The sequence below is a fragment of the Mobula birostris genome, chromosome 2 (assembly GCF_030028105.1).
Source record: "Mobula birostris isolate sMobBir1 chromosome 2, sMobBir1.hap1, whole genome shotgun sequence".
In the NCBI taxonomy this organism is placed as follows: domain Eukaryota; kingdom Metazoa; phylum Chordata; class Chondrichthyes; order Myliobatiformes; family Myliobatidae; genus Mobula; species Mobula birostris.
Window position 1 is genome coordinate 65,012,415 of NC_092371.1, and position 72,089 is coordinate 65,084,503.

The window sequence follows — 72,089 nt, forward strand, 5'->3', positions numbered from 1 at the left end:
AGGTACACCTGCTTGTTAATGCAAATATCTATCAGCCAATCATATGGTAGCAGCTCAATACATAAACACATGCAAATATGGTCAAGAGGTTCAGTTGTTGTTCAGACCAAATATCAGAATGGGGAAGAAATGTGATCTAAGTGACTTTGCCCGTGGAATGATTGTTAATGCCAGACAGGGTGGTTTGAGTATCTCAGAAACTGCTGATCACACGGGATTTTCAAATACAACAGTCTCTGGAGTTTATAGGGAATGGGAATGGTGTGAGAAACAAAAACCATCCAGTGAGTGGCAATTCTGGGGATGAAAATGCCTTGTTAATGAGAGAGGTCAGAGGAGAAAGGGCAGACTAGTTCAAGTTGACAGGAAGGCAACAGTAACTCAAATAATCACACGTTACAACAGGGATGTGTAGAAGAGCGCCTCTGAACGTACAACATGTTGAAACTTGAAGTGGTTGGGCTACAGCAGCAGAAGACCAGACATGCACCCAATGACCACTTTATTATGTGCAGGAGGTTCCTAATAAAGTGGCTAGTGAGTGTAGAAAATAAAGTGCAGGATTATTCATGTTTCTATTGTGTTGCCAGACTCTAATTAGTCCGATTCCCTGTGTATCAGTGCTTGGGACAAATGATGATTTATGTCAAAAGTTTGACTGAATAGAAAAATATGACATTTCAATGATTGCTAATGACACGAAACTAAACAGTAATGTGAGAAACTGGGAGATGATGAGGTCCAAAGAGATTTTGATTGTCCTTGAATGTAAGGGAATGCAAGCAAGTATGCAAAACATCTGGAATAGTAAATGCATTGCAAGAAGATTTGAGTGCAAGAAATCTCACTCCAATTATATCAATCCTAAGTAAGACCACACCTATAGAATGGTGTGCAAGTTTGGCTTTCTTTCTTCAAGAAGGATATACTTTCTAAAGTGGGTAAAGATTCACCAGTGGGTCTCCTGGGATAAAATCTCTGTTACATAAAGAGAGATGAAGTGACCTATCTCTTTTGAAAAGTTGTACCCATGCCTCTGATGACTAGAGATGCAAAAGCTATTCAGATGGATTTAAATAAGTGAAATAAAATTATAAGTTTACTTTGAATCAATTTATATCCCAAGAATGTAATTGCAATATTTCAAAAGGCTGTTTGCGGCTGTGAATATCATAAGGCCTTCAGCATGGTTGCCCAAGGCCAAGACACTGTTTACAGGCTACTCTGCTTCATAGTGTAGCCAGGAGATCAAGGCCTCTGAAATATCAGGACCCACAGTAATTGCAAACCGAATTGAAAACTTTTGGAGAGGGAAAAAGGATTGGAGAGAAAATACAGCCAGCGGTTCAGATCAAAGTTTATCCAGGTTAATGTATCTGCTGAAGCACCTTCGTAATCTGCATGTTACAACAATACATCACTTCCAGTCCTCCCTGTTGTTAGTCCAGTCAATACCTTTATTAAGCGCAAAGTTAATGAATGACATTACGTAATTTCATCTCTTAGCAGGAATAACATTACCATTAAGGCCACAGTTAACACAATAATATTTATTTACAATGCTCTGAATCGAGTCTGCAAGTCTCTCTAAAGTGCCAAAGGAAAAATGGTTTGTTTTCCAGCAAAGAGTCTCGGCATGCCATGGGATGTTTTTCCAACAGCCATGATGTTTATAGCTGACTAGTCAATTTGCAGAATCATTTATTGCAACTCATTTGCCATTTCAAAACATTTAGATGGCTTTTACTGAGTTTGACGGTGTCAAGAGTATTTTCTATTTCTTCCTAATAGTTTTTCTTAAGCCTGCAAGTATTTCTTTTTACACTCCAAATTAAACAGTAATATGTATCATGGAGAATTTACCATCTTTGTACTTAGAAACATATTGGCAGCATTTTCAGGTCTCGGCCTGAAACGTTTCCCTTACTCATTCTTCCTTCAGTTAGTCCTGACGAAGGGTCTCGGCCTGAAACGTCGACTGCACCTCTTCCTACAGATGCTGCCTGGCCTGCTGCGTTCACCAGCAACTTTTATGAGTGTTGCTTGAATTTCCAGCATCTGCAAAATTCCTGTTGTTGGCAGCATTTTCTATTATCCAAAAAATTTTCACTGAAGTTCTTGATATCTTAGCTAATGTGATATTCCTCCGGCGTGTTGTAAGTGGTATGATCGTAGCAATTTTCCCCTACTAATAGAATATTTATCTAGGCAAGCAATTATTCTGATTATATGAAATTGACTGATGAGCATTGAACATTAATTGTTCATCCCCAGTTGCCTTGAGAAGGCAGTGTTGACGGAGTGTTTTATTAAGTGAGTTCAAATTACATTTAAAGAGCATTCAAAATTGGTTTGGGACAAGGGTTACCTATAGGTCAGATAATGTAAAGCAACAATTCTGTTTTGTAAAATGAACTAGTTCCCTCTTTACACCAGTCTCACAACTCTTTGGTCTCTTTACGCAATGACAAGATTTTTTCTTGTCATTTGTAACAGAAAATTCTAATTTTTAAAACATCGTGGTAAAACATGGATCCAGTCTAAGCTTGCAGATTCATGGTTATACAATGACTACATTACAAATTTTTAAAGAATGCCTGAAGCAGCACATTTGCTGAGAGAAGTAAAGGTTTACTATTTTGTATGTTTGTTCTTTCTTGGGAATATATTTTGGTGAAAATGTGGGCTATAAAACTAGCCATATAAATGGCAGCCAAACAGCTTAGACAAATTGCTATAGAAAAGCACATAAATGACTGTGCTATACTTTTCTATGACTCTGGGGATACGGAGAGCTACGGTATGGAGGTGCAGTCAATGCAAGTCAGCAGATTAAATGGCTCGGCATGGACTAGATGGGCCAAAGGGTCAATTTCCTTCCCACTTCTAATAATTGATGCAAAGGATTAACAAAACAAGAAGTCTAAAACAGAGTACAAAATAATTACTACAGTACCATGTCCCACGCCCTTCTGCTCGTCAAGGACCTCGACTTATGATGACTGGCCTGAGACTCTTAGATGTCCTTGGCACTGATCACGATTCTGAACGGACAATTCCATTATAAGTAAAAAGATCTGTTTTTAACCTTCTCATTGCAATACTTATGACCTGTTTTTGGATCTTTGACACAATTCTTGACTTTGAATTTTTAAATTGTGTGTCATATTTTTACTGACCACATATATTTTCCATTTTTTTTCTTGAATATTTTCTTTTCTGGATATAAATCAATATTAAAATGTCAGGTTTAAGTGTTACAGAACTGATATGGAAATGTTGCTGAAAGTTCAGTTCTAACTTAAAATTTTCAGTTCAAATTTAAGGAAGAAAATATTTAGATACATGGTCATCTCCTCTGTCTCAATAAAAGATGAGCAGTTTAATTTAATGTATGAACTAAATTAATTGCCCTTATGATAAACAATGCCTAATTGATAACTTTTATAGATGTTGACATTTCTGTCAAATGTTCTTTCCATTTCAGATGCTTTTTTTCAGTTAATTCAATAGACGTTTCAACAGTTCTCAGTGATTTGTTGCCTGGAGTACAGCTTCTACTTTTTGACATTACCTTATTTTATACTATGCATTCATTTCCTTCATACTACAAAACCAAGGCTCATTTATGATCACAAATCTGCCTTCATATTCATCATGTGCTTTTTCTCCATTTTATTACTCACTTTCTAGACTGATGTTGTTTTTGTACAGTGAAATATTATGCCATTTGTGTGTTGCTAGAAATTGGTGACTACTTTCAGACTATTCAGCATCTCGCCACTAAAACATCCTTAGTTAAACAGCTGCTGAACGGAGGGTTGCATCACCTCCCATCTGAACAAAAGTCAAAGTAGAATTTTAACAATTTTTAGTAAATGAACCAGCAAGAAAAAATACAGGAATCTTTGGCTGGAGAAATATATGAAGGACATACAATGATACGATTTTATTATTCAGTGTTGCCTATTATGACTGTCTCACTGCTAATGCTTTAATTTAAATGTGATTCAGGTGGTATGTATTTTGTTGAAGTTGTATAAGACATTGGTGAGGCCTAATTTGAAGTACTGTGGGCAGCTTTGATCACCTGCCTACAGGAAATATGTGATAAGTTTGAAGCTGTACAAAGAAAATTTACAAGGATGTTGCTGGACTTCGAGGACTTGAGTTATGCAGAAAGATTGAATTGGTTAGGATTTTATTCCTGGAACATAGAAGATTGAGAGGAGATTTGATAGAGATATACAAAATTATGAGGGGTATAGATAAGGTAACTACAAGCAGTTTATTTCCACTGAGGTTGGGTGGGACTACAATGATAGGTCATGGGTTAAGGGTGAAAAGTGAAACGTTTAAGGGGAACATGAGGGGAAACCTTTTCAGAGGGTCGTGAGAGTGTGGAATGAGCTGCTAATGCAACTGGTGCATGCAAGCTCAATTTCAACTTTTAAAAGAAGATTGGATAGGTACCTGGATGGTAGGTGTATGGAGGGCTATTGTCCCAGTACAGGTTGATGGGAATAGGCAGTTTAAATAGCTCAACATGCTCTAGATGGGCTGAAGGGCCTATTTTTGCGCTGTACTTTTCTATGACTCTATGACTGTTCTTTTCTACTTAAAGTAGCTCTTTGAAAATCAATTCATTGAATAAATAGGTGCAAAAATTAAATTTAATCGTAACTTTTTGGTGGTCAGTTCCACTTGGATACTGTTAAATTGTCTTATAAACTGGAAACTTATTCTTTCAATATTCCCTTTAAATAAAACTTTTTTGGTCATGAGAAGAAGTGAATGCTCATTTTAGCTCCTTCCCTCTGTTAGCCGGCAGGTCACCCTTGGGGATGGTCTAGCACCTGCTTAGGCCCCCGTTCAGGGTGAAACGGTCACAAAGAGCCATGGGAGCAGGTGGTGGATGGTCGTATGAGCTGCTGGTGCACATCATAAGTATTGGTTATGTGACCAGGCAGGCAATCTCTGAAGAGTACAGATATTTGCAGGGGTCACCTATCTGGTAAAGACACTGTCCAGAAGAAGACAATAGGAAACCACTTTCTGTAGAAAAAAAATTGCCAAGAACAATCATCGTCATGGATAAAGAAAAGAATAACAACAACAGTGTGAAGGGGGTCTTCCACACAGGCAATAAAGACAGATGGAAGACCATGATTGCCCACGCCATGCGACGGGGCACACAATGATGATGCTAATTATCATGGGGGTGGGGTTGTTGAGAATATGTGACAGCAAGGTATTAGTAAGCTCCTTCTAACTTTCTGTCACTTAAAATGAATGGAGTTAAACTTGAAAAAAAGTGTATTAGATTACAAGAGACATCGGTAGAGTGGACAGCCAATGCCTTTTACCTAGTGCATCAATGGGCAATATCAGAGATCTTTTGTGGAGGAAAGTTTAGTGGAAATATCAGAGGTAGGTTTTTTACATAGGGAGTGGTATGTGCCTTGAACTACCTTGCTAAGGGTAGGGGTAGAGGCTGATAAATTAAGGTAATTTAGGAGACTTTTGGGCTGGCTGGTGGTGCAGTGGCATCAGCATTGGACTCCAAGGCAGATGATCCCGAGTTTGAATCCAGCCAGGTCCCAACCTTGGCAGCAGTGGAATCTGCACAGACCAAAGACTTGGCAATCTTCTTCCATATCTTGCCACGAAAACACTGTGGACAACTGCGCTATCCATAGCGTCGCCATGAGTCGACAACGACTCAACGGCACTCAGCAACAAGAGACTTTTAGACAGGTACGTAGATGCAAGACAAATGGAGAGTTATTGGCTGTGTAGGAATAAAGAATTAGATTGATCACGAAGTGGGGCAGAACGGTAGCATAGTGGTTAGCATAAACCTTTACAATACAGGCGACCCAGGTTCAATTCCCAAGGCTGCATGTAAGGGGTTTGTACCTCCTCCTCCCTGTGACCATGTGGGTCTCCTCCAGGTGCTCCAGTTTCCTCCTACAGTCCAAAGACACACCGGTTGGTAGGTTAATTGGTCGTTGTAAATAGTTCCGTGATTAGGCTAGGGTTAAATTGGGGGTTGCTAGGCAGTGCTGCTCAAAGAACTGGCTGGGCTTATTTTGCGCTGTGTCTCAATAAATAAATAAAAGAAATAAATAGAATGGCACAACACCATGGGCTGAAGGGCCCACACTCTGCTGTACGGGTCTATGTTCTACAACTTGCTGATTTGTCGCTCAGGTGGTTCAGCTTGATGCCAGGTAATATTCATTCTGCACAGGCAACAGGAGAAGTACCTTATGGAGTCAACTTCATCATTTTATTTGGAAAAAATGGCAATCATATTGAAATGGAAACCTGCAATTTTCCTCATTGCACCATTTAAAAACTTGGCTAAACACAAGTTTATCTACAACTCCAAAAGTATTATTTTTCATTTTTGAAATAAGAAACTAAACAGATCTGTTTATATAATGTTATTTGTTCTCATTTTTAAAATTTATATAGCAAAAGAAACAGACAAATATATTCACTGAAATTTGTTAAGGAAGACGGTTGCTGCAGCTGTTGGTCTGCAGTACAGGAAACATTAATCTACCTCCTGTTTTGCTAGGGATTAAGTTTTAACCTTTCATTTAAGGAGTCCAAGTATTGATATATCATCTGTGCTGGAAAGAGGGCTGACGGTTATTAATATTCCAGGCAGTGAGGCACGTCTGGACTTTCCCCCCATTCTGTGTTCTTCTCCTTCCTATTTTCTTAAAACTTCATCAGAGCAACAATTTATATTTATACAGATAAGGGGTCAAAACAATATTTGGTACAGATTTAATGGATAATGCAATGGTGTGAATGAGTCTCGAAAAGGAAGAGAGAGTCAGGGAGATCTGGAGAAGGAATTCAAGAGCTTCCAATCTTGGCATAGTAAAAGCACATGAGCCGGTGGTGGAATATCTGGAATCAGGGTTATGTAAATTTCTCTGAAATTGAATTAAATTGACTTTATTTCTTACATCCTTCACATACGAGGAGTTAAAATCTTTACGTTATGTCTTAGTCTAAGTGTGCAATGTGCAACTTATAGTAATTTATAATAAATAGTATGTACAGCAGGACAGTCAATATAGCATAGAAATACAATTGTATCAGCATGAATTAATCAGTCTGATGGCCTGGTGGAAGAAGCTGTCCCGGAGCCTGTTGTTCCTGGGTTTAATGCTGCGGTACCATTTCTCAGATGGTAGCAGCTGGAACAGTTTGTGGTTGGGATGACTCGGGTCCCCAGTGATCCTTCGGGCCCTTTTTACACACTTGTCACCGTAAATATCGGGAATAGTGGGAAGCTCACATCTACAGATATGCTGGGCTGTCTGCACCACTCTCTGCAGAGTTCTGCGATTGAGGGATGTACAGTTCCCTATCAGGCGGTGATGCAGCCAGTCAGGATGCTCTCAATTGTGCCCCTGTAGAATGTAGCAGCAAGGATATTTCAAAGGGTTGCAAAGGTGCAAAAGGTTTCAGAAATAGGAGCGTCAAGGTCCTGAAGGGATGTGGAAACGTATAAAAAATTTAAAATTCTCATCTGTTTTTAAATGCTTTTAAGGCCTCATAGTTTATGTCTTTATAATTTCCTCAGACTTTAGTATTTTTCTAGTACTCCAATTCTAGATAATTGTGCATCCCCAATTTTAACTGCACCAGCTCTTCTGATAGTAATATCACCAAGCCTAACTGTGAGCACATCTTACTCTATGAAAGAAAAGGAAGGAGGAAAGGCACAAAAGAGAAGTGAAGGGCAAATAAAGAGAAGAGAAGGTGATAAGAGGTGAGTGAAAATAGGATATGGAAAAAGAGAGAAAGGAAAGGGGAAAGAAATTACCAGAAAGAGAATTCAATTTCATGCTGTCAGGATGAATGCTACCCAGATAGAATATAATGTGCTGTTCCTCAAACCTGAGATTTCCAGCATCTGCAGAATCTCTTTTGTTTCTACTGTACAAGAATGCAACATTTCTGCAGATTGGTGATAACATCTCCTCCTTATAGACAATCAATACAGGCACACCTTAAGGATGGGTGCTAAGCCTATTGTTTTGTTCTCTCTACACCTATGACTGTGTGGCTTCTTCTTTATTAATCTTTATCGATTTAAAAGGAACATAAATACAAACAAGAGGAGAATTATCTCAGATATGTATATCAATAACCATATGAACAGATTAAAATAGACATTATCAAAATCATACATAGTGTTAAGCTAGTGTATAATATATATTAAAAAAGAAAACAGCAATTCTCCTCTTATCAGTTTATGAAGAGGAAAGAAAAAACTTTGAATTTTAAATGAAAAAAAAACCCATTACACGATATAAAAAAAAAGGGACTGGGCAGTCCATTCTGAGGATACGACCAGAAAAGAAAAAGAAAGACCTTCTGATCAAATCTAAAACTTTGAAAAATAAATTGGAAGAGTAATAAATCAAATCAAATGAAAATATTGAATAAAAGGTCGCCAGATTTGCTCAAATTTAAAAGATGTATCAAATGTCCGACTTCTTATTTTCTCTAAACTTAAACAGGATGTGATGGAGGAAAGCCAATAAAAGATCGTAGGTGGATGATTGTGTGGCTGAGCACAGCTCAAGCCCCATCTAGAAATTTGCCAGTGTCACCACTGTTGTAGGTAATATCTCAGATGATGATGAGGAAGCATGCAGAACAGAGATGGATCAGAATATTGAGTGGTGTCACAACCAGCTCACAATTAACTACACTGAAGGTCAGCAAGACCAGAGAATGGACTGTGAACTCTAGGAAGGGAAAGTGAGGAGAACCCACACCAGTCCTCAATGAGGGGTCAGAAGTAGAGAGAGGAACAATTTCAAGTTCCTAGGTGTTACATCGCTGACGACCTAACCAGGACTCAACATATCAATGCAGAAATAAATAAGTCATGACAGCAGCTATATTTCATTAGGAGTTTGAGGAGATTTGATATGACATCTAAAGCACATGCAAATTTCTACAGATATACCATGGAAAGCATTTGTACTGGCTGCATCACCGTCTGGTATAAGGGTGGGGCGTCTGCACAGGATCTAAGTAAGCTGCAGAGAGTTAGGCGGCTCCATCATGGCCACTAGCCCATCTTCAAAACACCTTCAAGGAGCGATGCCTCAAAAAGGTGGTGTCCAGCATTAAGGACCCCCACCACCCAGGACAAGCCCCATCAGGAAGGAGGTACAGAAGCCGAAAGGCACACACTCAGTGATTCAAGAACAACTCCTTCCCCTCTGCCATCTGATTTCTGAATGGACATTGAACCCATGAACACTACCTCACTTTTTTTTTATTTTTATAAGTGTTACTTTATCATCACCAAACAATTGATACTACAGCGTACAATCATCACAACGATATTTGATTAATTACTGTAATTCATAGTTTTTTTAATATATATATTATCATGTATTTCATTATACTGCTGCCACAAAGTTAACAAATTTCACAACATACACCGGAGATATTAAACCTGATTCTGAATCTAATTCTGACCAAAGTTGTAATGCCTGAAATCAGAGATGCACAAATAGCCAGAATTGGAACTAAGTAAAAGCTGTGTAAATTAGCGAAAAGACCAGGATGAATTAGTGGCAATTTTCCTTCATCCCCTCTGTCAAATTTAATGTTTCAGATAACCTCCTTCTAGACAATACAATTTGCTAAATCTAATGAAAGAGACAACTGAACCTTTAATGTTTAGGTACAGAAGACATGGCTAGGATATTTTCTGGGAATGATTTGATGACATTCAAATAATTTTTCACATTTTTATTCATTAGCTCATGATTCCTTCACTTCAAAATTTCGTTATAGCTCTTTAGTGACCAATTCGAATCAAACCAAATTGCCACTGCTGGCGACCCCTACGGGTTTGTTATACTTGTACGACACACTCTCAGCTCCAATAATGGTTGCTCCAAGAGTCGAAGTTCCAAGTATTCGATCCTTTATTAGCAACTAGCAAACATACAATTTTGAAGCGATGAAACACATGCGTACCCAAGTGTAAGATAAGCATAATTGATTGATCAACAAAAGATATGACATCTGTCGGTCCCATCTACAAACTGCCATGAACAAAGCCTGAAGGCGTAACTTATTCCCTTCACTTTTACTGCGCCACCCCCACTCACGTAACTAGTGATTATAATACAGATAACAAACCCGCAACACAGAATACGATGCAGATAGAGTACTGATACATGGTTCCTGCATGTAAACACGAGGAATTCTACAGATGCTGGAAGTTCAAGCAACATGCATCAAAGTTGCTGGTGAACGCAGCAGGCCAGGCAGCATCTGTAGGAAGAGGTGCAGTCGACGCATGGTTCCTACAGTTGGTTTTTGTTCTCTTTTTCTTACTTGGAAGTTATCTGTGTTTTATGGATACCTGATAATACTATGAAACATGATACATACCTGTAACACATAAGCTCCTAAAGGGGATAACAGAGTACATATTGTGATATTTTCATTCATGGAAGAAATATAAAGAAAGGGACATGTTTACAAACCAAGGGGACAGACATTTCAAACTGAGCTCCATAAGAACTTCTCAAAGTAAATCTCTGGAATTCTCTACCCAGAAATTGTAGAGACTAGGTTTCTAATGATATTTAAATGTTATATTTATTTTTATGCATTTACAGATAGACAGTAGAACAGACCCTTTCCACCCAATGAGCCGCGCTGCCCAGCAGCCCCCTATTTAGCCCTAACCTAATCACAGGACAATTTATAATGACCAACTAACCGACTAACAGGGACGACTTTGAACTGTGGGAGGAAACCAGACCACCTGGTGGAAATCTATGCGGTCACGGGGATAACATACAAATTCCTTAAAGACTGCTCTGGAATAGATCTCTGAACTCCCACACCCCGAACTGTAATGGCAGCATATTAACCATGGCACTCCAAGAGATTAAAGAGTAATGTATAAACTGCTGAAGGACTGGAGAATTTAGAGCTGCAGAGAACTGGTACAGAAGAAAGGATGAAGCTTGGGATAGATCAGCCATGATTATATTGAATGGGGGGAGGTGTGACGGGAGAACTGAGTGTTCTACTCCTGCTGCTATGTTCTTACGTGCATGTAACCCAACAACTGGAACTTATAAAAATGGCAGGTACTAAATAACAAGATATGGTCAGAAGTCTCATTGGCAACTGATGCTTGACAGCCGTCAAACCAAGAAGTCAAATACCACAAAGGCAAATCAAATGCAACTTTGGCATAAGTTCTGTCAGAAAAAAAAGAATATTCTACTGACTGTGATTTGGCAAATGTCATAATTGAGTTGTAATTGATAACAGGCTTGTCACTGAGTGGATCCATAGGTATATATAGAACTGTGCAAAAGTCTTAGACACACATACATAGAGCAAGGTGCCTAAGACATTTGCACAGCACTATAGTAATTTTATGTACTGCTGATGCAAAAAAAAACTAATTTCATGACATATGTGAGTGATGATAAACCTGATTCTGATATGGGTCTCTGTTGTGGACTGAGAGTGGGAAGTGGGCAGGGAGAGGGCAGTCATGGTTGGGAAAAAGGGAAGGGAGAAGGAAGCACCAGAGAGACATTGTTGTAATGATCAATAAACCAATTGTTTGGAATCAAATGGCCTTGCCTGGTGTCTCAGGGCTAGGTGCATCTGCACCCATGGCATTCCCCACACCTGGCACTCTTCTGCCATCTGTCCCACACTCCTCCCGTGATGCTCCGCCCTCGCCATTCCAAACATCCTTTGCTCCTGCTAGATTTATGAACTTGGTCTTCACTGCACGTTGACAAATACAGTACTATGCAAAAGTCTTAGGCACGCTAGCTACTGTATATTTATGTGCTGTATATTTATCTGCATATCAGAGCCGTGCCATTAACTGGCCATTTCCATTCTGTCAGCTACCTGCAGCAGATAGCCACATGTGTGGAACAGTCTGAGCTGCTTCCAGTAATCGCAGCAACCAAATAGAGTCAACAACACCACAAGCTTAACACCAACCATGTGTGAAATTCAACATGCTGGCAATACTCGTGAAATTGTAAAGCTGCAGGCAAGAAAATGAATGATTTAACCTCTTTAACTGGAATCTATCAAATGTAATATTCTAATTATATAATGAGCACCATGAAAATGTGAGGTGCTTGGAGCACATTGGAACAAGGAAGCAGAGAGAAAGATTTGGTGGTTTGTGCATGCTCCATCATCCCTTGTGCACAAGCTCTGTGAAAAGAATAGAAGTTAAAGGACCCAATTTTCTTTTAGGCCTTATTTTTCATTGTGCTTGCCTGGCCTTTTGGTAACTTGCAGGAATGATCCAGAACACATATAGTTATTAATCCTGTTCATCTTGTCCTGATTATATTGCCTGAAAAACATGAGGACCATTGGAAGTGGGAAAAAATGTTATAGTTCTAGAAACATAGAGTAATAAAAAGCAAACCACAGAAAGAGGCCCTTCGGCCCATCTAGTCCATGCTGAACTATTATTCTGCCTATCCCATTGACCTGCACTCAGATCGTAGCTCTTTGTATCCCTCCCATCCTTGTACCAAACCAGACTTCTCTTAGATATTGAAATTGAATGCACATCTACCACTTCTACTGGCAGTTTGTTCCACACTCCCACCACTCGCTGAGCGAAGAAATTCCATCTTAACCATTTCACCTTTCACCCTGAACTCAAGACCTCTAGTTCTAGTTCTTGAAAGATTAATTTAGAATTTGTCAAAATATGCTTTAATGTAACTTCAATCAATTAAATTCTTGAGCAGCCTTTTATTTTCTCATTTTCTCTAATTTATTCTCTTATTACAATGAAATAAATAATATGTTGAGAGGCATAGATAGAGTGGATGGCCAGGGTTTTACTCCCAGGGTGCCAATGGCTAATACAAGGGGGAATAACATACTTTCAAGGTGATTGTGGAAATTACAAGGGACATGTCAGAGGTAGGTTGTTTTACACAGAGATGGTAAGTGCATGGAACACCACTAGGGTTGGTGGTAGAAGCAAATGCATCAGTATATTTAAGAAACTCTTAGATAGGCACATGGATTGAAGGAAAATGGAAGGCTACATGGGACAGAAGAGTTAGATTGACCTTTGAGTAAGTTAAAAGGCCAGCACAATAGTGTGGGCTGAGGGGCCTGTACTGCACTGTACAGTCCTATGTTTTATGCTCTATTGTTGCCCTTTAGGATAGTTCTACAACGGAGATATGTTTCTGCTTGCTGAGTGATGAATAATGGTATCTTATATATCGAGCAATAAACAAACAGCTGATGGTATACAACAGGTTGCGAACCATCTGTGAGGGAGAGTGAGCTGGAAGCTTAGGAGGATGATAGTGCCTAACGGCGACTCCTTTGTTTGCATCTTCAGAAACATCTATTTCTATCCTTGATATCTCTTTTTTTCCCCTTTCAAGGTTCTTTTGAAGACTCTGACCTGGAGTTATATGCTGACTTCAGTTCTTTGCAGGAATGGGACCCGTTCTCAGGGCCTCACGACCGGCCACTTTTTGATATGCCAAGGACGCAACCTGGAAGACTAGGACACCTTCGGGGTGCCAGATTTTCATGCATCTGGAGATGGGCTGATTCAAGGCCAGTTCTGTCACCTGTTGTGTCATGGGAGTACATGGAAGGTGGAAAGCAGCGAACTGGCTGCTGGATGTGTGCCCAGGGACCTGAGTTCTTTGGGTACAGAGCTCGGAAAAAGCAACACAACAAACTTTTAACCATAAATCAGCGAGTTGTTTTGTTATGTCTCACCTCTCTCTGTGAAATGGAGACATCTCTTTTTCCCTTAGTAGGGAGAGAGAGAGACCCTGTAGTATGTCAAATACCGAGTGAGCGAGTAGTCTCTGGGATACTACAAGTCTGTGTCTTTATTGATGCTTTGCTGCACGCTTGAGTGCTCGGTGGGGGGAGCAATGCTTTTTTGCTGGTGGGGGGAGCAATGCTCTTTTGCTGGTGGGGGAGGGAGGGTCATTGCTTTGCTGCTGCTTGTGCGTGGGAGGGGGGAGTTGGGGGGGCTTTGGGGTTCTAACATTTAACTGTCATTCATTCTTTGGGACACTCCTCTGTTTTTGTGGATGGTTGCGAAGAAAAAGAGTTTCAGGATGTATATTGTATACATTTCTTTGACATTAAATGTACTTATTGAATGGATCTTTTGATATGTTGGGTCAAGACCCTGTATCAGGAGTAAGAATAGAGAGCGGAGACAGCTGGCAGAGCGAGAATAGGGGGAGTGGTGAGGAAGCGGCTGATGGTGACTGTTGGAATTGAATTGAATTGACATTATTACTTACATCCTTCATATATATGAGTAAAAATCTTTATGTTACATCTCTATCTAAATGTACAATGTGCAAATTTATAGTGATTTATAATAAATATTATGTACAACAGAATAGTCAATATAACATAGAAATACATTTGCATCAACATAAATTAAGCAGTCTGATGGCCTGGTGGAAGAGCCTGTTGGTCCTGGTTTTTATGCTGCGGTACCATCTCCTGGATGATAGCAACTGGATCAGTTTGTGGTTGGGGTGACCTGGGTCCCCAATAATCCTTTGGGCCTTTTTACACACCTGTCTTTGTAAATGTCCTGAATCATGGGAAGTTCACATGTACAGATGCGCTGGGCTGTCCGCACCACTCTCTGCAGAGACCTGCAATTAAGGGAAGTACAGTTCCCATACCAGGCAGTGACGCAGCCAGTCAGGATGCTCTCAATTGTGCCCCTATAGAAAGCTCTTAGAATTAGGGGGCCCATACCAAACTTCTTCAACCATCTGAGGTGAAAGAGGCGCTGTTGGCAAGAGACTGAGGGCAAGTGAGGAATGATGGGCAGATGAAGGCAAGCAGGTGTGGGTGCGGAGGGGGGAAGTGGAGTTGTGAGACCGGGGCAGATGAGTGAGAGGTACAAGCAGATAGAAAGAAAGCAGGCAGATGGAACCAGGTGCAGGGAGGGTGAAGGTAGAGACAGCTGCAGGAGGCCAATAAGTGAGGACACTAGTCCTGTGTCCCTTTCTCCCCCTCTCCTCTTTATTATCTCTATTCTATCCTGATAGAGATTTTCAACCTGAAGTATTGACAGTTTCTTCCCCCACCCCACCACCACTGGTGCTGCTCATCCTGCTGAGTTCCTCCAGCAAATTGTTGTTGGATCTAGTTTAAAGCCTCTGTAGTCTATGTGTCTTCTACCTCAGCCTTTGCGGTTGCCAGCTTTTCTGCATCCAGTCTATGCATACGGGCATGGACTGGCGGGCCAGTTGTGGGAATCTGGTGCTCAACCCCACGTTTGGTGACTATAGTGGAGAATGTAGGCTTGGTGAGGTCTGGAAATTCGCCCGGCAGTCAAGTAAACTCACATGCGGTGGTGCATGCACTTGTCAGAGGCATTGTGGGGAACTTATTGGGGGAGCAGGATAATGACCCGAAGTCCTAGACATCCACAAGCCGACAGTTCTTACCAATCAACTAACAATCCATAGGTACACAATAAATCTGCACCGAGCAGAGGTCTGGCCACTTTAGCCAAAACAAAGCCCTATGTGTAATGTCACCCACTGAAGCAAAGCGTCACCCTTCGTATCCCACAAGTCTGGATCCTGTTGCTGGTGGTGGCTCCAGTGAGGATTCGTTGCTCTTTGTCTTCTCATCAATAGGTGATGCTGGCAGCACACTCACTTGAGCAACCGTGTCACGCAGGAAGTGTCATCCTGAAAGAGTGTCCGTAATGAACAGTAGACAACCCTGGCAGCTAAAACCCACGGTGTTCACAGACCTCTGATGTCCCGACGCACTGGGACTATTGAAGCTGCAAGATGGTCAGCACTTCCTAGCATTCATACCAAAGCAAGCATGGGCAAAGCACAGGCCTGGTGTTGTCTTTTTCTCAGCTGTTGGAGTCCTTATGTTGGGGGTCTTGCTGACTGGGCTTACTGAGGTGGAGAAAGGAGGAATGATGCACCGCTGCCCGGCTGAGTGTAGACTATCAGCCCTTTTAGCAAGCTCTCTATAGTCCATCAAGGGTGCATTAGCAAGGGCTAAGTAAATTTGATCAGGCATTTGCTGCATGAAGAGTTCTATAAAAATAAAACAAGGTTGGTGATTTCCCAGGAGAGACAGCAAGTGGTCTATTAACTCTGAAGGTGTAGCATCACAAGACCAGGTAAGGAGAGTAACTGTTTGGCACGCTCAGACTCCAATAGTTCAAAAGTGTGTAAGAGTTGGGTTTTTAGCGATCAGAACTTATCATGTTCAGGTGGGTGTTCAAGCAGTCTCAGCACTCCTGCAGCCATGGAAATGCTGATTGATGCTACCACAGAGTAGAATACCGCATTGTACTTGTTAGCGGTGATTTCTTGTAGAGTGAACTGGCCTCAGTTTGTACAACCAAGCGACGGCATTTTGCTCCCAAAACTCCAGCAGTTTCAAAGAGACTGCACTGGCTGACATGTTCAATAACTCTGGAATCATACTAGAGCAACGGGGTTACCAATGTAGGTTTTCGCAAATAAAACAAAAAGAGGTGTTTTATGCATAATGAAAGATATAACACATTTTATTGATATCCAAAACTTAAAGCACGGTCAAAAACTTTACATAGTAACTTTATTCTGTCAGACCAGCCCCAACCCCATATCAATAGTTGAGAATTATGTATATTTCTCCCAACTACATTGCCCTACACTTTGCTAATGAAATTTTCTTTGAACTTTGAACTTTTGAACTTTGAAACCTGTATTGTCCTGCATAAGATTTCTGTTTCACCATGATTCTAAGCCTTTATGAAGTATGATCAATCTCTTACTTGTAATTTCTATTTAACTTTTCAAACATTTTATTGTTGTCTTGCCAGAGATACTGTACTCTTGCCATTGCACATGACGATCTTACCTCTTTTCTGTTAAACACTGCAGCTGTTGTAATGAGCACTGAAATCATCATATTTCTTCTTCTCATAACAATGACAGGCTGGTCTCATCTTTATAATGGACTCCCTGTCAGCATGATTCAGTTAGGTGTCTCTCAAATATTCCACAACACTACATTCAGTACTTAGCACATTGAAATATCTCCTTCTGCGTTAAGGAGAGAGCAGTGACAGTGGAAAAGGGGTAAAATAAACATACTTGAAGTGTGAAACAGCTGTATCAGTCTTTTGTTACTATACCGTATGTCAGTGTGAGTTAGGATCGAAGTTATACTCATGGAATTAGGATAGTACAATTTCAACTGGCTACTTTTGTTAATCACTTTCACAATTAATTGTAAGCAGTGTAGGTTCAGTGACATCCATTGTTCTCTTTATATGGTTTTTACTAGTATGTTAATTTTCTGTCTCTACTGAACCTGGCATTTCAGTGCTATGACTATGCACTATTTTCATCAGGTTTATAGTCTTGAATCACTGCCCCAAGAAATTTATTTATTTATTTTCTTGTTATGTGTTTAGAGATACATCGTGGAACAGGCCTTTCCAGCCCAGCAACCCGCCTATTAACACCAGCCCGATCACACAACAATTTGCAATGATCAATTAACCTACGGCGTTGGAATATGGGAGGGAAACGGAGCACCCGCAGGAAACCCATGTGGTTCACGAAGAGAACAGCCAGCTCTCTTCAGAGAATTGGACTCTGAATTCCGGAATGCCCCAAGCGGTGATAGCGTCATGCTAACTGCTATGCTGCAGTGGAGCTCATTTCTGCCAGTTTGTGATTTCAAATCAATTTTTTGCATGAACAGAGATCATTACAGCCCAGTACAGGCCCTTCAGCCCATGATATTGTACAAAATTTTTACTTTACTCTAAGATCAGTCCTTCCCTCCTACGTAATCCCATTTTTTTTCTATCGTCCATGTGCCTATCTAAGAGTTTCATAAATGTCCCTAATATATCTACCTCTACCACAATCCCGGACAGAGTGTTCCACATGGCTAGCACAAGGGGGCATAGTTTTAAGGTGCTTGGAAATTGGTGCTGAGGGGATGTCAGGGGTAGGTTTTTCACACAGAGAGTGGTGGGTGCGTGGAATGCACTGCCGCCGGCGGTGGTGGAAGCGGGTGCAATAAGGTCTTTTAAAAGCCTCTTAGATAGGTAAATGGAGCTTAGAAAAATAGAGGGTTATGCAGTAGGGAAATTCTAGGCACATTCTAGAGTAGGTTACATGGTTGGCACAACATTGTGGGCTGAAGGGCCTGTAATGGCCCGTAGATTTCTATGTTCTATGTTCTATGTTCTTCTCACCACTCTGTGTAAAAAAAAATATATCTGACATCTATTTAGTATAAAATATACTAAAATATGTTTAAAATGAAAGTAAACACACATAGTAGTTAACTGATAAGGACAGTAGAAAGTTCCAAAAGGTATTCAGGACCTGTATTAATTTATCTTGATGATATGTTCAAATTTCACAATGCTCTGAGAGTTCATTAAAGAGAGATAGATAGAATGCAAACAAGAACGAAGTCAGGTCCGTGAAAATGAGAGAGTAGAGATCTGCCTTGGGTTGCATGAGCTATCCGACAGACTGAAATTTAAATTGGTATTGTTTATAATTGTCACATGTACTGAGATAGAGTGAAAAGCTTTTGTTTGGCATGCCGTCCAGATGGATCATGTCATACGTAAATACATCAAGGTGGGTAAAAGAAAGCAGAACACAGAACATGGTATTGCAGTTGCAGCGGAAGATCAGTGCAGGTTGACAAATAAAGTACAAGCACCTCATGATGTAGATTTGGAAATAGGGCACTGCTTTTACTGGAGTAGTAGAAGCTGAGGGAAGGCCAGATAGAAGTTTAAAAAAAATATAGAGTAGATATTTCTGGAGTGGTAGAAGTTGAGCAGAGACCAGATAGAAGTTGAAAAAAAATATATGGAATGGGTAGCCAGTATCTTTTTCCCAGGCTTGAAATGCCTAAGGCCAGAGGGCATACCTTTAAGGTGAAATGGAGAACATTTAAAGGAGATATCCAGGCTAAGTTTTTATTTACAACAGAGATGGATGCCCAGAATGTTCTGCCAGCGGTGTAGGTGGAGGCAAATATGTTAGAAGCATTTAAGAGGCTCTTAGATAGGCACATGAAAGTGTAGAGAATGGAAAGTTATGGGCCATTTGCAAACATAAGGGATTTGAATTAATTTGCATAATTAATTTGACTTGGGGAGGAGGAGAAGATGGCAGCGCGACACAGTGCGCAGTGGCCACTCCGGTGAATGATATCTGTTATCTGTCAAGTAGGGTGCTGCGCACAATCCTAATTTGATGGAGACAGACGTGAGAGCACGGAGGAACATCTGGAGAAACTTCTGAAATGCCTTCTTTGCTGCCGCTGCTATTATGTGATCCAGAATCTCCGGCGGAGAAGGCCCCAGGTCCTTAGCTTTGCTTGTTGCTCAGCAGCCGGGGCAGGGTCAAAGCACTCAGCAGCGATGGTGCTCGGTTTTCAGTGTTGGAGGGCTGGTCGGAGGCTCTAAGTTTTCTGACGAACTCAGAGTCGGCTGTGGTCAGGTGCTTCCAATGCATCGGCAGTTGTCGGCACCTGGAGGTTTATGACAGGGAGAGTTTCTCCCTTTTGCCACCTGCTATCGGGACTATTGGGAGTCAATCGGAACTTTGAGACTTTTCTTTTAACCGTGCCCATGGTCTGCTCTTTATCAAATTATGGTATTGCTTTGCACTGCTGCAACTATATGTTATAGTTATGTGGTCTTGTCAGTGTTAGTCTTTAGTTTGTTCTATTTTTATTGTGATATCACTCTGGAGGAACATTGTATCATTTCTTAATGCGTGCATTTCTAAATGACAATAAACGAGGACTGAGTGTCCTCATAATCTAATCTAATAAGGTTGTAGGCTGAAGGGTCTGCTCCTATATTGCATTGTTCCATGTTCTGTGTTTAAGCATGCAGATATTTATGCCATAAATTAACCTATATTATTTTGAAATTTGAAAACTCAATAACAAACATTCATAATTATGTACAATAATAGGTTTGCTTTCATTGAAACATTGTGTGTTTGTCCCTATTTGGCGGTCTATGTGAGAATTTGTGTAAAGTCGGATTTCCAATGGTCAGATTTTCTGTCAACCAGTCAGCCACTATAATGTAAAAGAAAGTAAACAACCATGGGAGGGAATAGCTTATTCTGGGATGTTTGTTGTCGGACTACTCTGCTGATGCCAGGGTAACATGGTGGCTAGCACGACACTATTACAGCTCGGGGCATTGGAGTTTGGAGTTCAGTCCAGGCGTTCTCTTTTAAAGAGTTTGTATGTCCTCTCCATGAGTGTGTGACATGGTTGGCACAACATTCCTCTGGGTGTTCTGGTTTCCTCCCACAGTCCAAAGTCATACATACCAGTTAGTAAGCTAATTGGCCGTAGTAAATTATTCCTTGATTAGGCTAGGGATGAATCGATGGATTGCTGGCAGCACAGCTCGAAGGGCTGGGAAGGTTTATTCCATGCTGTATCTCTAAATAAAATAAAATATCAGAGGTGTTCCCTGCATTTTCCCTTTTCCTGAGAATAAATCTAGTTCATTTTAGGTGGTAACTTCAACATAGTCTGGAGTATAAAATTCACATTCGTGGAGAGGTCTATTGATGTCAAATGATAAAGTAATAGCTTCTGTCATAGCTAGAAGCTTCAATTGACTGGGAAAGATAAAAAATATGAAAAAATATCAGAAATAGGAGTAAAAATAAGGAATTAACCCTTCAAGCCTGCTCTGCCATAATGATTATGACTGATCTTCTTTTTAAATACTATATTCCAATGCTCTCCCTTACTTCTTGATGCCTTTGTTTTTAGAGATCTGTTTTTAGCCATATTCATCAGATTGCTCTCTGCAATCTTATATGGTGGAGAATTACACCAGTTCACCATTCTTGGGATCATGACTAGTGCGTTCTAGGCACACATTCGGGGAAAACATAGTCCCCTCATCTAATCATTCAACCCTGTCAGAATATTGTTTGTTTCCATAAGATCTCCTCATAATTCTCCAAATGTGGTCTCACTGAAGCTCTGTAAAATTGCCCTTGCAATGAAAACTAACACCAGTTGGCTTTACTGCTTGCTTTACCTGAATGTTTGCTTTCAGTGACTACTACATAAGGACAACTGAGTCCTTTCGTACATCAATCACTCACAATTTTATAATACTCCATCTTTCTGTTTTCCTGTCCAACTAGCTACACTGCCTACTCAATCAGTGTCTAAATCACCTTGTAGTTTCTCTGCCTCCTCCTCTCCTCACAACTCAGTCCAATCCACTTATGTATCATTGGCAGGTTTGGAAATAGTATGTTTGTTCCCTCATCTAATCACTGGCACATATTTGAATGCCCTCACTAATCGCTGCCTACCATCCTGATAAAGAGACTTTTATTCCCCTTCCCCCACCTTTTAAATCTACTCCTCATCTATTTTTTTCTTCAGTCTCACCAAAGAGTTTCGGCCCGAAATGTCAACTGTACATTTTTCCATAAATGTTGCTTGGCCTGCTGAGTTCCTGCAACATTTTGTGTGTGTTGCTTGGATTTCCAGTATCTTACTCAATCCACCCCAGCATATTAACCCAATCCTATGTGATTTAATTTTCTAGATGAATTTCTTGTGTGGCTCGTCATCGATCCCTTTCTGAAAATCTAGATGCACTATATCCACTAATTGTCAGTTATTGATCTATTAATTATATCCTCAAAACTATTCTGGAAGGTTTTTTAAATTCAGTTTTACTTTACTGTTTCCATCTAGGGGGTCAGTGTGGACATGGTGGAGGATTACAAATACCTGGGGATACGAATTGACAATAAACTGGACTGGTCAAAGAACACTGAGGCTGTCTACAAGGAGGGTCAGAGCCGTCTCTATTTTCTGAGGAGACTGAGGTCCTTTAACATCTGCCGGACGATGCTGAGGATGTTCTACGAGTCTGTGGTTGCCAGTGCTATCATGTTTGCTGTTGCGTGCTGGGGCAGCAGGCTGAGGGTAGCAGACACCAACAGAATCAACACCCTCATTCGTAAGGCCAGTGATGTTGTGGGGATGGAACTGGACTCTCTGATGGTGGTGACTGAAAAGAGGATGCTGTCTCAGTTGCATGCCATCTTGGTCAATGTCTCCCATCCACTACATAATGTACTGGTTGGGCACAGGAGTACATTCAGCCAGAGACTCATTCCACTGAGATGCAACACTGAGCGTCATAGGAAGTCATTCCTGCCGGTGGCCATCAAACTTTACAACTCCTCTTTTGGAGGGTCAGACACCCTGAGCCAATAGGCTGGTCCTGGACTTATTTCATAATTTACTGGCATAATTTACATATTACTATTTAACTATTTATGGTTCTATTACTATTTATTATTTATGGTGCAACTGTAACGAAAACCAATTTCCCCCGGGATCAGTAAAGTATGAATATGACTATGGCTGAATTCATGTTGACTTAGTCAAATCCTGTTAATGTTTTCTGAGTGTCCTATTATCACATCTTTTATAATAGATGTCTTCATCAATGGAATGGCCATCATTAAGAACCCTATCGCCCAGGTCATTGCTACCATTTGGAAGGAGGTACAGAAGCCTGAAGACACATACTCAACTCTGCCATCCAATTCTGAATGGACAACTCACTACATTTTTATTTCTATTTTTACACTACTTATTAATTTAACTATTTAATATTTATACTTACTGTAATTCACAGATTTTTAATCTATTATTATGTATTGTACTACTGTCACAAAGTCAAGAAATTTCATGACATATGCCAGTGATATTAGACCTGATTCTGATCCTAACTATGAATTTTCCCAGTTCCTTATTTTCTTTCTATGGAAGTTTGGAAAGTGACAGCAAAAGGTGTCTACTATTTTCATGACTACTCTTTTAATGCTCTGGGATGAAGATTATCACTGGTATTTTGACCCACTAATTTTTCTAACCACTTTTTTTTAACCGACACTCATTTCCTTTAATTGCTTCATTTCATTGGACTGTCGGACCTTAATAGTCACGTTCTAACCATGATTTGGAGGAGGTTATAATGCTGAGATACACCCTAGGATCCGCTGGGTCACATCATCAGTGATGTAATCAGGTGTTTCAGGTCTTTCAACATCAGACACTCTCGCCCAGGCATCCTAGCCAGGGCTGATCAGGCTTTGGCTTGTGTCCCAGCAGCACTGGTCCACAGGTCACACCTCTTGATCCATAGCCATCCAGAGGCTTGCTCAGCAGCCTCTGTGATGGTCCAGGTGGCTCTTTTCTTTGCAGCCCCCCATAATTCTAAGGAGAGAGTAGGTTCTGCACAGCAAACAGCCAGAAAAATATCAACAGCCCACCTCTGCAGGCTCACAACACACATTCTACCCCTGTCCCTGGCACTGCTCTACCAACTTCTGGTGTGGGGCTTTCTTACACTGGAACACCTCCTCGATCTAGTCTTCCCAAAGATCTGTCATTTGCTAACATGACCAGCTGCTTCAGGGTTTCTGACAGTGTGACCTGGCCTCAAGGATAATGATGTAACAAAGTCAGGGAACTTTAATTGCTTGCCAAGTTCAATTTTTCAGTAGCCAGTCAGACGCCGTGGCGAGCAAGCCTGCTGGTGATCTGGGCTGAGTCTGTGGTTGATCTCCAGCTTTGACAAAAGCTATGGGTTTTGTGGGTTGGAAAAGGTGCCAACTATTGTTTATAGCTGAGGAGATAATTTCCAGCTGATGGTTGAAGTCTGGGAGAGGGTTTGCCTTTCTAAATGAACCCCGACAAACTCCATCTTGAGAATTGTTCTGAGGACCATTCAGGCTTGCTGGATGTAAGGAAGCTGAATCGAACACTTGAGGATTTTCATAAATATTCATAAACTGCTTTAACATGCTTTTGTTTCCAAACCATGTTTGTTTAATGGAGACAATAAAATGTAAAACATTTAATGTTTTTAAACAGATGCTTCCTTGTGTATATGTTTCTGTCTGATGCCACTTCTTCCAGCCTCTGCTGTATATGCACCAGATTAATCTGGTGCAGCTTAACAGGATGCATTTCCTCAAACCAAATACAAGGAAACCTACAAAGATGAATGGTGGAGCTCAGTTTTTCCAAGATCAAAAATCATCCAGTCCTGCTGAAGTGTCTCATTTGGAAATGTCAATTGTCTATTTCCCTCTATAGATGCTGCCTGACCTGTTGAGTTCCTCCAGCTCCAGTATCTGTCTAGTTCTCTAGTATCACCAACGTAGAAGCCCAGGAACTCCAAATCTACAGCCTGTTAGACAGATAAAACCAGGTACCTCTGATTAGAATGATGGTTGTAAATAGAAAATTAGATATATAATTCATCACCTATTGACCTATCGGGTGGCCAGGTAGTGATACGTCTCTACCTAAAGAGGTGTAATGCACTCCTTCCCTCTGCTAGCCTACTGGTCACCCTTGGCGGGGCGGGGGGGGAAGGTGTAGCACCTGCTTAACCATTCCCTCCCACCCCCCGATCAAGGTCACATGAAGCCATCGGAGTAGGTGGTATGAGGAGCTGGTGCATATTGCAAGTCCTTGTTATGTGACCACCAACGCCAGGCAGATATTCTGTGAAGAGTATTGATAATAGCTGGGTTTACCAGTCTTGTAAAGGCACGGCCCTGGAGAAGGCAATGGCAAGCTACTTCCGTAGAAAAATTAGCCAAGAACAATTATGGTCATGGAAAGACTATGATTGCCCATGTCATACAATACAGAACATAACAAATGAACGAATGATTATTTTACACTTTAGGACCAAATTAAAAATGACTCCTTTTATTACTGTTTGTTTTTCTGTGCTGAAGTTCACATATATTCATTATTTTAATAATTACAGATATATGTATTAATGAAAATAAATGTAGACGGTTGTAGACAGTTGTATTATCATTGTACAACCTGATATCAATGGTTGCTGACTTGCTTACTACCTGTTACATTGCTAGTGTTTGGGCTGTAGCGAAGGTCCCCCATCTCTGTCTGTGCTTGGCCACTCAGATATAGAAGGATTCTTCACTGATGTTTCCATAACAATTTTGCCTTACTAGTTGGGGTTTGTAAACACAGTGAGCTGAACCCACAAACCTGGGGGACTGGTGGAACACTCGTAGTCTGGCCTTTACCCTTTGACCTGTTTGGCATGGGTGATTCCACCAGGAGCCAAAGCAAAAAGCCCTGACTCCAGCCAACATAGTTCTCCAGGTCATTGAGGCACATAAGCTTCCAAATCACAACAAAGAGGTGATAGCAATCTTCTGTATAATTTTTACTTTGCATCATATTTTATCTAAGTAAGCCAACATTCTTCCATTATTTATTGTAGGAGCATGTTTTCAAATGCATTTATTTACAATCTTAAAGGAGTAATTTACTTTGAATATTTACAGAGATTTTTTATTGTCAACTATAAACTTCTATGAAACAAATACCATTGAAAAACTTGTTTCTTTAAAGGATAACTGAGAAAATAAAATTTTAAGGGTTAACAATTTTCAAAGTTTACAATAAGATTTTTCAACAAAACACTTCTGTATCAGTAGATGTGATTTTCCTAAAAAATTGTGTTTTCACTTCTGTCTGTATTTATGTCAGATGTGTGGCATATTGCTTAAATTCACAAGGGAGTTAGTGGATGTGTTATTTCTATGGAAACATTATATCATAATCAACAATATACAAGCTCATGCAACTTCCCCAGTTTCAGTCCCAACCCCCCCAACAAAAAAAATTCCTGAACAATATTCAGTAGGTACAAAATCCAGTCTGAGTGTATCCAAAGCCCAATTTCATTCATATTTGATTGATGTGGTCAATAAGTCAGGATCTGTTGGACTTGCTGCTCTCAAGTATCTTGGCAGACCATTCAGCTCAGTCACTAAGAGCACATTAGCACAGACACCCAGAACAACATAAGAGTGCATTTGGCAGTTTTCACGTAATGAGGTCACCATAATGAAGAAAAATGAGTGCAACTAAAAGAAATTAAGTGCAAAGACCAACTTGCAGCATGGCCCTTTAATGTAATGAAAACGCAGTTTCTTCTAATTCACCTAGATATTTTAGTAATAATAGTGAAACTCTAGTTATTCACAGAATTATGAACTTTGAGATTTATATGTATTGTTATTTAAACTGAATGTGTTGACAGCCATCTTCCACAGACTGTGCATTTTAATGTTTCCTCCAACAAAATGAAAAAATAATCTGAAATCACATGAACTTAAGTTGTTTAAGAACCAGTACACACTGGGAACAATTCTGCCCAGAGACAGAATTTCACTATTTGTAATCATTTAAACTCTTTTTTTTGATGAGCTAAATTGTATATTGTGCTTAAAGCAAACACAGAATTGTGAAATCAGTTGAAAAAGTTCGAGGGTAGTTCACACCTACAAATACTCTGTTACAATGGGACTTGCACTGTCTCTGGTGGGGCCAGACTCAGTTTAGTGCAGCTGCCAACTGTTTGCTCTGCAGCAATCATGAAAGACCAAGGGCCAGGGAATTGTTGATGTGTTATATTCCGTGTTGGTGGACCCAGCAAACTGTGGGAAAATTTTGTGCACCGTCAGTGCTCTCCTAGTTGGTTATTACTGTAATGTGATGGGGCAAAGTATGGCTGCTTGGTGGGGGTGATGTGGTGAACTTCATTTTGCAGGCACCTCAGGAATATTATCTGTTGATGAAGTCACTTTTATCCCATGTGGCAAAGGCTGTTCTACTAGGAGATGGGGCCACAGGAGCCAGGTAGGAGCATCCTTTTGCTCCTTCTGCTCCTGTCCAGACGCTGCTCATGACCCTTTGGACTGAACTGAATTGACTTTATTACTTACCTCTTTCATATACAAACGTGTATATGAGGAGTAAAATTCTTTATGTTATATCTCCGTCTAAATGTGCAATGGGTGCAATTATAGTAATTTATAATAAATAGTATGTACAACAGGACAGTCAATATAACATAGAAATACAATTGTATCAGCATGAATTAATCAATATGACGGCCTGGTGGAAGAATCTGTCCCGGAGCCTGTTGGTCCAGACTTTTATGCTGCGGTACCTTTTCCCAGATGGTAGCAGCTGGAACAGTTTGTGGTTGGGGTGACTCGGGTCCCCAATGATAGTCAGGGTCCTTTTTACACACCTGTCTTTGTAAATGTCCTGAATACTGGAAGTTCACATCTATAGATGCACTGGGCTGTTTGCAACACTCTCTGCAGCATCCTGCGATTGAGGGAGATACAGTTCCCATACCAGGCAGTGATTCAGTCAGTCAGGATGCTCGCCATTGTGCCCCTATAAAAAGTTCTTTGGATTTGGCGGTCCTTACCAAACTTCTTCAACTGTCTGAGGTGAAAGAGGAACCATTGTGCCTTTTTCACCGCAGAGCCGCTATGTACAGACCAGGTGCGATCCCAGTCAATTATCAGAAGCAGTGATTTCTACCACTAAAGAATGAAGACAAGAGCTTTGACGAAAGGCAACAGGTGCGGATACTTAACACCTGACCTACATAAGTTTTCTAAAATTAAGTTATTTTTGGAAGGATGAAGAAGGAATTGTGTTTATATTGAAATATTCAAGCTGATAAAGGAAAATGCTATCAACCTTTAAATGCTTGAGATAAAGCACAATCTAAATTAGGTTTGGGTAAGTTGTGTCACATTAATTACAAGCAATTTTAATTTACATTTTTAAAAAATACAGCCTGGTAACAGGCCCATCTAGCCGCCCAATTACACCCATGTGACCAATTGCCTATTAACTCGTACATCTTTGGAACGTGGGAGGAAACTGGAGCACCGGGAGGAAACTCACTCAATCACGGGGAGAACTCCTTAAAGGAAGCAACAGGAATTGAACCCAGGTCACTGCCACTGTAATAGCGTTACACTAACTGCTATGCCACCATGGATCTCTATACTCTACCGTTCTGCCCTGTTTTTCAATCTTTGATAATTGTCAGGGGTTTCTTGCTGATAACATGTTTAATTCATATTAGTCTTACTATTCATTCCTTTTTTTTATTGTTCTACTATATTTTCACTGTTTTTTAATCTTTTTTTCTAAGTGTATATTCCTAGTAGCCCTTTACTGAATAGCTTGTTTAATTCAGAGGACGGTTAAGGGCCAACCCACATTGTTGTGGGTATTGAGTCATGTAAAAGCTCGATCAGATAAGTACAGTACAACCCTGTCCAAAAGTATGTACATTTGTGAACCAGATAATTTTTAAGGCAATCTGACAGTTTTCTGTAAAAGTATTTTACATTACTGATCCAAGTTTTTTCTAAAATTTAATTAACTCAGATTCAATTTCCCAGCAGCCTATCCAAGTCTAGTTTTAGTTATTGCCTTATCTCACAATATTATTATGCACTTTTATATAATCTTTCTTCTCCTCCTGACCCAACTCTCAAATGTAACTCTTTCTTTACTTGGTAAACAGAACACAAATCTCGAATGTTGCAAGTTTAAAACAGAAAATATATCTTAAATTCAAACATCTTTTCCTGTGCAAAAGAATAAGATGAAGTGTTATCATTTAGGAATAACAACAGAGGATGCTTGGAGTACTCAGCAAGGTAGGTAGTATCTGCAGAGAGGGAAGCAGAGTGAAACACTGACTATGCTTCTATCTCTATGGATGCTGCCTGTCCTATTTTTTTTTGGATTTTCAGTAACTCCAGTTTTTATTTTGTTCTTCAGTAATTATTTTGGATGCTCAGTGAAGTGTCTACACATTATGTGTATTACTGCCCATTATGCCACTGGCATTTAGGGCAGCAATGAAGGTCCTCCTGGTGGTGTTCAGGGCTTCCTTCATCATATCAACGGCTTCCTCTCAGTTTTCACTACTGTCAGGCATGCAAGTCCCAGGTGGAGACTCGGGAATATTGCTGCACTCAGATTTAGAAGGATCCTTCATTGCTGTTTCCATAAAAATTTTGCTTTACCAGTCAGGGTTGTTAGCCCTGAGCTGAACCCCCCGAACCTGGAAGGCCAGTGGACCAATCTTAGTCTGGCCTCTACCCTTTGACCTGTTGGGCATGGGTTACCCTACCAAGAACTAAAGCATAAAGCCTTGACTCCAGGCAATTTAGCTGTCCAGCTCATTGAGGCACACAAGCCTCCAAACCACAACAAGGTTGTGGCCATTTTCGAGGGCTACACATTATACTTAAGTCTTATTACGTGCTGAGATTTAAGCCTATTATAGACCATTCATTCATGTCTCAATGTTACTAGATCAGTACTTCAAACTGTGCTAGAGTATGTGCATCCTTAATGTCTCTTGGTTTACTGCGGGTTTGCGAAGAGAGTGTGGAGAAAGATGCAAACATCCATTATTAAAGACCTCCAGCACCCAGGGCATGCCCTTTTCTCACTGTTACCATCAGGCAGGAGGTACAGAAACCTGAAGGCACACACTCAGCGATTCAGGAACAGCTTCTTCCCCTCTTCCAGCCCATTCCTAAATGGACATTGAACCCAAGAACACTACCTCATTTTTTAATGTATATTATTTCTATTTTTCACATGATTTTTAATCTATTCAATATACGTATACTGTAATTTATTTATTTATTTATTTATTTATTTATTATTATTTTATTATTTTTTTCTTCTTCTATATTATGCATCGCATTGAACTGCTGCTGCTAACAAGCTTTACGACACATGCCGGTGATAATAAACCTGATTCTGATTCTGATTCTGAACCTGTGTCACAGTCTACGGCAAGCAGTTACGTGAGCGAGCACTCTATAAGAGCTATTCCCGGGGACACAGACAAGAGATGGACATCAAGTGCTGGAACATAATCAACTCAGTGAAGCCCTTTGGTCTACACGAACCTTATTGGTCTGCCAGCACATCAAGATATCCTTAGGGCAGGGGTCCCAACCTTTTTAATGCCATGGACCCCTATGATGAGCGGAAGAGCCTGTGGACCCAGATTGGGAATCCCTGTCATAAAGGAATGCTGCCGAATGGTTCTTCTGCTACTGGACAGGGTGAGATCGGTTTGGGTGCGGAAGCCCCTCAAATAGCTTAGTAATGTATCATCCCAAGGGGCCACATGAGTGGCAACAGTCCGATTAGCTTTAAAGAATGTAATAAATAGAACAGTACTTAACACTTTAACTCTGAATACAAGAATGAAAAGACATTGCATGGTTTATTCTTATAAATAATTTTTTATGAGGAACAAGGTTTATTTTGATATAAAAAGTGCAACCTTAATCCATGCTTCAGTGTTGCTTGAACTGATCTCCTATATAGGACTTGTAATCTCTGTTTAATTGCTAAAATCTGTTTTCGCACCCAATATAGCTATCCAAATTAACTTATACTAAAGGTTAAAATTTGTTCTGTTTCCAATTATTTCAGATACATTTCTTCTCCATGAACCATAACGGTCAAAGCTGGAAGCTTGCAGACCTGTAACATTACTCACAGCTTGGTGCAAGGCTTCCAGGTAAAGCATGGTGCAAATTTCTGTGTGTTACAATAATGAGCACTAAAAAACATTTTCAAACGATTTTTCTTGCATAGTAGAAATCATCAATCTTGAAATTCATCAGCACCTTCAAAGGCACATTAGTCATTCACTGAGATTGGTCCAAAGTCTCTTGCTATTGAGTCACCCTCACATAACGAATTTCTTTATCTTTTTCATTCCATCACTGAAGAAATCAGGTAAACCCAGTCCCGGGGCTTGTAGGGAGAGAGGTGACGATGATCAAGTTGCCTTCAGATATAAATGAGAGGGGCGGGGAGTTAGGATGAGTATGGTTGGAGATTGGGATAAGATCTGTTGGGGATAAGATCTGTTGTCAGGGGATAGATGATAAATGATATAAATGAGCTAGGGACGTAATCAGCAATTGAGAAGTGGATGTAGCTAGTCAGGAAACTGGAAATACTATATTTGCAGTTGTGGAAAGTTGTTGAAGATAGTTGTCATGTCAGGTCATATATCAGCAAGCAGATGCTGGTCGATTACCATTAGCACAGTGGAGCCTGCTACCTGAGGTATAGGGTGAGGTGTTCCAACTTGACTTCAATTCCCATTACCAACCTAGGACCAAATCAAAAAATCCCCATTAAGCTATATGGAGCCAGCAATGAATGCCTGAACCCAATGTGGTTGCATGAGAGAGGAGGAGAGATTGATACAAGGACTGAAGAACCTTAGCTTTGAGGAAAAATCAGATAAACTATAATTGGTAAGCTAGTCCTTCAGACCAGGTGACGTTCCTATGAATTTTCTTTTCACCCTCTCTAATTTAATCATGTCCTTTCTGTTGCATAGACACAAAAGAATGCTACAATGAATAGGAAATGCTGGAAGTATTCAGCAGCTCAAGCAGTAGAAATAAAGAGAGAAATAAGTTCACCATTTTGGGTCTGGAACTCTGTTTCAGAACTGGAAAAGCAGGAAGGTATTGACCTGTATCTCTGCCCAATAGAGCCCTCCGTTGATTTTGAAAATATATAGATGACTTGGTTGAAAATGTAGATGGGTGTGCAAGTAAATTTGCAGATGACACAAAGATTGGTAGAGCTTAGACAAATTAGAGGGCTGTTCAAGGATATAACAGAATATAGATCAGTTGTTGATATGCCCAAGAAATGGCAGCTGGAGCTTTATCTGAATAAGTGTGAGGTAGTGCACTTTGGGAGGTCAGATCTAAGGGAAAAGTACACAGCCAATGGCGGGACCCATTGATGTACAGTAGGATTTTGGGCTCCAAGCCCATAGCTCAGTGAACGAGATTACACAGATAGATAGGATAGTACAGAAGACATTGCATGCCTGCCTTTACTGGTTGGGACATTGAGTATTGTAGGAGCCATGCATGCGTTTCCTACCGGCATTGTATTCTGTGTTGTGCTTTTATTATGGTAACTAGTCACGTGAGTAAGTTTGTGGTAAAAGCAAAGGAAATAAGTTACGTTTTTGTGCTTTATTCTGGGTGGTTTGGAGCTGCGGGCCGATGAATGTCATATCTTTTGTTGACCACGTAGTTACACTTAGTTATGCTTAATTGTATTGCTTAAAAATTGTTTGCTTTGCTAATTGCTAATAAAGAATCAAAACCATTTCTTTGACTTTGTGGAACATCATTACTGGAGTGATTGGAGGGCTCGTCAAACGAGGATAACAATCCATAGGGGTTGCCAGCAGTGACAATTGGCTTGTTACAATTGACTGCTACAAGCATAAGAGTGAAGAATTTGTGCTGCAGCTACACAAAACTTTGATTAGGCTGCACTTATGAGTCATAAGAAGAGGTTCAACAAACTTGGGTTGTTTTCTCTGGAGTTTAGAGGCTGAGGGGAGATCTGATAATTTATAAAATTATGAGAGGTAGAGAAGGAGTACACATTCAACATTCTTTTTTCAGGTTAGATATGTCAAGTAATAGAGGACATGCACTTGATGTGAAAGAGAGAAAGTTTAAAGTGGACATGCAGGGCAAGTTTTTTACTCAAAGTGCCTGGAATGGGCTGCCGTGGGAAGTGGTGGAGTCAGATCTGAATAGCGGTATTTAAGAGGCTGATAGATAGACATATGATAGCTGAGCAAGACAGTACTTTTCCCTTTGGAGCAAAGGAACATGAAACATAATTTGATACAGACATACATGATGATAAGAGGTATAGATTGGGTGCATAACCAGAAACTTTTCCCAGGATGGAAATGACTAATGCGAGGGGGCATGATTTAAAGTGATTGAAGGAAAGTATAGAGGGTGTGGTGATATCTCGTGTCATGTGTAAGAACGTGATTGGACAGAGTCGGGAACATGCACAGAAATGACAGAATGATCTAGAAAGCATGGCTGTAAGAAATGTGGTTGCTGGTTGATGTTGTAAATAAAGGTTCTAGTTTTAATTCTTCCAGAATATGGTTTGTTCTTAGTAACCCACGGTACGTGTAAAGAACACAACTTGGTGTCAGAAGTTGGTCTGGAAGAATAATTCGTTTCACTAACATGGGAGAAGAGAAGATAATCAAAAATAAAGAGTGCAAACTTTTTCGTTGTATGCTAACAGCTTTAAAAATGGAAGTTTTGCAACCTCCATCAATGCTTCAGCTGACTGGAAGCGTAGCCGAAAACTGGAAAAGATTTAAATAGCGTTTTGAAATTTATTTATCAGCGATCCGAGCAGAAAATAAAACGGAAAAAACGAAAACAGCGATCCTACTCCACGTAATAGGGGATGATGTAATTGAGGTATATAACCATTTTACTTTTGAAAATGGAGATAATTTGAATCTAAAAGCAATAATCCACTAGTTTGACACATTTTGTATTCCGAAGTGTAATGTGACGTAGGAGCACTATAAGTTTTTCAAATGTCGGCAGAGACCTGGTCAAATGATTGAGCAGTTTGTTGCGGAGTTGAGAAACCACAGTAAAAGATGCGTGTTTGCAGAGCTTAGAAACGCTTTCATTAAAGACGGAATTGCTTGCGGCATTCTGGATAATGGTCTGAGAGAAAGACTGTTAGAACAAGATTTGAATTTGGAAAAAGCTTGGCACTCTGCAAAGCTTCTGAGACCGTGACGTCACAGGCTAATGAGCTTTTTATTGAGAACTGCAATGTACACGCTGTGCACGAACATATCAGAAAAAATAATAAAACGGCAACAAAACAGAGAGAGAACAAAACGTCATCTGAAATAATAAAACTTTGTGATCGCTGTGGGTGGGAGCACTGAGCTAAAAAGTGTCCAATGTATCGGAAAATGTGTAATAACTGTGGTAAGAGTGATCATTTTTCACGCTGTTGCAGCAATAGAAAGGAAATAAAACACGTAAATGCAGTGCTTGAAAATGAACATGAGGAGTTTTATATAGATGTGCTTTGTGAAAACAAACAAAGTAAGTGAACCAAAACATTATTCTGTTTAAACTGGATACTGGAGCACAAGTAAATGTTCTTGCAGGATCTGAGTTTAATGCATTAAAGCCAAGACCAAAGTTACATCAGACAAATATAAAAGTGACTGGGTACTCAGGTGCAGACATTCCAGTTAAAGGAACATGTACAGCAAAAGTATTACACAAAAATATTGAGCACATACTTTCATTTGTAGTAGTGCCAAAAAATGTTGTCAATACAGGTGCACATTCCTTTATCTGAAATTCTGAAATCCAAAAAGCTCCGAAAACCGAAGATATTTTCGCCAACAGCTGACATCATTCGGTGTGACGTGGCAGCACTAGCAGAGGCCACCAGACGTCAGTTGTGGCTCAGCGCTCGTACTGGTTACACGTGCATTTGCTGTTTGCTTATATTTTGTGTTCACTGTTGACTTTGTGTTTAATTTCACTGTGAAAATGTCAAAAAGAGCTGCAGATACTCCTATGGGTAACAATGAGAAAAAGAGAAGGAAGCATCTATCATTATCAATAATGCAGAAAGCAGAGTTATTGCAGAAGCTTGATCGTGGTGTGTCTGTGTGGTGTCTTACTGAAGAAAATAGCATTGGAACTACAACTGTATATGATTTAAATAAACAGAAAAACAAGTTACTGAAGTTTTATACTGACAGTGACAGTGACGCTCTACATTTATTCCAATAAATCATTTACCATGTGTTTGATTCGGTTTGTTTGAAGCTGTATATTTTTATGTCTTATTGAATGTTTTTGTTGGAAATAAAATTTCTTCTTGTCATTATTCCATAAACAATACAGTATAATAATTATTTACATAGCATTTACATTGTATTAAGTATTATAAGTAATCTAGAGATGATTTAAAGTATACGGGAGGATATGTGTAGGGTTGGTGTGCCGCTGGGTTCTAAAGTCCTCCACACTGAGACAGGTTAAATAAGGGACTTGAGCATACGTGTTTTTTGGTATGGGAGGGGTCTGAAATCCGAAAATTTCTGAATTCCAAAATGCAACTGGCCCCAAGGATCTCGGATCAGGGATTGTGGACCTGTATTGGGTTTATCTGCCTGTGAGAGACTGAATTTGGTGAAAAGAGTCTTAGTCCTGGACAGTGACTCAGAGTCAGAATACAGTGACTTGATGAAAGAGTATGATGACTTGTCGAAAGGGCTTGGTTGTCTTCCAGGAGAGCGCACGATTAAAATTGACAACACAGTGCCACCTGTAGTACATCTATGTAGAAAAGTACAGTTTGCATTACATCATCAACTGAAAACAGAGCTTGACAGAATGGAACAGTTGGGAGTTGTACAAAAAACTGATGAACCGACTGAATGGATCAATTCACTTGTCATTGTTGATGAGAAAAATGGAAAATGTAGGGTTTGCTTAGATCCAAGAGCCTTGAATCGAGCCATTAATAGAGAACATTTCAAATTGCCTACTCGTGAAGAAATTATGTCACAGTTTGCTAATGCAAAGTACTTTAGTAAATTAGATACATCCTCTGGATTCTGGCAATTTAAACTAAATGAACCGAATTCATGTACCTTAAACACTCCTTTTGCCAGATACCGTTTTCTTCAGCTTCCATTTGGAATTGCATCAGCTCCTGAAGTGTACCATAAGACCATTCACATGCTACATGAGCACATTGAGGGTGTGGACACTTCCAAGGACAGTATTATTGTTTGGGGATCATCTAAACAAGAGCATGACACCAGACTCAGACAAGTCTTAGAGGCAACATGCAAGGTAAACCTGAAGTTGAATAAGGAGAAATGTCAGCTAGGAGAGACTGAACTTACCTTTGTGGGTGATATCATCAGCAAAGAGGGTGTGCGTCCTGATCCATTGAAGGTTTCTGCTATTGAGAACATGCCAAGACCGCAATGTAAAAAAGATGTTCGAAGGTTCATGGGAATGGTCAAATACATGGGAAAATTCATACCTAATCTTTCAAAACAGCTTGCTCCATTGAGGCAGCTAACAGAAAAGAAAAACTAATGGGGCTGGAATCATGAACAGGAGAAGGCATGGCAAAATCTCAAATAAAAAAAGTCAAAAATAATAAAAAGACAACAAAGACGACAGAGAGCGAGATGTGATCTGAGAGAAAAAGCTATGTGACCGCTGTGGGCAGCAGCATTGGCCAAAACAATGTCCTGCATATGGGAAAATGTGCAACAACTGCAGTAAGAGTAATCATTTTTCATGCTGTTGCAGAAGTAGAAAGAAAATAAAATAAGTAAATGCAGTGCTTGAAAATGAACTTGAGGAGTTTTATATAGGTGTGCTTTGTGAAAACAAATGAGGTAAGAATGACTGGACTATTCTATTCCAAGTGAACCAAAACATTATTCTGTTTAAGTTAGATACTGGAGCACAAGTAAATATTCTTGAAGAATCTGAGTTTAATGCATTAAAGCCAAGACCAAAGTTACATCAGACAAATATAAAAGTGACTGGGTATTCAAGTGCAGACATTCCAGTTAAAGGAACATGTGTGGCAAAAGTATCACACAAAAATATTGTGCACACCCTTTCATTTGTGGTGGTGCCAAAGAATATAGAGTCAATACTGGGTCTATCTGCCAGGGAGAGACTGAATTTGGTGAAAAGAGTATTAGTCCTGGACAGTGACACAGAGTCAGAATACAGTGAATTGATGAAAGAGTATGAAGACTTGTTCAAAGGGCTTAGTTGTCTTCCAGGAGAGCACAGGATTATAATTGACAACACAATGCCACCTGTAGTACACCCATGTAGAAAAGTGCCTTTTGCATTACGTCATCAACTGAAAACAGAGCTTGACAGAATGGAACGGTTAGGAGTCATAAAAAAATTGATGAACCGACTGAATGGGTGAATTTGCTTGTCATTGTTGATAAGAAAAATGGAAAACTGAGGATCTGCTTAGATCCAAGAGGCTTGAATCGAACTATTAAAAGAGAGCATTTCAATTTGCCTACTTGTGAAGAAATTATGTCACAGTTTGCTAATGCAAAGTACTTTAGTAAAATAGATGCATCCTCTGGATTCTGGCAACTTAAACTAAATGAACCAAGTTCAAAGTTGTGTACCTTTAACACTCCTTTTGCTACATATTGTTTTCTTCGGCTTCTGTTTGGAATTGCATCAGCTCCTGAAGTGTACCATAAAACCATTCACATGCTACATGAGCACATTGAGGACGTAGACACTTCCAAGGACAGTATTATTGTTTGGGGATCATCTAAACAAGAGCATGACACCAGACTCAGACAAGTCTTTGAGGCAACACACAAGGCAAACCTGAAGTTGAATGAAGACAAATGTCATCTAGGAGTGACTGAACTTACCTTTGTGGGTGATATCATCAGCAATGAGGGTGTGCGTCCTGATCCATTGAAGGTTTCTGCTATTGAGAACATGCCAAGACCACAATGTAAAAAGGATGTTCAAAGGTTTATGGGAATAGTCAACTACATGGGAAATTCATACCCAATCTTTCAGAACAGCTTGCTCCATTGAGGCAGCTAACAGAAAAGAAAAACGAATGGAGCTGGAAGCATGAGCAGGAGAAGGCATGGCAAAACGTCAAAAAAGTGCTCACCTGTGTTGAAATTCTATAATGTTGAGAGACCCATCAAGATCTCATGTGATACATCTTAGGGAGGCTTAGGGGCAGTATTACTCCAGAAACATGATCAAGAATGGCTACCAGTGACATGTGCATCTCATTCATTATCCGATCCAGAAACAAGGTATGCCCAAATTGAAAAAGAATTGCTCAGAATTATGTTTGTTTGTTAGAGATTTCATCAGTTTGTGTCAAGGCAACCTATTGATGTTGAAACTGATCATAAGCCTTTGATCGCATTGTTTAACAAACCTTTAAGCGACTGTCCTTTGCGAATTCAGCGAATGATGATCAAATTGCAAAGGTATGCCTTGAATGTGTCATACGCACCTGGAAAATTCATGTACATGGCTGACACACTTTCCAGAGCTGTGGATCCAACAACAAAAGACACTCACAGGAACGTTATTGATGTTCAGGTATTTATTGATATGGTCATAGAAACTATACCTGTTGCTCCCAAAAAGTTGGAACTGCTGTGTCTTGAGACAGAGAAGGACAAAATTCTCAGTCAGGTTACACAAGTGGTGATGGATGGATGGCCAGATAATTGGCATGACTGTACCTCAGAAGTACAAGAATATTGGAACCACAGATCAGAACTGTCTGTTGTGGATAGAATATTGCACAAAGGCAGCAGAATTGTGATTCCTAAAAGCCTCTGAAAGGAAATGCTTGGGGAAATCCATGACGGCCACCCAGGTATTGAAAAATGTAAGAGAAGGACACGGGAAGCGATGTTTTGGCCCAGGATGAATCAAGAAATTGCAGAATTGGTGTCTTCTTGTCAAATGTGCTTTAACTACCAATGTCGCAACCCTAAGGAGCCACTGCATCCACATCCTAGTCCTCAGAGACCTTATCAGAAGGTAGACGTTGATCTTTTTGTAACTGACAATAAAGATTATCTATTAATAACAGATTACTACTTATTGTATCCTGAGTGTGTGGTTTGAGCAGAACATAGAAACATAGAAAATAGGTGCAGGAGTAGGCCATTCGGACCTTCGAGCTTGCACCGCCATTCAGTATGATCATGGCTGATCATCCAACTCAGAACCCTGCACCAGCCTTCCCTCCATAGCCCCTGATCCCTTTAGCCACAAGGGCCATATCTAACTCCCTCTTAAATATAGCCAATGAACTGGCCTTGACTGTTTCCTGTGACAGAGAATTCCACAGATTCACCACTCTCTGTGTGAAGTTTTTCCTCATCTCGGTCCTAAAAGGCTTCCCCTTTATCCTCAAACTGTGACCCCTCGTTCTGGACTTCCCCAACATCGGGAACAATCTTCCTGCATCTAGCCTGTCCAATCCCTTTAGAATTTTATATGTTTCAATAAGATCCCCCCTCAATCTTCTAAATGCCAGCGAGTATAAGCCTAGCCAATCCAATATTTCATCATATGAAAGTCCTGCCATCCCAGGAATCAATCTGGTGAACCTTCTTTGTACTTCCTCTATGGCAAGAATGTCTTTCCTCAGATTAGGGGACCAAAACTGCACACAATACCTCAGGTGTGGTCTCACCAAGGCCTTGTACAACTGCAATAGTACCTCCCTGCTCCTATACTCGAATCCTCTTGCTATGAATGCCAGCATACTATTCGCTTTTTTCACTGCCTGCTGTACCTGCATGCACACTTTCAATGACTTGTGTACAATGACACCCAGGTCTCGTTGCACCTCCCCTTTTCCTAATCGGCCACCATTCAAATAATAATCTGTTTTCCTATTCTTGCCACCAAAGTGGATAACCTCACATTTATCCACATTAAATTGCATCTGCCATGAATTTGCCCACTCACCCAACCTATCCAAGTCACCCTGCATCCTCTTAGTATCCTCCTCACAGCTAACACTGCCGCCCAGTTTTGTGTCATCCGCAAACTTGGAGATGCTGCATTTAATTCTCTCGTCTAAGTCATTAATATATATTGTAAACAACTGGGGTCCCAGCACTGAGCCTTGCGATACCCCACTGTTCACTGCCTGCCATTCTGAAACGGTCCCGTTTATTCCCACTCTTTGCTTCCTGTCTGCCAACCTATTCGCTATCCACATTTATACCATACCCCCAATACCGTGTGCTTTAAGTTTGCACACTGATCTCCTGTGTGGGACCTTGTCAAAAGCCTTTTGAAAATCTAAATATACCACACCCACTGGTTCTCCCCTGTCCACTCTACTAGTTACATCCTCAAAAAATACTACGAGATCCGTCAGACATGATTTTCCTTTCACAAATCCATGCTGACTTTGTCTGATGATTACACTGCTTTCGAAATGTGCTGTTATCACATCTTTGATAACTGACTCTAGCATTTTCCCCACCACCGATGTTAAGCTTACCGGTCTATAATTCCCCGGTTTCTCTCTCCCTCCTTTTTTAAAAAGCGGGGTTACATTAGCCACCCTCCAATCCTCAGGAACTAATCCAGAGTCTAAAGAGTTTTGAAAAATTATCACTAATGCATCTATTATATCTTGGGCTACTTCCTTGAGCATTCTGGGATGCAGACCATCTGGCCCTGGGGATTTATCTGCCTTTAATCCCTTCAATTTACCTAACACCACTTCCCTACGAACATGTATTTCCCTCAGTTCCTCCATCTCACTAGACCCTCGGCCCCCTACTATTTCTGGAAGATTATTCACGTCCTCCTTAGTGAAGACAGAACCAAAGTAGGTATTCAATTGGTCTGCCAAGTCCTTGTTCCCCATGATCAATTCACTTGTTTCTGACTGTAAGGGACGTACATCTGTCTTAACCAATCTTTTTCTTGTCACGTATCTATAAGAGCTTTTACAGTCAGTTTTTATGTTCCCTGCCAGCTTTCTCTCATAATCTTTTTTCCCTTTCCTAATTAAGCCCTTTGTCCTCCTCTGCTGGACTCTGAATTTCTCCCAGTCCTCAGGTGTGCTGCTTTTTCTGGCTAATTTGTATGTTTCTTCTTTGGAATTGATACTATCCCTAATTTCCCCTGTCAGCCATGGGTGCACTACCTTCCCTGGTTTATTCTTTTGCCAAACTGTGATGAACAATTGTTGTAGTTCATCCATGCAATCTTTAAATGCTTGCCATTGCATATCCACCGTCAACCCTTTAAGTATCATTTGCCAGTCTATCTTAGCTAATTCATATCTCATACCTTCAAAGTTACCCTTCTTTAAGTTCAGAACCATTGTTTCTGAATTAACTATGTCACTCTCCATCTTAATGAAGAATTCCACCATATTATGGTCACTCTTACCCAAGGGGCCTCGCACAGCAAGATTGCTAACTAACCCTTCCTCATTGCTCAATACCCAGTCTAGAATGGCCTGCTCTCTAGTTGGTTCCTTGACATGTTGGTTCAGAAAACCATCCTGCATACATTCCAAGAAATCCTCTTCCTCAGCACCCTTACCAATTTGGTTCACCCAATCTATATGTAGATTGAAGTCACCCATTATAACTGCTGTTCCTTTATTGCACACATTTCTAATTTCCTGTTTAATGCCATCCCCAACCTCACTACTACTGTTAGGTGGCCTGTACACAACCCCCACCAGCGTTTTCTGCCCCTTAGTGTTATGCAGCTCTACCTATATCGATTCCACATCCTCCCGACTAATGTCCTTTCTTTCTTTTGTGTTAATCTCCTCTCTAACCAGCATTGCCACCCAACCTCCTTTTCTTTCATGTCTATCCCTCCTGAATATTGAATATCCCTGAATGTTGAGCTCCCATCCTTGGTCACCCTGGAGCCATGTCTCTGTGATCCCAACTATATCATGTTCATTAACAACTATCAGCACATTCAATTCATCCACCTTGTTATGAATGCTCCTTGCATTGACACACAAAGCCTTCAGGCTTGCTTTTACAACACTCTTAGCCCTTATACAATTATGTTGAAAAGTGGCCCTTTTTGACTTTTGAACAACAGCAGGGAACGTAATTACATGCATGAAATCAGTTTTATGCATTGAGTATAGGAGTTGGGATATAATGTTGGAATTGTAAAAGGCATTGGTAAGACCAAATTTGGAGTATTGTGTACAGTTCTGGTCAACAAATTATGGGAAGGATGTCAATAAAATTGAGAGAGTACAGAGAAGATTTACTAAAATTATGCATTTGTTCTGATCAATGTTGCTAATTGTTTTTCTTTTTAAGGAAAAGAAGATGCGGTGATATCACGTGTCACGTATAAGAACATGATTGGACAGAGTTGAGAGCATGCGCAGAAATGACAGAATGATCTAGAAAGCATGGCTGTGAGAAATGTGGTTGCTAGTTGCTGTTGTAAATAAAATTTCTGGTTTTAATTCTTCCAGAATATGGTTTGTTCTTAGTAACCCACGGTACGTGTAAAGAACACAACAGAGGGGATGTCAGAGGAAAGATTTTTTTTAAACAGAAATTGGTGGGTACATGCAATACACTGTCAGTAGTGGCGGTAGAAGCTGATACATTAGGGATGTTTAAGAAGCACTTAGATATGCACATGGATGATAGAAAAATGGAGGGCTATGTAGGAGGGATTGGTGTTACAGCAGGTTAAAAAGCCAGCACAATGTTGAGGGCCGAAGGGCCTGTACTGTGCTGTACTCTTCTATGTTCTGTCTCTGTTTTCTATGCTTGACCTGTTGGTTGTTTGCAGATTATCAGGTGTTTGGATTTTCATTTCTTCATGCATTCTGAACTTTTGGTGTCAATTGCAACTGTATTATGCTTGAATGCTACCCCAGAAGAAAGCTGGAAATGTTAAAGGGCATATTATTCCAGTGCTGAGTGTGAATTCTCATATTTTTCCCCTACCCAAACCGAATGTTATTGTCAAGAGCCCAGACTTTAAAATATGCAAGAACAGTGTTGAATATGTGTTTGACTTCAATTAATGAATTAATTTGTGTGAAGTGTGTTACTGTGGAACTGAATGGTGGTTCACTTCCTTAGTATCCAGTCATTTTGTAATCAGAGGTAATTTGCTTATAACAGACAACGTCAAGTACCTATCCTGCCTGATTTAGTGCACTGGTACTTCCCATTGAATCCAGGCATGTTAATCATAGAATCACAGCACAGAAACAGGCCTTTTAGCCCAACTCATCCGTGCCAACCAAGATGGCCCAGTTCATTCATACTAACCAAGATTTGCCCATGTTTGGAGGATATCACTCTGAAACTTTCCTGTCCACATACCTGCTCAAATGTCTTTTACATGTTCTGCAACTTACTGAGCTTTTGTGTCAGATAAATCTCTGACATCTTGACTTTACACCAGCAAAGCCTGCACATTTGGCTCAGCCCTGTGCATTTGGATCGGTTGCACCAAGCAGTAAAACACCTGCCAATGGTTTTGCACTTAGAGCGTTGTCACCTTGAATTAGCTTCTGAGTGGATAAATTGCTACATGCTGAGTTCAAATCATTAGACTTGGAGACATATCCTGGGGGAAAGACAAAGGATGCCTGGGCAGCAGGTGTCCAGTAATAAACAAATATGTGCAAAATGCACCAGATCTCCTGAGGCAGGGTTTCACCTTTGAGATGGCTGACATTTCCTTGGAGGCTTTTGTAGGATAATAGCTTCTAATTATAATTTTGCCATATATAGTCATACTCTTTTGTAATTGCTCATATTGTGAAAAAGAGTGGGAAACAGTGACCATGCTGAAAATCTAAAATAGTCCAGGTGTTGGTTGAACTCTGATGGCAGTGTCACCTTCAAGAGGATAAACTTGCTCTACACAGGTAATACAAGATGTTTTGGCTGGGTTCTTGAACCTTTTGCTGTGGTTTACCTCAGAACAACTGAGTCATGCTACAATGTGTTTTGGTGCAGAAATTTAATGACAAAATTAAATCCTTAGAGATGAACTTAAATCGGCCTCCTTTCCAATGTTACATTTAACAACACTTGCTTTAGCTTTATAAGACACTGGTGTGCTCCATGTGGTTCTGGCCTCCATACCAAAGGAAAGACATGATAGCACTGGAAGGGCACAGAGGAGATACACCAGTGTGTTGCCTGGGACAGAGCTGTTCAGGTACAAAGAGAGACTGGAAAGGCTAGATCTGTTTTCCCAAGAGCAGAGGAGGTTAAAAGGAGACATGACTGAGGGACATAGATGAAGTAAACTGCAGGAAACTTTTGCCCATAGATAATACTAAAGGATATTGTTTCTGGGTAGAGGGTAAGAGATTTATAGGAGATCCAAAGGGGCAGTTTTCACCCAGAGGGTAGTGAGTACCTGGAGAATACTGCCTGAGAGAGTGGTGTAAATTGACTTACTGACAGTCTTTAAGAAGTGGCTTGATAAACTCTTGAATCTCTTAGGCTTTTCAACTACTGGAAGATGGAGTACTGATAGAGTACTGGAAGATGGACCAATAGACCAGAACCAGCAAAAAGATTTAATATGCTGGATTAACAGTTTTACTGCCTTTAAAACTGTAATCCCTGTGAGGCTCATGTGGTCTGACTAACCACTCTGGCAACAACAACATTTATGGAAATTAGTAGAAGTTTGTAAACCACACCAATTTAGTTTGAGCTCCTTATATCTCGTGTGTCTCAATCTGCAAGGGACTTTATTAAAGTTAAGCACTTTACTAAGAGCACATACTGTATGTCACACTAAGAAATTGTACATTTACCCAGTTTAGCAACCTAAAACCTTTTCAGTGTAGTTACGGAGCATATTGTCCAAACTGTGAAAATTATCAAAAATGATTATGCATAGTTTACTAGAGTCTTTGTTGCCCGGAAGTTTTGTGTTGGGTGCAAGGATCAAGTAACTGAAGTCATGCTGCCATTTAATTTAATTCAGTGCAAAATTCTTTCTTCATCTCCACAGAAAATAACATTATATTAACTTTACCAGCTGCAGCCAATTCTCCCCATTTGGAAACGATTATTTTGTTGGTGAGAATGATTAGGGCATTTTTACTGCATAAAATAATAGATATCTATGGCATTGATACAAAATAAAATTATATGCGTGTATTCTGTGTGCATTTAAATCCCTGCATAAAGATCTTTAAGCACATAATTTCTTAAAGTGTAGTTTTATTTGTCACATATACATCGAAGCCTAGTGTGAAATGCGACATTTTGTGTAAAATCAAATCAGTGAAAATTGTGCTGGGCAGCCCACAAGTGTGGCTATGTTTCTGGCCCCAACATAGCATGTTCACAACTCACCAGCCCTAGCTGGTACACCTTTTGCACATGAGAGGAAGAGGAGCACCCAGAGAAAACCCACGCAATCACAGGGAGAACACAAACTCCTTGCAGACAGCAGTGGGAATTGTACCCTAATCAGTGATTGCAGACCCTGTAAAGTGATGTGCTAATCGCTACACTACAATGCCTCCCATGTGTTGTGAGAAAGGCTCTAAATTCTATGTTTGCTAATGTGTTTACTGTGGTAAAGTTTGCAAACTGTTCAGTTCAGCAGCAAAAGTATCCACTTTGTGTCTTCACTCTTGGAAATTCACATTGTGAATACTGGATATGAAATGATCTCTCGTCCATGTAATGAATAAATTAAGTCTTTGGCACAAATTATGAAAAGAAAACCTAAATAAGTATTTCATTCCCTTCACCAGTGAACTTACCATGCAACATCCTCAAGACTGAGAAAGCACTCTGAAATTCCACCAGTTCAAGATCACAAAACTACATTTCGACTTTTCCTGTGCATGCTGCCATTAACCTTATTATTTTGAAGATGCTTACTAACTTCTCTCTTTAGATACCTAAAGTGGAGAAGATTCTACAGTATCACGTTCCTGGGTAATGTTTTCTACAGTATGTGGTGGATGTGCTTTATATCATCACGCACTGCAGGATGCCCACTCTGTTGTGTATTTAATAAAATTCTGTAATATATAGTTTGAGTAAGCATTCTTTCTTTGCTTAAATAATTCATTTTAGGTTATATGTAAAAATATGTGAATTGCACATGTCATGACGTCACTGTATCATATGTGTGCGCCTTGCTTAAAGTAAAAACAAGACAGGTTCTGCTTGGCTCCCGTTTTTTTGCTTTCCATTAGTTTTAATGTTTTGGAGCTACAACCCTTTGACTTGTTTCTGTAGCTCACAGTAACTCTGTTGGTGTCCATGTGTTTCTCGTTTATGGTAACCCTCATGCTGGTTATGGTGCATTTTATGATGGTAATGCAATTGAATATCAAGAGGAGGTCTCTGTCAGTGTCTGTCTGTCTGTCTATCGCTCTGAACAACAAACATCCCCATTTCTAATCCTATGACAGAAGGGTCGTCATGGAGCCATCCAGAGGAGAATGGCAAGACCAGTTTAAGCTGACAGGAGGGTGACAGTAACTCAAATAATCACGCATCACAACAGTGGTGTGCAAAGAGCATCTCTGAATGCACAACACGTTGAACCTTCAAGTGGATGGGTTGCAGCAGCAGAAGACCACAAACATACACTCATTGGCCACTTTATTAGGTGCAGTGCGTTAACTAATAAAATGGCCACTGAGTGTATTTTGGGTGCCTGGCATTTGCGTTGACAAGCTTTTAGACCAACAATCATTATTGAATATTCAAAGGGGTTCTGTTAGTTAGGATGTGCTATAATTGTAAATAAATAATTCTATCTATATTCATAAATTTACATGATTCTGGCCATTGAAAGTGCAGTTAATTGTTTATTGTTATCTTTGTTTTCAAAAGGTATCAGACACTGTGTGAGGAGGTTTCAGATTATCTACAGAAAATCTGCCATGTTAAATAATGGCTTCTATATCACCCAGTTACAGCTTCTGTGTGGCCTAGTTAAGTCATTCACAAAAATGAGCTGGCTATTAGAGAGCAGGTTCCAGCTGATAACATTAATAATCACCCCTTCCATCGCTATGCTAACAACTGAGAGTAATTTGATTTGTGATAATTAATTTGATTATATATTCCCCACTTTTTGGGAACAGGATATCCTTGGCCATTTCCTACAATGTTGCATGAGTGAATTCTCCAATTTGGATGGGTACAGATCCAGCACTCACAGGAAATTTGAACGCCATAACCTTTTCTTTATATATACCTACAGTATTTGCTGACATATTTGTTATACATCAGCCTTAATTTTGAACTTGATTTGATACGAGAATTATTGTTGCTATCTTAAAGCAAGCAAGTTTATTTGTTCAGCACTTTTTCAAACACAAGGCAATTCAAAGTGCTTTACATACAACAAGAAATAAAAGTCAAACATCAAATTTCACACAAAATATAAGAGAATAAAATCACACAAAAAGTCGATATGATAACTAGAAGTTAAAGTGCAGGAGATTCTAATTAAAAGCTAGAGCAAAAAGAAAAGTTATAAGCCTCAATTTAAAAGAACTTAAAGTTGGGACAGACTTCAGATCCTTCTGTAAGGTAACCCAGATACGCGGAGCATAGTAACTAAAAGCTGCTTCACCATGTCTAGTTACAGAAGGAAATGAGGGGATTTGTCCTTTGTAATAAATATTCATTATTATCTAGCCAGTTTTGTAATTTTGTTCTTGCAATCATGTAATAAAATATTAGTAGGTGAGTGGAAATCATTAGAAAGAATTGTCAGGAGAATGGAACAAAAAGTTGCAAATTTTGATATAATGTATGATCTTAATATATATTTATTTTATTTTATTTAGAAATACAGGACTGTAACAGGCCCTTCTGACCCAACGAGACTATGCTGCTCGATTACATCCATGTGTCCAATTACCCTACTAACCCACATATCTTCGGACTGTGGGAGGAAACCAGAGCACCTGGAGGAAACCCACTCGGTCAAAAGGAGAACGTACAAGTTCCTGACACACAGCTGTGGAACTGAACCTGGGTCACTGGTGCTGTAATAGCGCTACACTAACTGCTATGCTACTGTGTCGCCCAAAATATATTCTTGTTTCACAAAGTATTTACCCAATTGCATTCTAAGATTGTAAATGTGCCATAAAGTACAGGAGTCAGAGTTAGACACTATGAATACAGGCCACTTGCTCTACTTCTTTCACACTGACTAGTAGGCACCAATCCATATTTATCCAATCTTGGTTCATTGCCTTAAAGTTCAAAGTTCAAAGTATATTTATTATCAAAGTATGTATACATGATACAATCTTGTGAATCATCTCTTTACAATCAGCCACAAAGCAAGAAATCCAAAAGCACCAATTAAAAAACATGAAGACCGGCAAACACTCAATGTGCAGTGAGAGAGAAAAAAGCAAATACTGCACCTAGGTGATTTGAGTACTCATCTAGACACTTTCTAAGTGCTTTCAGCAACTCTACTTCCACAGTCTCTTGCATAGAGAATTCCAGTTACACACCACGTCTAGAGTGATAATGGTCCCCTCTCAATTTCTTGTCCCTTGTCCTATGTCTCTCTATGTCTAATACATAATATGAATACAATATATATTTGCTCCGGCTGTGTGTTTGCATGCGTGTGTGCGTGCGTGTGTGCATGTGTGTGTGCGTGTGTGTGTGTGTGTGTGGGTGTGTGTGTGTGTGTGTGTGTGTGTGGTCTTCCAGTTCCAAAGGACTTCCTGTGCCCAGAACAGAGAAAATTAAAATAAAATGAATCACTTAAATATACAGAACTGTGCAAAAGTCTTAGGCAAGTATATATAGCTAGAGATTTGCACAGTACTGTAGTAATTTTATGTATTTAACTGCCATAAAAAAAACAAATTTCATGACATATGCGAGTGATGATAAACCTGATTCTGATATGGGTCTCTATTGTGGACTGAGCGTGGGAAAGGAGCAGGGAGAGGGGAATCATGGTTGGGAAAAAGGGAAGGGAGAGGGGAGGGAACGGGAAGCATCAGAGAGACATTCTGTAATGATCAATAAACAGATTATTTGGAATCAAATGATCTTGCCTAAGGACCACCTCTGGCACTTCTTCTCTGCCACCTGTCCCACACCCCTCCCACAGCGTTCCACCCTTGCCATTTCCAACACCCTTTGCTCCTGCCAGATTTACAAACTTGTTCCTCACTCCACATTGATAAAAACAGTACTGTACAAAAGTCTTAGGCACCCTCGCTATATATATATGTGCCTCAGACCTTTGCATAGTACTGTAGCTGCAGAAAAGGTGATTGACTATCCATGTAATTCATCAGCTTCTAATGGTCTGTGAAACTCATAAGTCTTTTGTTTTGGCTGATAGACCTCTACAGTTCTCCACTGATCCCATATATGTTTGTTTGATTTATATCCAAAGTATTGATGTTCTAAAAATTTCTACCGCATATGGGATGGCTTCCAATCCATGACATCTGATTTTCCATTTCTGAAGGACTGTGGAATGAAAATTAAGTAGAAAAAGTGAATTCTGAGTTGAAATATGCTAGGAATAAAAACATTAGGTAGGAAAATAGAAACGTCAAAGATATGATTTTGCAGATGATTTTATGAAGGTTTTTCAATTAAATCAGATTATAAGATACTGTGGTTTGAGATTCCAGTTTATTTTCTGATTCTATATGAAAGAGAACAAGCTGAAGTTCAAATTCTACTTCAAGTTTATTGTCATTCAACCATATACGGCCAAATGAAACAAAGTTCCTCTGGACTAAGGTGCACAACACAGTACACATAACTCACACATGACAGATAAGTAATATTATCACAAATAAATTAACAAATAATAAAATACATCTCAGAAGATTCCAGACTTTTACCATAAGGCACATTTACAACACAAGTTAAAAAGCTGTTAGTATTACACGACTGGTGCTTCATAAGTGATGAGATCTGGGTGATGGCAGGGCGCTCAGTCGGCTCACAGCCGGGGGGAAGATGTTTCCCATCCTAGTAGTTCTTGTCCTAATACTACGTTACCTCCTGCCCGTAAAGCAGGAAGAAAGAACTTGCATGTGTGAAGTATCTTTCTCCACCTCATATAGTCATTTAAGTCTAAAGTTCCCTTTGAGGTGCTGCCATTGCAGGAATGTAATGAAAACTGTAGCCAAATATTGTAGAAAAAAGCAGAATCAGTAAAAAAGAAATAAATTACCAATTCTTGCTGATTTTGCTTGGAGAAGTATTAACCAGAGCATTGGGAAAAGTCCTCTGCTCAAACCTGGAGCAGAGTTACATACCATTGGAGGGCCAAACAAGTAAAGCCTTCCGCACCATTGAGGTCATCTACACAAGGCCCTGTTGCAGAAAATGCGGCATCCACCATCCAGATCATGCTGTCTTCTCACTGCTGCCATCAGGAAGAAGATTCAGGAGCCTCAGGACTCACACCACCAGCTTGAGGAATATTTATTCCCCCTCAACCATCGGACCCTTGAACCAAAGGTGATAAATTCACTCAACTTCACTTGCTCCATCACTGAAATGTTCCCACAACCTATGGACTCTTCATCTCATGTTCTCAATGCTTATTTATTGCTATTATTGCTATTATTGCTTATTTATTATTATTGTTATTATTATTATTTCTTTCTTCTTGTATTTGCACAGCTTGTTGTCTTCTACACATTGATTGAACACCCAGTTGGTATGGTTTTTCATTGATTCTGTTATAGTTATTCTTCTATTCTGGATTTATCATGTATGCCCACAAGAAAATCTATATATGGTGATAGATGTATATCATATACACCAAAGTATATGTACTTTGATAATAAATTGACTTTGAACTTTGATCTGATAGGGTAGCTCAGACTGATTTAAGGGCACATCGGAAAAGCACCATCTTCTGTGTTGCTCTCTCCTTAGTAATACACTGAAGCCCCAGCCTGGATTCTGTGGCCTCACAGACTTCCGACTCAAAGAGCGTAGTGTTACCATTAAGCCAAGCCTGACATGTGAGCTATGTTATTCAAGCTGAGATTTCTGTGACTTCAACAGCAATGCTGGCCAGCAGCAGTCTTAGTGAATGCAATCCCCTTCATTTTATTTTCCTAAGCTTTGCTTCAGGCAAAATTGTCAAACCAGAAACTATAAGAGCTGTTTTATACCTCTTTTTTGCTGGATAGAACCTGGAGTCTTGCTTTCATTACCAAATACAGAAATTTTCCTTGGAATGCAAAGATGGTAGATTTTCTTTATTATGGCTAGGATATTAATTCACTTAGTGGATGACCAAAGTCGACTTCGAAAAGAGATAAAGTCATGAAAGAAAATTGGTGTCACTATTGTACGAAAAATGGGAAAAGGGGTTATTTCATTTTCACCTGACCTGTTGAGTTCCTCCAGCATTCCATGTGCTGCTCTGGATTTCCAGCATCTGCAGGATCTCTTGTGTTTGGTTAATTTTCATTTATTTTTTTATTCCTTTCTACAATAATTTTTCCAATTGGTTTCTCTCCTTTGGTGTTTACTATCTGAACAAGATGGATAATAAAAATTACTGTTTCTATTTCTCCCATGGTCCACTCTCCTCTCCTATCAGATTTGTTCCTTTCCAGCCCTTGACCTTTCTCACCCACCTGGCTTCACTTAGCCTGCTCCCCCTCCACCCCCCCCCCATTATTTTATTCTGGCATCTTCCCCCTTCCTTCTCAGTCCTGAAGAAGAGTCTCAGCCCAAAATGTCAACCATTTATTCATTTCCATAGATGTTGCCTGACCTGCTGAGTTCCTCCAGCATTGTGTGTGTGTTACTCTAGATTTCCAGCGTCTGCAGACTTTCTCTTGTTTATTGTTTCTATTTATATATAGTTATCACCTTTAACTTTGCAAAATGACTGAATGAATGACACAGGGGCATGGTCAAACAAGAGTTGACATTTACTGACACAAAGCAATATGGAAAATAGAAAAACCATTGTTGAGGTGGTAAAAGGAGTTCAAGAAAAAGAATTTAAAAGATTCCTAAAGGCAGAACAATGGGAAGAGAGGGAGAACTTTTCAAGTTGGGAACCCTGGAGCTTAAGAGCTTGGCAGATGAAAGGACAAACACCAAGAAAGAAACCATTAAGGCTGGTGGTGATTGATAACATAAATTAAGGAATACAGGTATCTTTGAGAGTTATAGTGTTGGAGGAAATAACAAAGTTAGGGTGAAGGTTTTGTCCATCCAGTACCGAACAAGTAGTCTGACAATCCAGAAAGGTGGGGATGAGGTAGAGCTTAATGTGATTAGTGCAAACGTGGTATCTGATGCCATCTATTGAAAAAATGCACTGCAGTGAATAAACTATAATTTCAAATGCTCCACAACACATCTGCCAACTGACAGCTCCCCAAAGCATTACTGCCTCACCATCTTCTTAAATATTCTGAAATGTAACATGTGTATCATGCAAATACCTTCTTGGCATATGACAAGTTTATTTATGTCTAAGTCAATAAGTAATAAGTATTGGTACAGAATGATATTTACAACATTCCCATTCCTGTGATTCTATATCAAAATCTTTTCCTTTTGTTAAAGTTCAAGTTCAAAGTAAATTTATTATCAAAGTACATATATGTCACCACATACAACCCTGAGTTTCATTTTCTTGCGGCCATACTCAATAAATCTAAAATAGAATAATAATCATAATAGGATCAATGAAAGACCGCACTATGAAAGATGTACTAATGCTGGATCTGAGCTGGAGGAATTAGTGCCCCTTTGTCTTGTCTGTGTGACTGAAATGCTATACAAGTCTCCCATTACTGATCTCTGCCTAACATACACTAGCTTTTGACAGAGACTTTCATAGTAAATAAAATTACCATTAAAGAACTGGAGTATGTCGAACATAGTTAATTGTAAGATGATTGACCCATGTTTCTACCTTTGTAGCCTGCCTTTAACTGGTATCTACTTTTTAGACAACTTCTCAAGTACACAGGAATACAGGTTGTTTTTGAACTGCAGACAGAAAGCTGTTGAATAGTTCTTGGTAAAGTAATACTAAACAGCCCTGCTGGTATTTTGGCATGTCTCACTTCATTGTGATCAAGCTGAAAACTAATAGGCTTCATTTCACTTCGTGACAAAGTAGCTGGAATTCAGGACTCTGCCTAATTATGGTTTATTTTACTGATTGGTGCCAGGATCTCTGCTTGCAAGATGGCAGTCTGCGAAACATTAATTTCAGGCTGAACAGAAGTGGAATGGAATTGTGGAAACAAAAAAAAACTGACAAGGTACGTTCGGCACTGAAGATTGCACTGTTAATGAACAGAGAATCTTGTATTCCCTCAACTGAGAAGTTCAGGTGCAACAGAAGTAGTGGTCTGAGAATGAAACGTCTAAGGATGAAACAGTTAGCACAAAGCTGCACTACTTTCTGTGCATTATTTTGAATCCTTTTAATTCAGAGCATTGTGGTGAAGATTTTGATATCTTTCACACCAAATCCATGGCCATGTAACTTTTCTCCACTTTTCTCCCGCAGTCCAAAGTTATAAGTTAACTGGTCACAGTATGTTGTCCCAGGCTGGTGTTAAATACTCCCGGTGGCTTGCTGGGCAGTGCGGCTCGTTGGGCTAGAAGGATCCGTTCTGCACTGTTTCTCTGAGGCCTTCTTCAGTCAGGATTGACTATGGATGTTGTGCCCCAGCTGCCTAGATACACAAGCCTGAGCAGTACAATATGGAGAGCAAGCTGTAGCCCATGTAGCAAGCTTCCACTCTCCATGCATCTGATGAATTCAAATTCGTCATGTTGGTTTGGAGTATTGCGCAGATGCAACAGAAGTGTTCCTGCGCAGGTTCAGCAAAGATCCTTAAAAAAAACAGTCTGTATAAAAGAGAGGTACAGCCTAGCGGAGCTGTCATTGTGAGAGTAGTCATCGTTGAGTAGTAAGGCTTTGGCGAGAACAGGCAGGAGCAAGGTAAGTCGCTAACTTCATTCTTTATTTCTTTTTTTCTTGAGAATATAGGGGCTACGTCTACGGAGTCAGTGTTCTGTTCTGGGTGTCAGATGTGGGATTTCCAAGAGACTTCCCGCCGCACTGATGGCCACATCTGCACCAGGTACATCGAGATGCAGCTCCTTAGAGACCGTGTTAGAGAACTGGAGCTGCAGCCTGATGACCTTTGGCTTGTTAGGGAAAGTGATAGACAGGAGCTACAGGGAGGTAGTCACCCTAAGGCTACAGGAGTCAGATAAATGGGTGACTGTCAGGAGAGGGAAGAGAGAACATCAGTTAGTGGAGAGAACCCCTGTGGTTGTCCCTCTCAACAATAAGTACTGAATTTTGAGTACCGGTGGGTGGGTGACCTACCTGGGGGAAGCAACAACAGCCGTGCCTCTGGTACTGAGTCTGGCCCTGTGACTCAGAAGGGTAGGGAATTGAAGAAGATGGTTGTAGTAACAGGGGTCTCTATAGTCAGGGGTACAGATAAATGATTATGTAGATGTTAAAAGGAAACACAGATGGTAGTTTGCCTCCCAGGTGCCAGGGTCTGCGATGTTTCTGAACGCATACACAATATCCTGAAAATGGAGGGTGAGAAACCGGAGTCAGTGGGTTGGTACCAATGACATCAGTAGAAAAAAGGAGGAAGGCCTGTAAACAGAATACAGGGAGTGAGGAAGGAAGCTGAGAAGCAGGATCTCAAAGGTAGTAATCTTGGAATTGCTGCCTGTGCCATGCAACAGTCAGAATGGGAAGAGAATGAGGTGGCATATAAATGTGTGGCTGAATAATGGGAGCGGGGGGCAGGGATTCAGGTTTCCGGATTTAGGTTCTCTTCTGGGGCAGGTGTGACCTGTACAAAAGGGATGGGTTGCACCTGAATCCGAGGAGGACCAATATTCTTGCGGGCAGGTTTACCTGAGCAGAGGGATGGGAACCAGGATGATAGAGCTGAGGATGAGCCAGCAGGTTTACATGTAGATGATGGGTGTAATGTGAATGTAAGGAAGGACAAGCTATTGATTGGGTAAAAATGCAGACAGGACAAAGAGTTAAATTGTACCATAGAGGCAAAATTCAAAAGGGCAAAGAATGCAGGACTGAAGGAGTTGTGTTTAAATGTGCGTGACATTCGGAATAAGGTGGATGAACACGGGGCACCATTAGAGATTGGTCAGTATGATGTCGTGGGCATCACTGAGCCATGATGAAAGAAGGCCAGAGCTGGGAGCTTAATATCAAAGTAGAGCTACTAGGACTTGATGTTTCAATCCCTATGGTAAGTTGGCATTCTCGATGTTGGCAGTGGGTTTGGAGTGGTGACAAGGAGGGGGTTAAGCATGTCATCGTGGTCATCAGGTGGGCACCCTCCTTCTTTGACGTTTCGTTGATAAGCCCACGACATCTCCAGAGGGCTCAACGGTGCTACCTGGCGTCCCAGATACACCTCCCTCAGTCCTATACCCTCCTGTCTTCATCTTGCAGCCCAGTTGTTGTCTTTTCTTTTAACCCAAATCCAATTGCTGCTTTCTTCTGCTGCATTTGACAAGGACTTTATTGCTTGTTGGAAGGAATGACCCCTCATCCCATCTTCTTCAATAGATTGGTCGTAGATGTAGCAATGAATCCCACGCATCCCTCTTCTACAGGGAAAATCTTGGTCTTCCAAACATTCTGGGCAGCTTCAGTTGACAGTTCAGAGTACTTGTTTTTTTTCCTCTCATAAGTTTCTTCGATACCATCTTCCCATGGTACTGTCAATTCCACAACATATGCCAGCTTGGCTGTTGTGGACCACAGGACCATGTCTGGCCGGAGTGTTGTAGCCGCGATGTCTGGGGGAAACACAAGCTTTTTTTCCAAGTCCACATCCATTTTCCAATCCCCAGCAACCTGCAGAATGCTTACATCTTTTGATGTTATATGGTGCTCTGGTGGTTGGCCTGCTGGTACAAATCGTGTGATGTGGACCTTTCCTGCCGATGTTTGTGGGAGAGCATTTGTGGTGATTCACCTCTGTTCCAAGATTGATGCCAGCTGTCTGAGAACTTGGTTATGCTGCCAAGTGTACCGCCCCTGGGTGAGGCTCGTGGCGCATCCTGTTAAAATGTGCCTTAGTGATCTGGATGCTTGACAGAGAGCAAGCGGGGTCTTCTCCCCACCACTGGTTCAGGTTCTGGGGTGTGGGAAGGAGGTCATAAGTGGCTCTGATGACAAAACTTAGCCAAAATCCCTCCTCCATCTCCCAGATGTCACGCCAGCTAAGTTTCCTCTTTTCCTGGCTCTCCCAATTAGTCCATTGGCCCTGCTTGGCCACTGAGACGGCTCTGGCGTGTCACTCTGCCTCCTCCTGTCTTCTCAACTCCTCCACCACGAGTTGTCTCTTCTGCACTGATGTTGCCTTGTGCCATCGAGGAGCCCTTGGGACAAGCCCGAGCCCGGCTCTCCCATGTTGGACTTGGCCAACCACATCCCTGAAGCGAAGAACAGACGTAGCACTCTGAACGGCTTCAGATGGGGTCCACTTCCTCCCCGTTACCACACGGGGGGGGGCGCTATTCGAATAACAGTATCTTCAGATTCAGTGAGAGTCATGACCAACCTTGCTGTGGTGCATTTGAATTCTTCCACAAGACTTGCAATTGGTAATTCCAATTTGCCGTTCCCGTACAGTCCAACAGGACTTAAGCATCGCAGAAGTCCAGTCCGCTGTTTTACATGTGTGCTGATCACTCTTTTGAGCTTTTCAACCTTGCTGATGGGGATTTCATACACTGCTAAAGGCCACATGAGTCTTGGGAGTATGCCGAACTGGAAGCACCACAGCTTGAGTTTTCCTGGCAGCCAGGTCTTGTTGATGTGAGCTATGTACATGATGGTATCCTCTTTGAGTTGTTCAAACTGCTCAGTGTCCTTAAGCCTAGCATCATAACATCGGCCCAAGCTCTTCACTGGCATTTCTGAAACAATTGGGACAGGTGTTCCGTCAATATGAAAGCTTTTATCCGTGACTTGACCTTTGACAATGGAGATGCTTCTGAACTTGCTGGGCTTGATCTTCATCCTCACCCATGTGGTGTTTTGATGAAGCTTTTCCAGCAGTCTCTTGGTGCAGGGGACAGTTGTCATCAGTATTGTTATATCGTCCATATAGGCTCGTATCGGTGGTAACGATTGACCAAACTGTAGCCCTTTTCCTCCTGCAACCCATTTTGAGGCTCTGATAATGAGCTCCATTGTCACAGTGAAGGCCAATGAGGAGATGGTACACCCCGCCATGATGCCTACTTCCAGTGGTTGCCACGCTGTGGTGAAGTCTGATGTTGTGAGACAAACTTGCAGATCTTGGAAGTAGTGTTTTACCAGATTTCTTGTTGTTGCAGGCACCTGAAAGAATTCAAAAGCAGTCCACAGTAGGGAATAAGGAACTGATCAATAGGCGTTGGCCAGGTCGAGGAACAAGACATGCAGATCCTTTCCTTCTTTCTTAGCCATCTGGATTTGATGCCATATGACGCTGGTATGTTCAAGGCATCCCCAGAAACCCGCTTTTCCAGCCTTTTGGATTGACATATCAATGAAATTATTTTGATCAGATACAGAATATATTTTGCATCGAATGGACAGGCAGGAAGGAATAGGCTGTGGTGTAGCTCTGTGGTAAGAGATGGAATTACATCTTTAGAAAGAGGCGACATAGGGTCAGAGAATGTCGAATCTTTGTGGGTGGAGCTAAGAAACTGCAAGGGTTAAAAAAATCATTTTGGGAATTATATATAGGCCTCCAAACAGTAGCCAAGATTTGGGGTTGAGATTGCAAAGAGAGCTAATAAAGGTATGTAATAAGGGTAATAACATAATTGTAATTGGAAGGAATTAAATGCAGCATCTCCAACTTTGCGAATGACACGAAGCTGGGCGGCAGTGTTAGCTGTGAGGAGGATGCTAAAAGGATGCAGGGTGACTTGGATAGGTTAGGTGAGTGGGCAACTTCATGGCAGATGCAATTTAATGTGGATAAATGTGAGGTTATCCACTCTGGTAGCAAGAACAGGAAAACAGATTATTATCTGAATGGTGGCCGATTAGGAAAAGGAGAGGTTCAACGAGACCTGGGTGTCATTGTACACCAGTCATTGAAAGTGTGCATGCAGGTACAGCAGGTGGTGAAAAAGGCGAATGGTATGCTGACATTCATAGCAAGAGGATTCGAGTACAGGAGCAAGGAGGTTCTACTGCAGTTGTGCAAGGTCTTGGTGAGACCACACCTGGAGTATTGCGTGCAGTTTTGGTCCCCTAATCTGAGGAAAGACATTCTTGCCATACAGGCAGTACAAAGAAGGTTCACCAGCGAAGGGTCTGGGCCCGAAACGTCGACTGCACCTCTTCCTAGAGATGCTGCCTGGCCTGCTGCGTTCACCAGCAACTTTGATGTGTGTTGCTTGAATTTCCAACATCTGCAGATTTCCTCATGTCACCAGATTGATTCCTGGGATGGCAGGACTTTCATATGATGAAAGACTGGATCGACTAGGCTTATACTCGCTGGAATTTAGAAGATTGAGGGGGGATCTTATTGAAACGTATAAAGTTCTAAAGGGATTGGACAGGCTAGATGTAGGAAGGTTGTTCCCGATGTTGGGAAAGTTCAGAACAAGGGGTCACAGTTTAAGGATAAAGGTGAAGCCTTTTAGGACTGAGATGACGAAAAACTTCTTCACACAGAGAGTGGTAAATCTGTGGAATTCTCTGCCACGGGAAACAGTTGAGACCAGTTCATTGGCTATACTTAAGAGGGAGTTAGATATGGCCCTTGTGGCTAAAGGGATTAGGGGGTATGGAGGGAAGGCTGGTGCAGGGTTCTGAGTTGGATGATCAACCATGATCATACTGAATGGTGGTGCAGGCTCGAAGGGCCGAATGGCCTACTCCTGCATCTATTTTCTATGTTTCTATGTTTCAATATGCAAGGGGATTGGGAAATATGGTTGGTGTCAGATCACAAGAGAGGGAATTAGTTGAATGCCTATGAGATGGCTTTTTAGAGCAGCTTGTGTATGAGCCTTCTCGGGGAAAGGCTACCTTAGATTAGGTGTTGCGTAATAACCCAGATCTAATTAAGGAGCTTAACATAAAGGAACTGTTAGAAGGCAGTGGTCATAATATGATTGAATTCATACTGCAGTTTGAGAGGGAGCAGCATAAGTGACACATATCAGTATTGCAATGCAATAAAGGGAATTACAGAGGCATGAGAGAGGAGCTCACCCAGGTGGATTGGAGGAGGATACTGGTGGGAATGATGGCAAGAGCAGAACTGGCTGAATTTTTTCTGGGAGTAGTTCACAAGGTGTAGGATAGATGTGCCCCACAGAGGAAAAAGTTCTCAAATGGCAGGGGTAGGCAACCGTGGCTGACAAAGGAAGTTAAGGATTGCATAAAAGCCAGGGAAAGGGCATATAAGGTAGCAAAAGAGAGTGGGAAGTTGGATGATTGGAAGCTTTTAAAATCCAACAAAAAGCAACAAAAAAAGCTATAAGAAAGGAAAAGATGAAATATGAGGGCAAACTGGCCAATAATATAAAGCAGGATACCAAAAGCTTTTACAGTCATATAAAGAGTAAAAAGGAGCTGAGAGTTGATATTGGACCACTGGAAAATTATGCTAATGAGGTAGTAATGGGGGATAATGAAATGGCAGATGAACTTAATGGGTACTTTGCATCTGTCTTCACTGTGGAAGGCACTGGCAGTGTGCCAGAGGTCCGTGAGTGTCAGGGAGCAAGAGTGAGTGCCATTGCTAGTACAAAGGAAAATGTGCTAGGCAAACTCAAATATCTTAAGGTGGATAAGTCACCTGGACCAGATGGACGACATCCCAGAGTCCTGAGAGAGGTTGCTAAAGAGACAACGAATACATTGGTCATGATCTTTCAAGAATCTCTTGACTCTGGCATGGTCCCGGAGGACTGGAAGATTGCAAATTTCACTCCACTCTTTGAAAAGGGAGAAAGACAAGAGAGAGGAAAATATAGGCCAATTAGCCTAACCTCAGTGGCTGGGGAAGTGTTGGAGTCCATAATTAAGAATGAGGTTTCAGGATACTTGGCGACTAATACTAAAGTAAGTCAAAGTCAGCATGGTTTCTGTGAAGGGAAATCTTGCCTGACAAATCAGTTAGAGTTCTCTGAGGAAGTAACAAACAGGGTGGACAAAGGAGAGGTGGTGGATGTCATTTACTTGGATTTTCAGAAGCCGTTTGATAAGGTGCCACACGAGGCTAATTAACAAGATAAAATCCTATGGTAAAGTGTCATGGTCTGATCCATTAACTACTCATTTCAGTTAATTTCCCTTTCCTCGTGTTCCACTGGGCTCATTGATTAGGGCACCTGGTCCTCATTTGAACCGGCATCATAAAGACTCTGGCTTTCATCTACTTGGTGCTGGTTCATCACTACAGCCAGTGCAGCTATGCTCGTCCCATGGCAGTTGAGAATCGTGGACTCTAATTTGCTTCAGTGCCTGTGGCTGCTTAGTGAATTCAGTCGTTTTCGTTTCCAGCTGAGTTGCCAGCCGTTTTGCCGCTACTCTGAGCTAAGATGCGAATTCTGTTGTTTTCATGTTCAGCTGAGATTTGCTGGCCGATTGTCGCCACTCCAAGCCGCCAAGAATCAGGGACCGTCTTCCAAGCCGCCAGGAATAAGGGACCATCTTCCGAGCCACCAAGAATAAAGGACCATCTTCATGAGCTTCTCCGTGTCTAGAAACAAATGCATTGTCATTGTTTGGTTTCTGTCGTCTCATTTCCAGCCGAGTAGGTCCAGTTGTTTGCCGCTACTCCAAGTTGAGAATTCTGTTTCTTCGTTTCCAGCTAAGTGATTGCCAGCCATTTGCCACTTCATGAGCTACTCCATGTCAAGATTCGTATTGTCAGTCATCGATTGGTTTAGTCTTCTCATTCCCAGCTGAGTAGGTCCGGCCGTTTGCCGCTACTCCAAGCTAGAAATTCTGTCTCTTCATGTCTAGCTGAGGTTGGCTGGCCGTTTGCTGCTCCTCCGATCCAAGATATGAATCGCCTGTCTTTGTCTGGTGTTGTCGTCTCCGTGTTCCTGATCCAGTTTCAGGCTCTGCGTTCCAGTCAAGGCTCCGAGTCCCAGTCCAAGTCAAGGCTTCGAGTCCCAGTCAAGGCTTCGAGTCCAGTCCAGGTTTCGAGTTCCAAGTCAAGTCCAGGTCCTGGTTCCAAGTTCCTAGTCAAGTCCAAGTCTGTCTCCATGCCTGTGTCCTGCACTTGGGTTCACCTCCCGTCGCTCCATGTAACAGAAAGATACTGAATGACCAACAGGCAGGAGGCAGCGAGTGAGAATAAAGGGTGTCATTGATGGTCAGCTGCCAGGAGCTAGTGGTGTTCCTCAGGGACCTCAATTTTTCACATTGTTTGTTAATGATTTAGATAATGGAATTGATGGCTTTGTCGCATAGTTTGCGGATGATATGAAGATAGGTGGGGGAGTAGGTAGTGCTGAGGAAGCAATGTGATTGCAGCAGGACTTAGACAATTGGAAGAATGGGCAAAAAAGTGGCAGATGGAATACAGTGTTGGGAAATGTATGACAATGCATTTTGGTTAAAAGAAGATACTGTGGAATATTTTCTAAATGGGGAGAAGGTACAAACATCAGAGGTGCAAGGGAACTTGGGAGTCCTCATACAAAACTCCCAGAAGGTTAACTGACAGGTTGAGTCTGTGGTAAAGAAGGCCACTGTAATGCTGGCATTTATTTCAAGGGGAATAGAATATAAAAACAAGGAGATACTAGTCAGACTGAACTTGGAGCATTGTCAACAGTTTTCAATAGGTTTCAACAGGTACATTTAATGTCAGAGAAATGTATACAATATACATCCTGAAATTCTTCTTCTTCGCAAACATTCACAAAAAACAGGAGTGCTCCAAAGAATGAATGACGGTGAATGTTAGAACCTCAAAGCCCCCTCTGGCTCCCCCCTCCCATGCTTAAGCAGAAGCAAAGCAACGATTCCCACCCCCACCAGTAAAACAGCATTGGCACCCTCCACCGAGCACTCAAGCGTGCAGCAAAGCATCAATAAAGACACAGACTTGCAGAATCCCAAAGGCTACTCATTGATCCGATGTTCGATATACCAAAATCTGAATCAGAATTAGAATAAGGTTTACTATCACCGGCATGTGACGCGAAATTTCACTTAGCAGCAGCAGTTCATTGCAATACATAATCTAGCAGAGAAAAAAAATAAAATAAAGATAGTAATAATAGTAAATCAACAAGTAAACCAATTACATATATCGAACAGATTTTAAAAGCATGCAAAAGCAGAAATACTGTAATTTTACAAAAAGTGAGGTAGTGTCCAAAGATTCAATGTCCATTTAGGAATCGGATGGCAGAGGGGAAGAAGCTGTTCCTGAATCGCTGAATGTGTGTCTTCAGGCTTCTGTACCTCCTACCTGATGGTAATAGGGTCTTTCTCTTTCCCTAATAAGGGAAAAAGAGGAGTCCCCGTTTTGCAGCGAGAGGGAAGACATAACAAAGCACCCTATCTCTCAGAAGGGATGTGTTGTCATTGGAGACAGTCCAGAGGAGGTTCACGAGGATGATTCTAGGAATGAAAGAGTTAACATATGAGGAGAGTTTGGCTCCTTTGGGTCTGTACTCACTGGAACTTAGAAGAATGTGTGGGGATCTCATTAAAACCTACCGAATGTTGAAAGGACTAGATAAGGCAGATATAGAGAGGGTGTTTCCTTTGGTGAGTGTATCTGGAACTAGAGGGCAGAGCCTCAAAATTGAGTGGTGACCTTTTAGAACAGAGGTAAGGAGGAATTCTTTTAGCCAGTGAATAGTAAATCTGTGGAATGCTCTGCCACAGGCTGCAGTGGAAGCCAAGTCCGTGGGTATATTTAAGGTGGAAGTTGATCGTTTCCTGATCGGTCAGGGCATCAAAGGATATGGTGAGAAGGCAGGTGTACGCAGTTGAATGTGATTTGGGATCAGCCATGATGGAATAGCAGAGCAGATTCGATGGGCTGAATGGCCTAATTCTGCTCCTATGTCTTATGGTCTAAAGGAACGGCAGAGGCTGATACAGTTTGACACCAGCAGTATCGCAGGAGATGCCAGTCAGCATTGAACTCAACATAGGACTGCCTTAGTGACTCCAGCTCCAGATTTTTCCCTTGGTATTTATTCCCAATGCCTTCTCCATGAGCGGGCATAGTCACAAGGCAGCAGAGGCTTGAAATCAGAGGTTTCCTTCTCCTAGGTGAGCTGCCAACCACAGCTGATGAGTCCCATCTGCCCGAAGCGACTGGTTTTAAGGTGCCAGTAACCTGCCTTTGCCCCTTCTGCTGACAGTAGAAATGGTTCTGCCAGCCTTCATAGCTGATTCGCACATGAAGGCTAGGAACTGGACTTGGTTGAGGTGCGTGCCATTGGGAGCATTTAACAGGTAGTGGGAGCTTGTCCTCAATAGAATCCCCAGCTATAACAACTTTAAAGAATCTCTGAATTTAAATAAAATAATCTGAAATTTTCATCTACAACCCAGTCAAGTAAACTGTTACAGGCAACAATAACTTATCTAAGGCTAGACTCCAAAGTCAGGTTCAATTCTGAATACTTCCCCTAGGTGGATAGAATACAGTGGACCATTACTTAATAGGGACAGCCATTTACTTCAGGCAACTCTTAAAGGACAAAAATTTAATCAGGAAAATATCTGGGATTCACTTCATTTATTTGGAACAATATGCTGCTTAATTGGGACAGGAGAATGTTGCTAAACTGTTTCTGAATAGAATCAGTCATGTGCACTTGTGTAGCCGCTAGACACTACACTGTACTTAAAGTGATCAGTTTTTGAATAGCGTCAGTTGTGTGTGTTTGTGTTTAAAAATCAATTATTTTTGTCACTAGTAGCTGATGAGAAATAAGCAGTAAGACAATTCAAGAAATGTTTTGCTCAACGTGGTTTCAAGCATTCAGGCTTGGAGATGCCAGAAATGGCCAGGAGTCAACAAGTTAGAAACTACAAAAAATTTGAAGGTATCGCCAATCATCTTAACTGTTATAATGAAAATGAAGATTTGGAGGATGCAATCATTGACAGCATAGTATGGGAGTAGTCCATTGTTTGCACTAGGTGTCTGGGTTGATTTTATTTATTTACAGTTGAAAGAACGTGATGTGGATGAATTCCTCTGTCAATAACTATTAGGAACTAATACACAGCTTTATATTACTGTGGAAGTATTGGTAGTGTTTTAATTTGTTATGTATTTCATTTAAATGCATGCAGTAAATTGTTAAGCAACACACATCAAAGTTGCTGGTGAACGCAGCAGGCCAGGCAGCATCTCTAGGAAGAGGTACAGTCGACGTTTCGGGCCGAGACCCTTCATCAGATATAAACCTCCAAATTCTACAGGGGCAGCACCCGAGGTGGGGATTGAACTTGGCTCCCTGGTGGTTCTGTGAGGTAGTGGCTCTACCTGCTGGGCCAGCTTGCTGCCCTGTTGTTACTCAGTTTAAAGATAGTTTGCCTTTCTTTATACCTTCCAGCTATTTCCATGTAATTTCAGCTAATTGGAGCAGCCTCCTAATTGGTCCAAAATGTACTGGTCCTGATACGTTCCAATTAACTTGAAACCACTGTATCTGCATTTTTTGGAACCTGAGGGAACGAACAACTTTGCGGATGTCTACAAGGATAGACAGTACTTAAAGAGAAATTGAAATTATGCGCAATATTGTGAATATTAGATCAGGGTTTTAAATTTGTTTCACTATTTTGCTCCTGGCATCCTTACTTCAACATGGCCACGATTTTACAGTTGTGGCTGTTCTAGGTTGGAGGATGGAGCATAATGACAGAGTCCATGTGGTGGTAATTAGGCACGTTACTTGCTGCTGGCAGCCATAAGAATCGTGAGGTCCCAAAGGTGGGTATCTTATGATGTATTTGTTGCTAATGTGTATATTCCCTCTGCAGTCATCTATGGATTTGGAACTCAAACTTCTTGTTAAACTGTGTGCAATTGGAATACAGAAAGGAAATCTTCAAAAGAGTTGAAAAGAGCAAAACACACAAAAGAAAAAAAAATTCACTTTCCACAAAGGTTTATTGACCTGCTGTAGCCAATTTTCCTCTAAGAAGTTAAGTCTTGAGGCTGGCTTATGTTTTTTGACAACTACAGTAGTATATTCTGTGCTAAAATTTAACATAATCTATTCCAAGTTCTGTGATTCCACATGTTGCTGTAATTCTGCAATATGTCATTTATCTTTACAACTTGGTGCATTATCATTTTTCCTGATGTTACCTGAAAGAAAGTATCTGCATATTTTGGGCCAGAAAGTCTTTCACAACTTACATGGTGAGCAGAATTGCAACCAACTAAATAATTAAGCATTTAATCTTCCTTGCAGTTTTAGCTCTATAATAAGCTAAGTCCATAGCATTTTCATTATTTGGTTTATTTTGTGGATATGTGTGATGCACACAATGTTCTATGGAAGATTTTTTTTTGTTGTAATGAAAATGCCTTATGCTCTAGGTCAAATCATGTGTCACGGAAAAAGAGGAAATTTTATTTTAACTTTCCCTAGTACTCCAATCCCCAACTACATCCTAACATCCAGTCAATAAGTTGTTGCTTGAGGGCGTCACATTGACTTTGGTCATTCCATCTAATGGTCAATGGCTTCCTCTGCATTGGTGAGACCTGGTGTAAATTGGGGTACTGCTTCATCAAGTGCCTCCGCTCCATTCACCACAAGCGGGACTTCCCGGTGGCCAAGCATTTTAATTCCATTCCCATTCCCATTCGACATGTCAGTCCATGGCCTCATTGTGTGCCAAGGCCACCCTCATGGTGGGGGAACAACACCCTATATTCCCTCTGGGTAGCTTCCAATGTTCCCTGAAAGGTGCGCGGTGCACGCACACACAAAGGAATTTAAGCTGTGCACAAATGGTTGTCACCCCCTACCTCACTGGCATAGTAAATATATTTCACGATTGTCCACAGTCACATTTTCTTTTTCAGTTTCTGCTGCAGACGGTATTGACAATGTGGAGTTTGCAATGATTTGTCTGCAGATTTTAGAACAAGCTTATTTAGAACGTTTTTATTGAAAAAATTATTCAGTGCCCACCTGTTGTTGTCACGGGGAAAAAAATCGCACAGCACAAGATTTTTGTGCACACTAGCCATTACAAATTAGAGGGAACATTAGTAGCTTCCAAACTGATGGCACTCATGTCGATTTCTCCTTCTGGTAAACAAATCCCCCATCCCCCTTGCTCTATCCCCACTCTAACCATTTACCTTTTCTCACCTTCCTATTACTCCTTCCCTTTCTCCTATAGTTCACTCTCCTCTCCTATCAGATTCCTTCTTCTCCAGCCCTTGATGTTTCCCAGCCACCTAACTTCACCTATTACCTTCCATCTAACCTCCTTCCCCTCCCCCACCTGTTTATTCTAGCATCTTCCCACTTCCTTCTCAGTCCTGAAGAAGAATCTCAGCCCGAAACGTTGACTGTCTATTTATTTCCATAGATGTTCACGGACCCATTGATTTCCTTCAGCATTTTGTGTGTGTTGCTAATGATCAATAATAATGTGATTGACAAGTCCACAGAAGCCAGATTGAGAGCATCCTTTGTTCATATCAATCACTTTGAAGTAATCAACCAAACAACACCAGAAATATTTTGAAAAGGCTTCGGTAAGGTTCTAAATTGTTAACTTGCAATATCATCTGTAGAATTTGAAAATTTTGCATTTGAATTTGTGATACTTGCCAGTACTGTGTATTTCAGAAAGCTGAGTATTCTATTCTCTCTTCAGTCTCAGTTAATGGAAAGCTCTTTCCAGTGATGTGATACCAGTGAAGGAAGTTCTGATTCTGAAAAGTCATTAAATCATCTTTAGTTAATGATTCTTTTATCTTCCAGCTTGATTGTAGTAACAGCTCTGAAAATTAAGAGAGGAAACCTTGTGGCCTTAGGATCCTCCACCAGAATCTTACAGCAGTTCATAACTTGTCCATGCAGATTAGTTATTTTTTATGTACCTTATTTGTGATTCCCATTGAAATTAATGCAATATGTGTCAGATTTCCACTTGATCTTGCTTTTGGATTCATTATAATTTCAAGCTAATTGAAAGAGAAATATGCTTATTAATTTTCAAAGTGGCTTCATTTTAAATGACTTTTATGTAATGATTTCTGGAAACCTAGCCTGTGCAGTCTGGGTTAAACTGTTTATTCAATGAATGCACTATCAAACAAATACATGCATACATCAGTCAGTCAGTCAGTCAATGGATGCCGTCCCGAATCTGGGGTTGGCGGCTATGCACCTCTGTCTTCTTCGATCTTGAGACAGCTCCCAGTACAGCCTCTCCTCCAATTTGCTCTCGCCAGCCGCCTTGGCACCGCCCGCCGCTGCCCCACCAAACTCGAGCCCAAGGCCATGTCAGCCTCCAGCCATGGCCGCTTTTTCAAGCTTAGCCCTTCCTTAGGCGGAGGCCTTGGGCAGGTCCAGGCAGACGGTGCAGTGTCCAAGTTCATCATGTCTCTTCTAACTAGGTGCATAGCATACGATTTGTAGATACGTGGTGAGGCTTTAATCTCTTCCACGGAAGATGGCTGTTGGCTCACAAGGAGCTCATCTGCCCTTTGTCAGGTCTTGTTGTTTTTAGTCCTGCTGGATGTCCTCACACCCTCCTCACCGGACTAAGTCCGGTGGGGGAGACGGCCCAAGTCGCCAACCACTCGACCATGGCCCCCAGCCGAGCGCCGGGCGCCCGCCCCTGCCAAATCTCTCCGAGCGCCCGGTGCCTGACCGAAAACCATACATACGTACAAAACCTACAGCACAATACAGGCCCTTCGGCCCACATAGTTGTGCCGAACATACCCTACCTTAGAAATTACTAGGGTTACCCAAAGCCCTCTGTTTTTCTAAGCTCCACTTATCTATCCAAAAGTCTCTTAAAAGACCCTATTGTTTCTGCCTCCACCACCGTTGCCGGCGGCCCATTCCACGCACTCACCACTCTCTGCGTAAAAAACTTACCCCTGACATCTCCTCTGTACCTACTCCCAAGCACCTTAATCCTGTGCCCTCTCGTGGCAGCCATTTCAGCCCTGGGAAAAAGCCTCTGACTATCCACACGATCAATGCCTCTCTCATCATCTTATACACCTCTCATCCTCCATCGCTCCAAGGAGAAAAGGCTGAGTTTACTCAACCTATTCTCATAAGGCATGCTCCCCAATCCAGGCAGCATCCTTGTAAATCTCCTTTGCACCCTTTCTACGGTTTCCACATCCTTCCTGTAGTGAGGTGACCAGAACTGAGCACAGTACTCCAAGTGGGGTCTGACCAGATACCTATACAGTTGCAACATTACCAAATGCTAATTAAGTTTCTTGTATTACACTTGCACAGAATTTACACTGAATTTTTTGCTGGCTTCCACATTGACCTTCATGGCATAGTCATAGTCATACTTTATTGATCCCGAGGAAAATTGGTTTTCGTTACAGTTGCACCATAGATAATTAAATAGTAATAAAACCATAAATAATTAAATAGCAATTTGTAAATTATGCCAGGAAATAAGTCCAGGACCAGCCTATTGGCTCAGGGTGTCTGACCCTCCAAGGGAGGAGTTGTAAAGTTTGATGGCCACAGGCAGGAATGACTTCCTATGACGCTCAGTGTTGTATCTCGGTGGAATGAGTCTCTGGCTGAATGTGTTCCTGTGCCCAACCAGTACATTATGTTGTGGATGGGAGACATTGTCCAAGATGGCATGCAACTTGGACAGCCTCTTTTCAGACACCACCGTCAGAGAGTCCAGTTCCATCCCCACAACATCACTGGCCTTCCGAATGAGTTTGTTGATTCTGTTGGTGTCTGCTACTCTCAGCCTGCTGCCCCAGCACACAACAGCAAACATGATCGCACTGGCCACCACAGACTCGTAGAACATCCTCAGCATCGTCTGACAGACGTTAAAGGACCTCAGTCTCCTCAGGAAATAGAGACGGCTCTGACCTTTCTTGTAGACAGCCTCAGTGTTCTTTGACCAGTCCAATTTATTGTCAATTCGTATCCCCAGGTATTTGTAATCCTCCACCATGTCCACACTGACCCCCTGGATGGAAACAGGGGTCACTGGTGCCTTAGCCCTCCTCAGGTCTACCACCAGCTCCTTAGTCTTTTTCACATTAAGCTGCAGATAATTCTGCTCACACCATGTGACAAAGTTTCCTACCGTAGCCCTGTACTCAGCCTCATCTCCCTTGCTGATGCATCCAACTATGGCAGAGTCATCAGAAAACTTCTGAAGATGACAAGACTCTGTGCAGTAGTTGAAGTCCGAGGTGTAAATGGTGAAGAGAAAGGGAGACAAGACAGTCCCCTGTGGAGCCCCAGTTCTGCTGATCACTCTGTCTGACACACAGTGTTGCAAGCACAAGTACTGTGGTCTGCCAGTCAGGTAATCGAGAATCCATGATACCAGGGAAGCATCCACCCGCATCGCTGTCAGCTTCTCGCCCAGCAGAGCAGGGCGGATGGTGTTGAACGCACTGGAGAAGTCAAAAAACATGACCCTCACAGTGCTCGCTGGGTTGTCCAGGTGAGCATAGACATGGTTCAGCAGGTAGACGATGGCATCCTCAACTCCTAGTTGGGGCTGGTAGGCGAACTGGAGGGGATCTAAGTGTGGTCTAACCATAGGCCGGAGCAGCTCCAGAACAAGTCTCATAGAACGAGCAACATAGAATCATAGAGTCATTGAAAAGTACAACACAAAAACAGGCCTTCTGGCCCATCTAGTCCAAGCCAAACTATTTAAACTTCCTACTCCCATTGACCTGCACCTGGACCATAGCCCTCCATACCCCTACCATCCATGTATCTATCCAAACTTCTCTTAACCACTTGATGCTAAAATCTCCCATAGAATTCAGTTGCATCTGCTGGCATGTAAACACCAGCATAAAGCTGCCACAGATCAGTATGATCATTAATCAGATGGCAACAGCAAAAACAGTAAAGCTTGAGAAATGAAGTTTTGTACCTTTTCAGAGAAAGAGAGAGACAAAGAGAGAGAGAAATTGATTAAGTCTAGGAGTGATGTAATGGTGGGTAATCTTGCCAAGGGTCCCTGCAGGTCCACCTGGTGAAAGTACAGGCTGAGTTGGGCTTGATCAAATTAGTCCAGACAGCTAATTGAAAAAAGCTGATGAACCGTTTCATAATACAGGTAAAACCTCAAATAGCCTGATCAAAATTAGAAGGATTAGAAGTATGTCATGCTCTCTTTTTCCATTTCTTTCTTTCTTTTTAAATCTTTTTATTAATTTTCCAAAGTTATAAACAAAATAACAATGTTGATACAGAGAGATTGGAATAATCTTATTGTTAATAAACATCTACAGAAAAGATTTCAGATAACACAGGTATAATAGACTTCCAAACTCAGGATGTAATTAATCATGGGGAAAAAAGAAATAAAAAGGAAAAAAAATACAAAAAAAACCATAAAAAGAAACAAAAAAAAACTAAATACTAAACCCCAAAAAGCAAATGGATCAAAACAAGGCTAGACCATTATCTTAAATTGAACACGTTCAATAATGTCATCAACTCTGCTCCTCTGTTCATATGTTTTAAGTTAATAAGAAGGATTCGGAAAGGTCAAATTCCATCATATGAAAATGTTGAATAAATGGTTTCCAAGTCTCTTCAAATTTAACCGAAGGATCAAAAATATCACTTCTAATTTTTTCTAAATTTAAACATAATATAGTTTGGGAAAACCATTGGAATGTAGTAGGAGGATTGGTCTCCTTCCAGTTCAATAACATACGTCTTCTGGCCATTAAAGTAACAAATGAAATCATCCGACAGGCTGAAGAAGATAAAAATCTATGTTCTACCAGTGGCAATCCAAAAATTGCCATAATAGGATGGGGTTGTAATTCAAAACACAGAACTGTTGAAATAATATCAAAAATATCTTTCCAATATTTTTCCAAAAGAGGACAGGACCAAAACATATGAGTTAAAGAAGCCACCTCAGAGTGACACCTGTCACAAATAGGGTTTATATGGGAATAAAAACAGGCTAATTTATCTTTAGACATATGGACCCTTTACACTACTTTAAATTGTATTAATGTATGTTTAGCACATATAGAGGAAGTACTGACTAATTGAAAAATTTTATCCCTTTTCTCTATAGGTAGGCAAATTTGAAGTTCCCTTTCCCATTCATTTTTAATTTTATCAGATATACCTGGCTGTAATTTCATAATTATAACACAGATAGATGCTATTAATCCCTTCTGAAAAGGATTTAAACCTAAAATTTTATCGATGATATCAGTAGGGTATGAGGTCGGGAAGGTAGGCAAAATAGTATTTAAAAAATTTCTTATTTGTAAATATCAAAAAAAAGGGATCTGGGCAAATCAAATTTCTTAGATAACTGTTCAAAAGACATGAAACAGTTATCCAGAAATAAATCACAAAAATATGTTATACCTTTTGTTTTCCATTTCAAAAAGGCTTGGTCCATAACTGAGGGTTGAAAAAAAATTAGATATAATAGGGCTTGATAATATAAATTTGTTCAAACCAAAGAAGTTACAAAATTGAAAACATGTTCGTAATGTATGTTTAACTATTGGATTAACCATTTGTTTATTCAATTTAGATAGTACAAAAGGAAGTGAAGTTCCTAAAATGGAAGCCAAAGGGAATCCTTGTACATAGCCTTCAAGATTTACCCAATATGGACTTGGAATTATATTCCAATCTTGTGTCCAAAATATTAAATATTGAATATTAATTGCCCAATAATAAAATCTTAGATTAGGCAGTGCTAAACCACCATCTTTCTTGTAAATATTTTTTACTTAATCTGGGATTTTTGTTCTGCCATATATAAGAGGAAATTTTAGAATCGATAGTATCAAAAAAGGATTTAGGAATAAAAATTGGTATCGTTTGAAATAAATATAAGAATTTATGTAAAATAATCATTTTAATAGCGTTAATTTGTGATAGAGACAATGGGGACCACTTAGTAATCAGTTGTTTGACCTGATTAATTAACGGTAAAAGGTTGAACTTGAATAGATCCCTCTTTTTCCTGTTTGACAATTCTGATTGTCACTGCATTCAAACCTTCCAAAGGTACAAGTCACATAATGGCTTTCCACAATAATTATCTGTAATCACTTCCAACATCCAGTCCTGTCGTATTGTTGGAAGAACAGCTCTAATTGCACAGTTCCATGTGTTCAGACGCAGCGGCCTCTCTGAGTCCGAACAAAGGTGTGAATGTTCATTCTTTATGTCATTTTCATGATGTCAAGACACTGCTGGTTATCAAGATCATCGAGTACTGCAGGTCTACCCCGTCTGTGAGTTGCTGGACAGCAGTAGAGCTGGGCTTGTTGTGCACCATGTTGCAACCTGCTTCTGCCACCTAGGGAAGAAGGCATCAGAGGCGGTG